The following is a 72,089-nucleotide window of genomic DNA, read 5'->3' on the forward strand; positions in this document are numbered from 1 at the left end:
CATCAGCAGGCACTATATAAGAATATCCTTATTGCTCCACATTTTCCAGTCTTGTCATTGTCATTATTTTAGGGTGGATATATACTGTTCAGGATGTCATGGTATGGCCATGATTCTTCCTTTTTATTATTTTTATTACAATAAATGCTGAACACATATGTACATACTGAATGGAAGCAGTGAGATGTAAATCAAGGAGAGAATTCACTAATTCAAACAAACATTACTTAAAAAATTTGTATTTGATTGACTTTCTGATTATTTGGATATGTGGTCTCTGGTAAGATATTCTCCAAATATCTTCTGAAATGAGTCTATGTTTTTAATGTGTAGAGAGCCGTGCATGGCCGCGCCGCAAGGATGGCACAGGCATCCAGCTTCTGCCTTCCTGATGGCAGGTGCTCCTTATTTGGCTAAGGCTAGGATCTGGCTTGCTTCTGCGCACCTGAACCTAATCTGGCTTGCTTGCATATGTCTGACCCTATCGGCATTGTCCACGTGGCACTACGGGGTTGATTGCCCAGTGGCTATAAAGGCCGTGGGCTGGCTTTCCCAAGAAGAGAGAGAGAGAGAGAGAGAGAGAGAGAGAGAGAGAGAGAGAGAGAGAGTGAGAGAGGTGAGTGAGAGAGAGTCAGGAGAGAGAGAGAGAGAGAGAGAGAGAGAGAGAGAGAGAGAATGAGAGAGTGAGTGAGAGTGAGTGAGAGTGAGTGAGAGTGAGTGAGAGTGAAAGTGAGAGTGAGAGAGAAGAAGAAGATGGCTTTCCCCAGGGTCAGAAGATTGTTCAAGGTTCCTGAATAAACTGCTTGGAGAAGAGCCTGGTGTTGTGTCTTCCTTGCTGGTTGAGGCGGACGCGACAGGTGGTGGCCCGTATGGGGAACCTTTAAAGGCTCAGAACTCTTCGCAGTCAGGGCAGTGCACTGGTAAGTCCCCAGGTAAGGTGGGGATCCGCGACAAAAGCGGGAAAACGTAGAGCCGTGACAAAAGTGGACAGGAAAATTAAAAGGAAATGTAGAGCCGCGACAAAAGCAGACAGGAAAATTAAGTGGAGCCGCGACAAAAGCAGATGGGAAAATTAAAGAAAGTGAAAGCAGGTGAAGGAAAAAGTGCTGCTAGTATCATGGGCGCAACTTCTTCGCACCCAATTTTTCTGGCTCTTAATGAGCTGCTCCTTTCAAAGAAATTAAAGATTAAAAAGAGTAACCCAGAGGTTTGGAGACAGGTTAGAACTGAAATGCAGCTAGCTTGCCCAGTGTTTCTCAATGCCCAGACTCAACAGAGATACCATGAACCTCTGGATTTTAAGGTCATCAAGTCTCTAGCAGAATCTGTCCGGGATGAAAATAAGATATGTGAATTTGTAGAAATTCGGTCTTGTTAAATCTGTGTTAAGAAATCTTTAGGTGTTTGCTAAGTTAAATAAGAAATCCTTAGGTGTTTGCTAAGTTAAATATATGCTAATGGCAGCCCTATATAAGTTTGTAAAATAGATCCATAGATCCTTTAAGAATATAAGCTTGCAAGAAGTATCTAAGGTAGTCTTAAGACATGTAGTGATAAGCTTGTAAGAAGTAAAGATGTTAGTTGTAAATGTAAGTTTAAATAAGAAATATAAAAAGTATATAAGAAGTAATAAGAAGTATATTTGCTAAAGTAGTTCTACAGTTTCATTAAAGAGTATAAATAAGTAGATGTTAATATGTTATATGTGAGTTTGTAAAAATGTGTAAATGTTGAGTGTGAGTTTAGGCTTAAGCACATGTTATATGTGAGTTTGTGAAAAGGTGTAAATGTTGATTGTGAATCTAAGCTTAATGTACGTGGTGAAAGAACCTGAGACACAGAAGATAGTGTCCTAGTAGACTTCAAAGTAGGCAGTCTGAATGGTTTCAAAAGCTCCAGGAGCCACTAAGAATGGTGGACGCCAGAACTAGCACAACAAGGCATCCGCAGCTGAGATCTGTGGAAAATCAACGCAACACAGAAAAACCTGAGCTAACATCAAAAACGGTGCGGTTTAGAATACTACTGTACCTAAAAAGGTCTCTGGCTTGAGAATAAAAGTTCAGAGACGCTTGTTTGAACAAAAATTAACTGCAGAAAGTTTTGGTTGTAAAACGTCTCTTCATATTTGGAAGTGAAAGCCTGATACCAGAATTTATTTGTTTGAACTTTTTTAACTTAAAATGAGATAAAACTCTATGCTTTATTAACTGGGGCCCTCGGCCTCAGGGCCCGCAAATATATGGGGCAGTGGAGAATCAGGAGCAAGGCAGGAAGTTCTGTTTGTGTTTTCCCACAGGACAGGCTAGACCCTATCTGGGTACCTGAACGATTGGTGCGACGGCCCCTCAGACAGAGAGACGTGATGACACCCCGGAAGCTGATGTGCCTGATCCTGATAGCCCTGATTCTGACAAGCATGCCAGTGGGAGCAGCTGAGGATCGACTACTCTGGGCTCTTATAAAAGCCTGGCCATACCCTTTACCCATAACATCACATTCTAGTGTATTGCTTTATTTTTGAGTTGACTTGCTGCAGGAGCAGAACCCAGATCCTGCGCAATGAGGTCATTGCGGTCAACTCCACCCGTGTGCACCTGGCCGATCACCTTTTTAAAGGAGTGGGCGGGATTAGGTGCCCTGGCAAGCCTATTGGTACTTGTCTCCCTGATGTGCCTGTGGTGCATTGTTCATTTAAGGGTTTCTCAGCAACGCAATGCAGCCATGATTATCCAAGCCTTTATAGCCATAGAGGCTGGACAGTCTCCCCAGGCCTGGCTGGCCACAGTAAAAACTTGATCACACAGGATGCAAGGCTAGTGCACTGCACTTGGGTCTAGCTGTATTGCAAAACCCAAGAAGAGCAAGTCTAATAGCATGTGGGTTGATGCCCTAATTCCTACCTCTGCAAAAAAGGGTATCGGATGGGTCAAGTTTTCTCTGGGTGGATGACACCTGGACTAACACCAGTACAATGTCCAAGTTGTATTTTGGCAGAGATTAGACCTCTGCTCTTGCCTGCTGCTTAAAACAATAAAGGGGGAACTATAGAGAGCCGTGCACGGCTGCGCCGCAAGGATGGCACCAGCATCCAGCTTCTGCCTTCCCGATGGCAGGTGCTCCTTATTTGGCTAAGGCTAGGATCTGGCTTGCTTCTGCGCACCTGAACCTAATCTGGCTTGCTTGCATATGTCTGACCCTATCGGCATTGTCCACGTGGCACTACGGGGTTGATTGCCCAGTGGCTATAAAGGCCGTGGGCTGGCTTTTCCAAGAAGTGAGAGAGAGAGAGAGAGAGAGAGAGAGAGAGAGAGAGAGAGAGAGAGAGAGAGAGAAAAGAAGAAGAAGAAGAAGAAGAAGAAGAAGAAGAAGAAGAAGAAGAAGAAGAAGAAGAAGAAGAAGAAGAAGAAGGCGGCTTTCCCCGGGGTCAGAAGATTGTTCAAGGTTCCTGAATAAACTGCTTGGAGAAGAGCCTGGTGTTGTGTCTTCCTTGCTGGACGAGGCGGACGCGACAAAATGAAAGAAGTTAGTAAGATAATTGGCTCTGAAAGTAAAAGAAGAAAACATCACAGTAATGTAGGAGAATATTTTAAGGTGTGTTATTTTTGTTCATATTGCATTTGTTTAACTCTGTGAAGCTGTGTTACTGTGCCTGTGTAAAACACCTTGTCTAATAAAGAACTGACCAATAGCAAGGCAGGAGAAAGGATAGGCGGGGCTGGCAGGCAGAGAGTTTAAATAAAAGGAGAAATCTGGGTTGGGGGATTGGAGATAGATCTAGCTGCCAGAGGAGGAGGAGGACATCAGGGGCCAGTCACCCAGCTATACAGCAAGCCATAGAGTAAAATTTACAGAATTAATAGAATGAGAAAAGCCCAGAGGCAAAAGATAGATGGGGTAATCTAAAGTTAAAGAAAGCTGGCAAGAAACTAAGCCAAGCTAAGGCTGGGCATTCAAAAGTAAGAATAAGACTCTAGGTGTGATTTATTTAGGAGCTGGGTGGTGGGCCCCCAAAAGACCAAAGACCAACAACAACACAGTAAAGTTTAATTATGGGACTGCAGCAGGTCCTCTGCATATATATTATAGTTGTGTAGCTTGATATTCTTGTGGGACTCCTAACAGTGGTGGCGTGGGTATATCTGACTCTTTTGCCTGCTCTGGAGACCCTTTTCCTTCTACTGGGTTGTCATGACCAGCCTTAATTTGAGGGTTTGTGCTCAGACTTATTGTAACTTGTTATGCTATGCTCAATGAGGCCTGCTTTTTCTGAAGGGAAGTGGAAGAAGAATGGATCTATGGAAGAGGGAAAGATGGGGGCAGGGCTGGGAGGAGTAGAGGGAGGGGAAACTGTGGTCAGGATGTATTGTATGAGAATGTAAAAAAATTCAAAGTCATTGGCCTCTGTAGTGAGAAGTATCATTTATTCATTAAAGCCCATGTTATAGTTTTGATGTTCAGGTTCTAAATGTTTGCTAGTTAAATATTTGCTTACCACCCCATAGCACTGTTGGGATGTGGGGTGTTCTTAGGACACATAACTTAGTGGAGGATGGGTTACCGGGGACTTAATGTCTAAAAGAATCTTGGAAGCCCCATTCTTTGCTCTCACTTTGCCCTTGCTATCCTGTGAACAGGTCGCCTCTGCCACAAACAGTGCCTCTGTGGTTCCAACCGACAATGCCAAGCAACAGACAAAAGCATGTTCTAATCTGTAAGTCAAAATAAAGGTTTCTCTCTTAGAAGCTATCACATGCATTTTGTCACAGTGACAGTAGACTAATGTTACATGTTTGGGGCTTGTCATTTGGGCCTCACAAAATAATCCTATGTAGAAAATGTTTACTTTAGGAAGGAAAGTCAGGTACCACAGACACTGAGTACTTGTCGAAAGTTCCCAATCAGCAAGAGTAATCAAGATTCTGGCTTATTTGTCTACCTTTACAATGATGGCTTTTTCTGAAATATTTGTCAATGTTTAATATGTGGGAGAAATGAATTGTAACTTAATAATCACCACAACTCACAGCAAAGTTAGATATGTAACCTACTTAAGTTTATGTAAATGTCTCCTTTCACCATGGCTCCATTATTTTAAATTTCATGTATGAGAGTGAGGGTTATAGAAATATATAATATAGTTTCATATCCAATGTTTAGAAAGCAAAAATATTCATTGGAGATTATTATTTCCATGCTAGCCTAAATTTTATAGTTCCTACATATGAAAAAATTATGATTTGGCTTCCTCTAAATCCCACACCTGGCATCACCTGAAACCTCACCACACAGTACTTTTTAGAGTGACCAGTACCCTTAATTTAATGCTTCAAAGTATCTCAAATAAAATCTACTCTGCTGTATCTGGCTCTAACCTTAGACCTCCTATTTAACAACTGGCTTTTGTTATTGACTTTCTGTTTATCCAACTCCTTCCCAAAGTCTCCAGGTGGGTCTTAGTTTCTCTCTCTGTATGTATAAGTGTATTAATTTATGATTTAGCAAATGACTCTTTACCTGAGTTCCTTCAATATCAGAGTCTTGTCTGTCTTTTCTCAAGGCTCTAAAGGAACTGAACTCATTCTACTACTATGTGAGCCTATTTGTTGATTACTTTTCAATGTTACCACATGTAGTTTATTTTTGTACTGTTACTAGTCATGATACAGATTTCCAGAGCTTTCTTATGCTATGGAAATTCTTTTCCTAACTAACAAATCAAGCCTTTCTGCTCCAATTGTTTTAATGTCCTTCCACCATCAGGAAGGGAATGTATGTTTTCTGTTTATCTCTCTAAAATGTCATGTCAATTCTAAACCAATATTTTTCACAAAGCAGTTACTACTCTGATTTTTATAATTATGCTTGATTACAGAAAGACGGCTGCCATAATCCCAAACAGCTAAAATCCACATTAGGTCAAAATTAATGACCTCCTCTACCTGACTTAGTTCTAAAGTGTCATTTGCCAACAAAGCAGAAAATGAGTGCTATGTAAGAGTAAATCCATTGTTCATACAACAGACAATGACCAAAGCTACATACTAATGATTAAGTGTTAAGTGGGTAAAAGAATAATTCTACCATATAGAAATATTATAATAATTACATGAGTTAGTTCATGTACAAGTTTCAACAATGCCTGGAAAATACTATTTATTCAATAACATAGAAATCAATTGCCATTAATTATCATTACTATTCAAACCTGTGTACAAGACTTGCATAGTACTAGACAATTGATGCATCATAAAAATTTGGTTTAGGTAAGTATTTAAGTATAAAATTAATCATAATTTCATTGACTATATAAAATCATTTTTTATTTAAAACAAATAGGTTAAATGATTGTGATTTCATATAAGTTGTATATATGCCAAGGATTCATGGGGAAAAAGTCAATTATAAAAATTAATCATAATTTCACTGACTATATAAAATCATTTTTTATTTAAAACAAATAGGTTAAATGATTGTGATTTCATATAAGTTGTATATATGCCAAGGATTCATGGGGAAAAAGTCAATTATAAAAATGACGTAAAAATATACATTAATGTACTTATTATAACTATAGTACCTAATGTTTATTCTGAACTTGAAAGATTATATTTGTAATCTAGTATCAGAATTATCATACTAGCCTACACATTTTATTGTAAGTAACTGCTAATAAAACCAATCATTTATGTTATATTGTATAACATAAAGTAATAACAAGTCATGGATATTCTGTTCAGTAAAGCACCAACTCAGTGTAGTATTCTCTGCAACGTATGCTCAACTTTATGAGGATATCATGTTAAGGCTAAAACACATTATAGCTTCATATCAATTCAACGAAGCATCCAATGTTGTGCACCTTGGATATCAGTATAAAATCAGTAATAAGTGTATGGCAGACCTTTAAGTTTTAGCCTGAAAGGATTTGCTCATTAGAATTTTTATTTTAAAACATTTCTACTTACCTTGGGTAGTCTGAAACTGGAAATGGATCTATAACAATAATAATGACATCTGGAAGCCATTCTTAGCAAAAGAGAAAGCCAAAGCCGGTGGAAGGCAGCATGTGGATAAATATTAGAGCTTTAGCTATGAGCCTAGGTATTTAAATGCCCTTTGGCAGTTGATGCCTTTCTTTGATTTGCAACTTAAGAATGCTAAAGCTAATCTCACACTCTTTCCAAAATATTTCTATTTTGAATTCTGTCATTGGATGGCATGATCTTCCAGGATAAAAAGTAGATGGTGTTATGTGTGATTAAAGGGGTCTTTCATTTAATTCAAATTTTACTATATTTATGAATTAAACCTCTTGAGTACCACAAATTATATGGTATTAGTTAAAGAATAGTGGGTAAATAATCCAGGAAATAGATTCATTCCATGTTATGAAACTGAACTTTAGAGTATTAGAGGCAGTTTAAACCACTAGGGCATGAGAAAATAAACTGCACATATGCTGTATAATTTCACATTTTCAGTTTGTGAAATATTCTCAGAGTATTCCAGGGAGGAAGTAGGTAGACAGAGACAGATGTCATTCATAGCAAGAATGAAATTCCTTGCATAACCTTGAAAGTGTAAGTCCTTAATCTTTTATTTCATTTCCTCTTTGGATTTTACCATCTTATCATAGAGTCTTCTTAGGTATTTTTACATGTTTAAATTTTCAGCTTTTTATGTCTATATAAATGCATATATATACAAATATAAATATATGCTGTATAATATACCTATGAATCCTGTATCTTCTCCCTAACATTTATTTGTCTATATTTTTCTACTATTTACCTGGACTATGTGTCTCAAAGAAATTAAAAATGGAATATATAAAATCTCTAAATATAAAAAATATAAAAGTAATTCTATACTTCTGAAGAGAAAATAAAATCCTTTTCAATAATGACCTAAGCCCAGGGGTGGTTATACATACCTTTAATCCCAGCACTAAAGAGGAAGAGGAAGGCAGATCTCTAAGTTCAAGGCCAGCCTGGTCTACAAAGTGAGTTCCAAGATAACCAGGAAAACCCTGTTTTGAAAAAAAAAAAAAAAACAAAAAAAACCTACAACAAAACAAAAAAGGCCTTCTTCCTGAAAACAGCCTCCTCCAATTCCTTCCATTACCCCACACCCATACCCCCTTCCAAAATTAATGTCTTAAAAAAATCATAGAATCTAATTAGTGCTAACTAATTAATACAGGCAGGGGTGGAGCCTTCCTTGGCAAGGTCAGCCTACCAGAGACCACATCCATGAGGAGAACTGACTTTCCTTCCCATAACAGTCAATCGTCTCCCATCCACATTAATTCTGCATTCTAAGTTTAAGTATGTGTTTACAGAGTGATTAGGAAAATATTTGTGAATGCTTTCAATAAGATTGGGCAGAGAATCACAATTTCATGTTACCAAGATCATATTTAAATTCAATTACATTCTAATTATCTTATTTTATATTTTCTCCTTTAAAATACAGTAAAATTAGTCTGGCATTCAGCATCTTGCTGCCTTTAGATAGAAGATCTTTAGCCAATGACTGTTTGGGGGTAACAGATTTAGTGTAAGTAAGATCTTTAATTATACATCTAAAAGTGGATAAGATGAGGGGAAAGCAAGACTTCCCAAGAAGCTTGCAGCTACAAGGAAATCGGGGAGACAGTGACAAAGCTTGTGTCTGGGCTTTGGAGACAGCTTCTGAACTCCGTGTGAGCTTATTCCAGCCTCCTAAGTGTCACAGTCCCCAGGTTAGAACGTGCTGACAGGAAACGAAGTAGACTGCAAATTCTTCCATGGATGTAGATATAAGGGATGCAGCTTCTTCATCACAAACATCAGGTAAATGATAAGACTGTCTTCTGCTCAAGAAACCATAGAGCACTGAGAAACTGTCCTTCTCTTCCCTACTTACTTTATTTAACTCACTGGTTCCATTCTTGTTCTCAAAAATGATAAGATTCATTTCCATGGCTGATTAATGTTACATCGTTTTACATGCCACATTTCTGTGTTAGTCCTTCACTGTTGATGAACACAGTTATCTGGATTTACTGATGGTCATGACTAGAGCTACAATGAGCATGCTAGTGCACGTATTTCTGAGATGCTCTTTTCCTTACACATATTCCCATTAGTGAAACTAGAAGATCCCTTCCAGTTTTACTTTAATTCTTTAAGTCTCCTGCATAGTATTCTCCAGTGTGGCTTTCCTAACTTACAGTCTTATCAAGAGTTTTGAGGGCTCTCTATTCTCTTTACAAGAATTTATTACCCTTAGTTGCTTTAGACTAGCCATTTTCACAGGGGTAAAGTAATATCTCATTATGGATTTGATTTGAATTGAATTTTCTTACCAGTAATCCTGGGCACCTTTTCATGTGCTTGATCTTCTGTATGCCTTGTGAGTCTCCCTGTTCCTCATGGGTCATTGGCCACAGTGCCAGGAGGGCAAAGGGAGCCAAGCAGTGAGCAGGTTTCAGACAGCTGTGAGCATGATGGAAAGAACTTGCTGGATTCAGCTTCAGAGAAACAGCATTTGTTGAATCAGGAGAGCTAGTTTATATAGTTCGAGTCAGTGGGGAAGGGCAGACAAATTAACAAGGGAGAGAATACACCTGATTTGCATATGCATACCTAATTGAGCACAGACAAATGTTAAAGACCAGCAATTCAAAGACCAGAGCATGTGGGAAGAAAGAGGGAACTTAGGTACCAAAGTCATGCAGTGTTGCAGGGAGCTCTGTGCAAGGTCATCCTCCAAATAAGAGAAAGGGGGTTTGGACATGGTGAATTGCCTCCTGAAATGCAGGGTACCCCAACAACTTCTTAATAGAAATGTCCACTTAGGTAAGTAAGTCATCGATTTTTTTCAGTAGGGTTGTTGAATTTGGTTTGTTAGTTCATTTTATTTGTTTGTTTTTTGCATTTATTTTTCTCTGGGTGAAGATTAGTGAAGATCGTGAAGATTAGTATTTGCAGATATTTTCTCCTGTTTTATATGTTATGTCTCCAGTTTTTAATTTTTTTTAAATTTTGAGATTATGATTCAATTGCAACATTTCTCCATTTTCTTTCTTTCTGCCAAACCATCCTATATGTCCACCCCCCCCCTCAACTCTCACTCAAATTCATGGCCAATTGTTTTCATTTATTGTATATGTATACACATATATTCCTAAATATAACTTGTTGAGTCCATATAATCTTCCATGTATACATGTGCTCTGGGCTGACCATGCATCACAGGCCAGCAATTGGTGGGCTCTTTCCCTAGTGAAGGAACACCTCCCCTTCCCAGGTTTCCCCATGTTTGTAGTTCATTGTGCAGGACTGAGGCCATGTTGGTTTTTTTCTGTCCACTTTGGCATGTTCCTAGGTGTAATCCTTGTTCGGCTCACATGTTGGCATCCTGTTGGTGTAACTTTATGCTTCTAGTTTCTGAGATTAGTAGAAGACAATCTCACAGCAAACTGGCTCTTCTGTCCTTTGTGCCTCCTCTTCTGTAATGTCCCTGAACCTTACATGTGAGAGCATCGTGGAAATGTGTCCACTGGGACTGGGCTCCACAACTGCATTTTGATTGGCTGCCATTTTCTTTAGCAATCTCTGTCAGCTGAAAACAAAGTTTCCTAGATAAGGCTGGAAAACAACACTTACATATAGTAAGGACAAATGTTTATAGATTGATTTTAGGGATTATGCTGATTTGTTAAATTAGTGGTTGTAGATTCTCCTTCTCCTTCACTAGCTGTTAAATTGAATATAATCCCATTTTTTAAATTTTGTTTTCATTTTTCGTGCTTCTGGCATCTTGTTGATAAGAATAGGAGGTGAAAGTTGGTTAGGCAGTTTAGAGTAAAAAGACCCCAAAGAAAATTGTCCAGTTTCTTTCACGGTTAAAAGCCAGAAACATCCCTTTGATTCCCATGGCCAGAGATGCCAGAGATGCCAGAAATGTCTGAGCCAAAAGACCAGCTGGTTGTGCCATGGCCATTAGCTGAGGATGCCAGGAAAGGGTCTTCGTTTCTATTATTTCATCTCTCTAAAGAAGTCTCCCTTTCCTGAAAACCACTCTGAACAGGAGGCTGAAGCCAAAAGGGACCCTGAATCCTGGAACAAAAACTGGTCTTACAAGCTCATTCCTCCACTAAAACCTCCATTAACTCCAAGGGGAAAGGGCTCAGTGGTCTCCAGGGACCACTGCTGTACAGAGACTCTGCCTTCTTTGTCTTGTGAAGCTCCCCATAATATTTTTCCCCCAAAACTTACCCTTGTGGTTTGTGAATTCTACTGGGTCACTGTTGTGTTTCTGAAGCCCTAACCTCTTAAGCTAAGCAGAGTGGGCAAGACAGGTTCCATTGCACTCCAAGATAATTTGATATTCCCTTAACAATGTTCATGAAAAACTAAAAAAACTAAAATAAAAACTTGTCATTGTCATTTCAATATACTAAGGTACATTGTACCTTCAAATAAATAAGATTTTAATCAATTTCTGGTTGAGTTTTATAAACTGATGACAAATAGTGGTATAGCTAAATTCTCTATGTGGATGTTTTAGGGTTTCTATTATTATGGAGAAATACCATGACCACAGCAACTCTTATAAGAACATTTAATGGTGTAGAAGCTTACAGTTTCAAAAAGGTTTAGTATATTACTATCATGGTAGATTTAATGGTGTAGAAGCTTACAGTTTCAAAAAGGTTTAGTATATTACTATCATGGTAGAAAGCATGGCAGTATGCAGACATACATGATGATGGAGGAGTAGCTGAGAGTCTTGCAGGCAATAGGAAGTTGACTGAGACACTGGGTTGTAACCTCAAAGCCTACACCCACAGTGATGTTTTTCTTCCAACAAGGCTATACCCACTCCGACAAAGCCATACCTCCTAATAGTGCCACTCCCTATGAAATTATGGGGGCAAATTACATTCAAACTTCCATATTCCATTCCCTGGCCCCCATAAGCTTGTGATAATATCATAATGCAAAATGCATTTAGTCCAACATCAAAAGTCCCTATAGTCTATCACAGTCTCAAAAATGTTTAAAAGTTCAAAGTCTCTTTTTTGAGATTCATGCAATCTCTTAACTGTAATCATAAGATCAAAAATAAAAAAGCAGATCATATACTTCCAGCATATAATGGCACAGGATATACATTACCATTCCAACACATAGCAAAGGGAGCACAGCGAGAAAATACTGGACAAAAACAAGACCAAAAACCAGCTGGGCAAACTCTCCAAACTCTGCATCTTCATGTCTGATGCTGAATAGTTCTTTAGGCCTCCAACTCCATTCAGCATTGATGACAGCAACATAGCTCTTTCTCTTGGGCTGGTTCCACTCTCTGTTAGCAGATCTCAGCAGGATTCCCATAACTCTGGCACCTCTAACATGTTAGGGGGATTCTCCTAGGCAATCCAGGCTTCAACTTCACAGCTTCATGAAATGACCTGTTTACTAGGCTTTCAAATAGGGGAACCTCTGACACTTGCCTGGACTCAGTCACTTTCTTAAAGTGCAGAGGCAAATTCCATAATCTATTTCTTCTGTCCTTAACTCTAAAGCCATAACCACATGGCCAAAGCTGCCATGTTCTGTTGCTTACTGGGGCTGGAATATGACCCCCTCATTCAATTATATCTTCACCAGCTTTCTGTCTTTATTGCCTAAACTTGGCAGGCACGAAAGTGGATCTCTAGACCAGGCTGGCCTCAGACTCAGAGATCTGCCAGCCTCTGCCTTTCTAGTGCTGGGATTAGCAGTGTGCCCCACCATACCTGGCTCTAAGCTTTTCTTTAATTCCCTTTCACAAGTCAGAAACTTAGCTGGATGGGATCTTGCCCTGAGGTCACCACTTCCTTTACTCTATTTCTTAACACATTTATCTCCTTGAAGATAGGGCTTATCTTCATTCTGCTCCCTGGTGCTCTTTTTCTCCTTAAAATTTACATTTTGTAATTTACTCTGCTCGGCTTGCTCCTCTTCATTCTAATTTCCTCATAAGCATGAATAATAGTAACCACACAGCAGAGTCTATACAAGTCTATACTAGAGATTTCCTCTGTCAATGAAATTAATCCAAAATTCTTCACTGTAGCCTTAGGCAGACAAGGGCAAAATGAAGCTACTTTATTTACCAAAATATCACAAGAACAATATCTAGGCAACATATTTAAATTCTTTTCCTTTGAAACCTCTTGGGGTAGCCCCCCACAGTTCATCCAATCACACTCAGTACCACTGTCTTCCATGCTCCTACTAAGATCGCCCATTAAGCAGTTCTTAAATCATTCTACTGCTTTCATAACCCAAAGTACCAAAGTCCAAATTCCTTAAGACAAAAACGTGGTAGGCCTATCACAGCAATACCCCATTCTTGGTACCAACTTCTGTCTTAGGATTTTTATTGCTGGGAAGAGACACCATGACCACAGCAACACTTATAAATGAAAACTTTTAATTAGGGTGGCTTGCTTACAGTTTCAGAGGTTCGGTCATTATCATCATGGTGGGGAGGATGGTGGTATGCAGGTAGATGTGGTGTTGGAGTAGATGAGAGTCCAGTGTTTTGCAGGCAACAAGAGATCAACTGAGTCACTGGGCAGTATCCTGAACATAGGAAATCTCTGAGCCTGCCCCCACAATGACACACCTCCTCCAACAAAGCCATACCCACTCCAACAAAGCCACATCTCCTAATAGTGCCACTACCTATGAGATTATGGGCAGCAATTACATTCAAACTACCACAGTAGAATCCAGTTTTTCCGGAACTATTTCTTCATTTGGGCTTTCTCCAAGGAGTGTTCTTAAGAATTTTTTCAAACAGTAGTTGTCCACATTTATGCTTCCTATTGTAACCTATTGGTCAATGTGACCATTTTGTAGTTATTATAATACAATACAAGTTCTTATAACACAACACAATACATACTACACACACACACAAACACAAACACCCACAGACACACACACACATACACATATAATGTTATCTGTAAATAGTATTTTGTTTTCTTTTCCACCCTGTATGCCTTCTATTTCTTCTCTTTGGCTTAGAACTCTTTGTACTATGTTTAATAAAAATGATAAACCTAGGAATTCTCATTTTGCTCTAAATTTTAGAGAGAAAGCTTCTAGCTTTTCTCCGTTTAGTGGTGTCTTAGCCTTTGCATTATTATAAATGTCTTTTGCTATTTTGAGACACAATCCTTTTATAGGTAGTTCATTGTGTTGTTAAGACCACAAAAACAGCCATTGGTGATGTTATCCAGTGTGATATGCTGGAGTCACATGTCTCTTCTCAGCACTGCATCTTCTGCTCTTTCCATGCACAGGCAGGTTTGCAGATGAAGGCTGCAAAGTGGCAGGTTTTACCAGCCCAGCACTAAGTAAGATCCAAGGCGAAGTCTCCTGCTCACTATCTTGTCCTACCATTGATGAGTCAGTCTCGCCCAAGCTTGCCTTGCCTTGCTGATAGAAGCAGTTACTTGGCCATCTAGAATAATACTACAATGTCTCAAGGACGTGTATAAAATCAAGAGTATTTTAGGACCAGAACACTTGAGCCCAAACCTGAGTATGTTCAAGATTGTGCAGGTCTATGGCTGAAATCAAGGACTTTTTAGAACCCTGTCTATGAGTACTGGCTGTGCTGCCTGCCTAATGTTAGAATTTGAATTATGAAGACTGCTCTTTTGTCACCAAAACTGGTAATAAATGGGATGAGCATGAGTCTCAAGGCCACAGAGTTTCTTATCGTTTTACAAGGAAGACAGGTTTGTACAGATCTGTTCCAAGGTTGTAATTGAGGAAGGTAAGAACTAAGGTCTGACCTGTACACATTTCCTCTTGTTCTCTGTGCTATAGTAGAGGTTCTATCTGTGAGGTCTGATTTGTAGTAGGGACTTCAGGCAGCAGATACTGTTTCACAGTGATGGGCCTGACATTGGACTGAAGACAAAGCTCGGAGCTAGTTTTCATTCTCTGGTTCCCACTGGAAGGAGTATTGTTATTGTTTCCTATTTTCTCCAAATCGAAGCACTCCTCTTCAAAGGGCCAGAGAAGATTCAAAGCATTTAGGAAGCTAGTGGGACTATCTTAGGTAGGGTCTTAGAGCTGTGAAGAAACACCATGACCATGGTAACCCTTATAAAGGAAAACATTTAATTGAAGCTGGCTTACACTTTCAGAGGTTTAGTCCATTATCATCATGGCAGAACATAGTGACATGCAAGCAGACATGGTACTGGAGAAGGAGCTGAGAGTCCTACATATTGATCTGCCAGCAGCAGAGGGAAAAACTGTGTACTAGGTGTAGCTTGAGCATATATGAGACCTGAAAGTCTGCCCCTACAGTGACACACTTCCTCCAACAAGCTCATACATACTCCACCAAGACCACACCTCCTTACAGTGCTACTCCCTTTGGAGCAAGCAATCAAACACATGAGTATATGGGGGTCAGACCTATCCAAACCACCACGGAGACTTCCACCCAAGTCCAGCTCAGAAACTAAACTAATTCATAAGGCCCCTACCAAGGATTGGATAAGCAGTAAACAGTTGCTTCCCTTCTTTGGATCTCCTTGCAACTCAGGCAGGGTGATTGGGAGATCCAGCTTTCCCGAGTTCTCACTTATGCTAGGGTACACTTTTCTGTGATTCACTTGCCTCTGTTCATCCATGTTCCTGGAAGTAACCACAGTAGATTAATCAGTATACCAAACTAAACCTGGATAGAGTCATTTCATTGGTCTATCCTTCATGTCCCATCTAGGACAGATAGATGTTTATTCATATCTCCTCAAGGTAAAAAACCTAACACTTGCTAGTTCTTTCCTCAACACTGGAGTAATGGGAAAAGCCATTGATTTCTTCCCGGTGCAGTTTAGATGCCCCAATCCATGGGTGTTGGCCTTGCACTTGGAGTCAGAGGATTTTCCGGCAGTGAGTTTCACTATAGTGAATGTGGCACTGGGTTTCCAGTCTAAGGCCTGGATTTAATTCTGTATTTCTCTTCCAAATGAGAAGCTGGGGTTAGGTGATGCAGGAACTCTTTCTTTTTCATCTTCAATATATCTTTTCATATTGCTACATTAAAATTGGAAATTGTGGTCTTTTATCTGTTTCTTTAGCTCTTGTGGAAGTAGTTTGGTTTATAATGCCTGTTTGGTCACCATCTTGCCTTACTTGAGAACCTTTCTTTTCTTACATACTTAACAGCATGTCTATTTGCTCACTTCTTTGTTGACACGTTCTAACCATATAACATGTATCACTCCATGTTCCTCTTGCCTCACGTTTCCCAGTATTGGACATAAAAGTCGGCTTTACTCTTGCTTGGCTTCCTTCTGAGGACTTCTCTGATTAAGTGGGTTTTATCTAGGTCCATGTCTCAAGTCAATATGGCATAGTTTGGTGCAGCTCTCACCATTAGCAAACACACTTCTTTTTGTAGCAGGGACTCTTACAGAAAATCCCAGCTGGTCGAGTTGCAGAGAATGAGCAACAGTGCTATTCACATACAAAACGGAGTGTGTCTAAAACATAGCCGCTACACCCAAGACTCAGGCAACCTTGTGGAAAATGAGGCAGATACTTAGACCAGGATGATTTGCTGAGAAACAATGTCATCTGTACATGATGTACTCATAAACTCTCAGTGTGTTGCTTTCACAAGACCACACCAGTCAACATTCTAGCATGGAGGGGAACAGCTCACAGACCCCATCCCTAGTTCAAGATCTAAAAGCAGTCAACTGCTGCTTAGAGAAACTCAGGGGATTTTTAGGGATGACCCCTCATCACAGATTACCCATGCACCTGCACCCATGCCTAATGATTAGAGATCAGCCCCATACCCATGTACAAACCACTAACACTAGGAGGATAGAAGTTAAAGAGTAGTAAGAGAGGAAGACATGGGAGAAGCTGGAAGGACAAGAAGCATTAAATATGATAAAAATGCCTGGCATTCATTTGATTCATTTGTAAAAATCTTGACTAAGTAAAAAACAGAAAAATAATGCTTGCACAAATCTCAAAGGAAAAGCTATCTGAAGATCTTAAAATAAGATAAAAAGAGGTGATTGTTAACAATTCACATAAACATAATACAAAACATGTAAAAATTACCTTCTATGTGATGAGATAAAATATCCATTACTGAGCTGTGACTATACTTTTAAGTTTTACTTCTTTAAACAAAGCAAAGAGAAAACTAGTTTAAGATTATAAAAATAAAAGTTCCAAGGAGCTCTCAGCAATAAACCATGGGCAATGGAAGGACTGGCACACGTTATTTCTAAGAGAAGGGGTGACTAGGACGAGGCAGTGGGAGTGACACAGAGAGACTGGCAGGCCGAGTGCGGAGGTCAGTAAACAGCAGACATGGAAGTCAACCTTTCTGTATCGAACATCGCCAACATGGTGTAGCAGTGGCAGATTTTAACTTTTTTCCCCAAATGACTCACTGATGAACGTTTGTTAAAGGCAAATTTATAAATGATGAAGTTTGATCAATTGTACATACAGTGTTTGTTAGTTGATGTAATTCTGATGTGTATCCATAGGAATTTATTCAAAGGAGATAAATCCTGTCATAAAAGTAAGAGAACATAATTCAGGTTATGTAGCCGACTCCGAGTTAATTTTTTCCCTACCAATTAGTGCTCTTTTTGCCCATCACATTAACAGTCACACGCTGAGGCTGTCACTGTTTCAGGAAGTTAACATGCAAGTCAAAGACACAGCCAGTGGCAACACCGCTAAGTCAAGTATCGCCGCCATGCGTTTGGACGTTTCTCAGGTTCAGATTCCCAGTGTGAAGTAGTCTAGATGACATTTTCACAGACAGGCTGCATTTTATAGGAGAATATTCATTCTTTTCATTTCAAAAGAACTCATTGTCCCTGCCTTCAAGCCTTCACCATAAAAAAAAAAAATACTTAGAATGATAGTCGGGGACAAAGTGACATTAGTGTTCACTCAGAAAAAAAGCAAAAGCAAGAGACTCAGAAAATCGAAACAATCATTGTTTCTCTTGTTTCTAAACCACAAAGTTCCTATGGTTAACAGCCCTCTGAGTCTGTAATTCTGTGGGACATAATGATCTCTAACAGAGATGGAAAGACCCTTGTTTATTTTGTCTCATACATCATTTAACTTTCTATTTCCCCAGCATGGCATGAAGCAGCAGCAGTACTCACTTTCAATGCTGAATGAACCAAATCATAGTTCCTAAGGTCACTGACCCAATCAGCTGCACAAATGTCATGAACCCTCAGTATCCACTCAGACAGCCAGATGGCTTTTAGCTTAATTTTATGTATTGACCTTTTTATTTGTCCAAAAATTCATGGAAGTCCTCCATGTCTGATACAATACCACTGTTCACCTGAGCTAAAACCAGGGACAATTTTATACCAAGTATTTTAATTAAAAATTGCTGAAAACTAGGGTAACTGCCCTAAAAGTAGCAATAACAAGTTAGCCATTCATTTGGCAATTGTGCCTAGAATCAAGGATAACTCTAGTGTCTCAAGACTACAGGGCAATTAACAGCATCGTTTTAAGGACTTTTGGTCATTTATGACCATTGCCAGTGTGCAAAGGACCATATTTTTGAAGGCAATCTTTTAAGTCTCTATGGCCTGTATATTTTAGAATTCTGAGATCATATAAAATCATTCAGTTTAGACTCTAAACGTTAGAAGTAATCCAAAGAACAATAGGTAAGTCAATTCCACTTTAGAATATCACTGACGCATCAATGATTTTTGTTAGTTTTTTCTTTTTTTATTTTATAATTTAATATGATTTTACATATCAGCCATGGATTCCCCTGTCCTCCCTCCTCCCACCCCCCTCCCGCCCTCCCACCAGCACACCCCCTATTCCCATCTCCTCCAGGGCAAGGACCCCGCTGGGGATTCAGCTCAGCCTGGTAGATTCAGTCAAGGCAGGTCCAGTCCCCTCCTCCCTTCACGCAGGCCGAGCAAAGTGTCCCTACATAGGCCCCAAACTGCAAACAGACAGCTCATGCACTAAGGACAGGTCCCAGTCCCACTGCCTGGGGCCTCCCAAACAGTTCAAGCTAATCAACTGTCTCACTTATCCAGAGGGGTGATCCAGTTGGGGGCTCCTCAGCTACTGGTTCATAGTTCATGTGTTTTTACTAGTTTGGCTATTTGTCCCTGTGCTTTTTCCAATCATGGTCTCAACATCTCTTGCTCATACAATCCCTCCTCTTTCTTGCCTATTGGACTTCTGGAGCTCCACCTGGGGCCTGGCCATAGATCTCTGCATCTGCCTCCATCAGGCATTGGATGAGAGTTCTACCATGACAGTTAGGGTGTTTGGCCATCCGATCACCAGAGTAGGTCAGTTTGGGCTTTCTCTTGACCATTGCCAGTAGTCTATTGCGGAGGTATCTTTGTGGATTTCTGGGGACCTCTCCAGCACTCTGCCTCTTCCCATTCCCATGGGGTCTTCATTTATCATGGTCTCTTTTTCCTTGTTCTCCCTCTCTGTTCTTGATCCAGCTGGGATCTCCTGCTTCCCCAAGCTCTCCTTCCCTCGACCCTTGCCCTTCATTACTCCCCCTCACGTCCAGTTTGCTGATGTATCAATGATTTTAAACTCCTTGGATCTGGCCCTTGATTATGTCTTTTTAGTATTCTTCCATGGTGAAATTGAGAATCACACAAATTGTTTCTGCTACACATTAAACTTCAGAGGTTACCTTGTCATAGAATAGGTTTCTGATAGAGTTGTGAACTCTGGGAGACAATCTTTTCATGAAATTTAATTTTCTTCCTAAAGGAATAAACGGCAGGATGATGGTTTTTAAGAATTGGATATATACCAGATAATTTCTGGAAAATGAATAATCACAGTCTTCCTTGTCATGAAAACAAGTATTATTGATATTTTCCAATTATAGAATTGGAGCTCATGAGTAAACACTACATTTGAGGAAAATTTGTTCTGTCACTGGGAATTTGGAAGCATATCAATATGAAACACTTTCCTGTTTCTTGTGGAGTTATTAAAGAATATAATATTAATAAAGATAGAATTAGAAGATCCATATAACTCAGTAAACTAATATTTTTCAACCAATCAATATATTGCTTCCCTTCTTTTCTGCTAAATGTATTCATTTCCTCCTCAAAGAAGAAAATGGAATATCTTGGTTTAATCAGTGTACAAGTCCAGAATGCAGAGACAATCTATAGCTCTTTCTACCAGTAGACGTAATGCTCACTGTGTACAAAATTATTTTTTTTAGATCTGAAAACTCTAGACTTAAAAGGCATATAGAAGAGAGAAAACTCAAGTAGAAAAGGTAGAAGAGAAATAGAGAAATTAAAACATAGTCCCTTCAACATTTTGTAAGGCAGACATCTTATTGTCTTGCCATACTGAGTTGGAGAATATCATTGGCACACATTCAATTCTGTTCCTTAGAAGGAAATTTATGCTCATTATTACTCTGGAGAGACTTTCTTGTCCATCATGGTAGCCAGCCATGTGATAAGGTGTTCAGGTAATAATATAACTCCTTGGAAATACCATCCTTTTCTATTGGTTCTCTGTTCTCAAAATGTTGGTCATTCAATGGTTATTTGTTCAATCACTTCTAAATGTCTCACCTTGTATTCTGTTGGCAGCACAGATCTAGAGAATGATTGATAGGTATAACTATTTAATTCATTTTGGTTCCTGTGCTGGCTAGTTTTAGGTCAAGTTGACACAAACTAGTCATTTGGAAAGAGAGCATCAATTAAGAAAATGTTTCTATCACACTGGCCTGTGGGCAAGTCTGGGAGACTTTTTCTTAATTAGTAATTGATAAGGAAGGGTCCAGATCATTAAGGATGGTACTATCCCTGAGAAAGTCATTAGGAGCAAACCAGTGAGCAGCACTCTCCCATGGCTGCCCTGTTTGGGTTCCTTCCTGACTGCCTTTAATGATGAACTATGATATGGAGATGTAAATGAAATAAAGTCTCCACAAGTTGCTTTCTGTCATGGTGTTTCATCAGCAATGAAAACTCTAAGACAGGTCCTGTGTCATTTCTATTTCTGTTATTATTTTTATAATATTCTCTAACCTGATTTATTTATTTGCACACCCTGTCTTTCCATGTAAGAATTTAAGCAGGAGTTAGCTTTGGAAGGAGTCCATTTTATTTTTCATAAGTCACGAGAATCATCTTGTATGACTGAAACTCCTACTAGGTGCAATGTCAATCATTTTTCAATTTTACAGTGGGTGAGTTCATTATCCCTGAAGGAACTGAAAGGTTAAGTAACTTCCGCCAAATTATGAGGATCCCAGCTGTCAGAGCTGCACTTTCAAGCTGCAGGGAATCCAGACAATGCACTGTCAAACCTTGTCCTCCATTGTCTCACTGATGATGATGATGGCCATTTACTTTCCAGAAAGCATGAGAGATGTGAGTATTTCTGCAGCTCTTTATACCAAGTCGACCTGTGAACAACATCTCTTACAGCAGTTGCTCAAAAGCTTTTCTTGGGTAATTATATTGTCAGTTATTTTAGATGTGCTCCTACTATAATGCAGCTCTTATTTTTTTTTTTAATTTTGTCTGTGTCCATAAGTATGGTCATATTAATGCTGAGCATTCCAGTGTTCTAAAATTTTAGATGAAACAGGAAAATGAATTTTGATTAGATAGATATAAAGATAAGAGCATGTGATGCTTGGTTAAAAAGAAAGAAAAAACCCATAGGTTGTGCTGATATTTACAAGGGGAAGAAGCTTTGGAATATCAAACAGTTATTTGAAGAGAACCTTACACTTCAGCTTTCCCATAGGAGCATTCTAGACTGGGTTGTTGCTTTCTTGTCTGTGCTTCAGAGATTTTGATGCCATGGAAGACCTAGCTGTACAAAATTTTGAACAAGGCTTCAATTTTAAGCATACAGTAATATGTACAGCTTGTTGGATATTTAATACTGTCATTTCTTTTGGATCTATCAACCAAGCTAGTTTCTAGGATCCTTATGCTTCTCAGTAGTTCTCCAGGAAAGAAGCCATGTGAGTTTCAACTAAATGCACCTCCCTCATTTCCAGCTTTGCTTCCTTTTAGAGTACAAGTAAGGGATGCACAGGTAATTTACCCATACTAATGACTGAATGGATGTTAAGAACTGAGAATGCATTCCCTTCTGCACAGACTAATCGCGTTTTAACAAGGCTTTCTAATTTCCCAAAATTTCTAGTGCCACAACCCAGTCTTTATGTTAAAAAAAAGCTAGGCCTGGTGCATGGAGATGACTAATTAGCTGGCAGTTTCAATACGTTTAACAACACACCTTATCTTTTACATACATGGAGAAAACAGTATAATCATAAAAATGGAAAAAAATTTAACTCATTAATTTGTGATTCAACTTTCATTTTCTTTCAACATGAATAAGTATATAAAGTTTATTAAACAACCCTTGTATCCTTCTCAAGAGTAAATGTGAAATGCAGGTAACATGCAGTAAAGAGGTGTATGTGAAGTTAGGAACAGGTCATGTGTGTGTGTGTGTGTGTGTGTGTGAGAGAGAGAGAGAGAGAGAGAGAGAGAGAGAGAGAGAGGGAGAGAGAGAGAGAGAGAGACTAGCAGCAGCAACAGCAGTAGTATTGGTAGTAGTATCAACCTCCTCTTTCTTTTATACGTTTAGAACTAGAAGTTTTAATTTCCTGTATGAAACAAAATTGTCCTGGGACAGCACTATTTTCTTTTCTCCTCCCTTGTGTTGTTGTTGCAGAAATGGCTACAGCAAGACTGACTGCTGGTGACAACTGGCCTTGTTCACTTGGTCCACGACACCTCAGCTAAGTTCTGTCGTGATCCACAGCACTGAGCTCAGACAGGGCTCCTACACTAGGCCTGCAATCTTGGTTTCATGGAATAGGGGATGTTCCCTGTCAGGAGAGCTTCTTCAGCATCAAAGAAACCCAGCAAGAGGCTAAAATTTCTAGTAATCCATCAACCTTGTGGCCACAATCTTGTGTAACCAAATCATGAGAGTTATTTTCTGTGCCCTGTTAATTACCAACAAGCCACTAGTTTTAGTCGACACATCAGTAGGAAATTGAATAAGGACATGGACCAAAGGCAACCATCTTTTAAATTAGGGATTTTAGGGAAAAGTGTGTGTGTGTGTGTGTGTGTGTGTGTGTGTGTGTGTGTGTGTGTGTATGCGTGTGTACATGCACATGTGGATACACTCATATGCTCAAAAGTGCTCACAGAAATAGACAGAGAGAGGGAAGAGAGAATATGGTACCAAAACGTTTCCCTTCCTGTATCCATCTCTCTCCCAAAGTCAATTTTACATTTCTGAATTCTGTCACTTGACTAGTTCCACTTCATATTCATCTCATGTAGATGAAATCATAGACTAAGAACTCTCTTTTGCCTCTGCCTTCTGTCATTTAAAGTTTTGATTTTGTAGTTCCTTTGCTTTTCTCCCTTAAGCACTCTCCATGGTTTAAGTACATCTTGATTCTAAAAGAATGAAGCCATCACCATCTCAATGATACACTTAAATTTGGAGTATTTGTCTAAATATTTGATATCATAGTTTTATTTCACATCACAGTTACAGTTTATATTCTGTAAAGGAATGTATTTCTCCACATTAAGTAATGAAGAATAAGAATTTTGAAAGCCTAATGAAACTTTATATCAGATGCAATAATTTTGTCTTGGTGTTTTAATAGAAAGCACCCCACACAATCAATAAATTACTCCCTCGTCCCTCACCTAGGAGGTATCCCCTTTTGGAATAAAGAAATTATTCTCAAGTACTCTTAATTTTAAAGAGTGTAAGTCCTATAAAGACAATTCTATTAAATTAGAAACAGTTGTGGGCATGTTTATATTACTCTCTTGATTTGAAGAAAGGCAAAGAATATGGAAGAGAAGAAATACTTAAATGATGAAAGGGTTTAGTGGAGGAAATTGATATATAAACACTTGTAATGACATAATTCACTGTAACACTCATTAAGTAAGACATGGTAGACTACATCAATAAATCATGATATATGAATATAGTACAGTGAATACTATACAGTGGAAAAGAATATGCTGGTGATGTGTACAGTATATATGAATCCTAAATGAAGAAGTTAACTGGAAATTAGACTCCATAGTCACCAAAGAGATGATCTTGACACTCCCATAATACTTTTAACGCACCAATGAGCTCTGTGGGAATTTTATAACAGGCTTCAAACTCCTAGAAACTTTGAATAGCAGAAGGCAGAGACAAAAGGGTGTTTTGCTCTAAAATTTCAATCACAAAAAATCTACTAATGAAGTGGAATTCACATAGTGGCAAAATTCAGAAGTTTTAAACTCACCTTGAGGAGAGGACCATTCGAGGGAGTTATATACACTTTTTCTTTTCTTTCTGAAAACTACCATGTTTGTGTGTTGACTTTCTGAATACCATGCTGCATATTAAAGGTATGGTCACGTTCCTGTTTACGCATTTGGAATTCCCTGTGTGTTGAAACCTTTGCTTCATTCTTTGTCCTGGACAGGATCCCATCTTCGAAGAAATCATTATCAGCATGATGTGCTGAGGAGAGGGCACTCCCTTTCAACTATGTGACAGGAGGGATTTTCAACACTTTCACAATCCAGCTCATTTCAAATAAACAAAAAAATGAAAGCGGTTCATCATAATAAACCCCTGCTGGGCTCTGCTGTGTTTTCCTGACTAATTTCTCTCAGTAACCACAGCTCCATAGCCTCTGACCCGAAGACAGCAGGAATTCTTTCCATAAACACAGTCCTACTGTCAGAAGTATGCTTTTGTCGTCCATGCTCTCCCCAGTGACTATTAACTGTCTAAACATAAGTGAGTCAAGGGAAATGCACTTGTTAGAACTGTTTTGCAGTCATGAAATGCGTCATCCTATTGGGAAGGTTAGAAGCTAGAATGATAAAGCAGTGAGTAGTTACTCTAAGAAACACACTGGCTCTTCCTTCACAGAACAACAGATCTGCTAGGGACATTGAGATCAGAGAACTGCAAATGTCCTAACTAGGGTTAACTAAGGAATTTGAAGTATTGCAGGTATCATATCTAGGCATGCCTCCACATGTGTTCAGCCACAGCAGACCCTAGGTTTTCTGTAGTATACACTTTGCTAACAATTTGGGTTGCTCCATTTTCAGTTAATACCACTAGATACTACTGATGGGTGTCTCAAATTTGATCTTACAGGAGAAGTTTGTCTTTGTTTTAAGTGAAATCTTCTTATACACAAACAGTGATTCTCCCCCACATCAGGAGTCATTACAACATCATTCACCTTTTGAACGATTAATTAATTCAGTAATGGAAATGAAGTTCTCAAGTTTCAAGTAAATCTCTTGAAATTTCTGTTCCCTTGCAGCATCATAGAACTTTACAAAATGGACCATCATTGTTTTTCCATCCTCAGAGGCTAAGAATATTCTCAGCACTGCCAATGGGTGGTAGAACTGAACAACAGTACTGAATATATGATGAATACAAATTTTAAGTGTCTATTAGAGAAAATGGGTAATTTTACCTGTAGGAACAGATTACTCTAAGTATGATGTTTTCTTCTTCCCTTCCCTTGTTTACCATTTAGGAAGAAAACACAGATGTTTCTCTATTCCGTCAACTTGCATCTATGTATCCTTCAGCACCATAAGCTCTATTTTCCGACAGAACAGCAGAGTGGTCAGTCTTCCTGCATGGTCTCCTTCAGGATAGTCCATCACAAGCTTCATTGGCAGACATGGTTTCAACGGTACGATGTGAATATTTGAAAAGTCTGTCACTTGAGACCTTGAGAGGCAATAGCTTGCAAGTAGGTCAAGCACAGAGAGTGCAGACAGGGAAGGAAAGTGACCTGGTTTTGGTGCCACATCCAAACAGGTCACTGGTATCAAGTTTTAAATAGTGTGTATAAAACAGGCAAGCATGACCTAAAACTCGAGATCATACAGACTGGATACCATATCAAGCAAGATTTTACCTTTCTGTTTGTATTAGGGAGAGTCCTAATGGAATGCATAACGGATACTGGAGAAACATAACTTACGAGCATTCATTCACCCGCCATTGCTAATTGGAATACAGTTGGACAAGGCACTTCAACCTTTTAGATTACTTGAGATTATTTCTTTGCTACTTTTGGCAGTTAGGAATAAGGAGGTAAGCATGGTAGTAATATAGGTGCTTATGGGGAAGGTCATCTGTATCACTCATGAATTTTTAATTCATGTTTCCCTGTTTTGACATGCTCTATCCAGAGTTTAAGGACATTTTAATCTGTATCTTGTAACTTATTTTATTTCTTCCATTATGCAATGGAATAGAAGCACTTAAGGGCCAGTGCTTCCTCATCTGAATTCCACTGTGTCTAGCAGAATGCCCGTTAAACAGCACAGTGTAGACTAAGCGGCCTCTTGATTTTGTAGAATTCCTCTCTGCTTCTCCCCTGCCCACACTTAAGATGTATTACAATGACTTTGTAGTTTAAAACCATTACATTTATTTATGATCCTTTTCCAGATAACCAAGACCAATTTGAATTTTGAGCATGTTTCCCCCTAAGCATTGCTCATAGCTCTGAAGTCCAAATAAGTATGATGTCTCATCTATCACTCATGAAAGTATCAAACAAACAGCCTCTGTGAAATATTATTTATGCTCTCAGGTTGAGACATTGATTTATTAGTATTTACTTTTTTCTATGTCCCCACAGATAAAGTACACTAATCTAATAGTTTTGTAGTATAGAAAGAGTTTATTTGTTTAGGAATAATATACAATGGTGATAAGACAAAAATTCAAAAGTCTAAGCAAAGTCCAAACAAAAAGATGTCTTCCACTATCTGAGGCTAATCACTCAAGATATAAAAATGTATCTATGCTATGTATACTGAAAAAAATTCACATTATAAAATCTTGTTTTATTATTCTGTGGAGATCCTACTTAAGATATTATCTCCAGGAGTTACTGTCCAGGCCATTTCTTTCAAATGAAGATGAGGCAGGGAACCAATGAACAGATAGGTAAAGAACCAGTGTATGGAACTTGCCTATAATCCCAGTACTCAGAAAGCCTAGGCAGAAGAATTGTTAGCTCAGAATTTATCTCTGTTACTTAATGAGTTGTATACAAGCCTAAATTACATACCCAGACACAAAATCCCTGTCTCAAAATATATACATTTAAAGATGCACATACATGTACACATGCATTTTATATATATGTATATATATTATATATTTCATTCATATGTGCTGTTTATGTCTATCTGTATCTTGATGATAGAATTAAGAAACAGATGATATTCCTTGATCTCATAAATCCATGTTTGTTTGAAAATAAAATATTAGAACTTGTCCATAAGATCAGAACTAATAGCTTGGAGAAAATTTGAAACAAAAATGAAGTTCATCAAGCTGAGCCCTGGTTTTCTGTAAATTTTGAGCTCACTTAATTTTTTAATCTGACCACTTCAATATATGTGTATGTGTATATGTGTTGTCTTTTTATTTCTCTTCTGAATTGACTTCTGATATTATTGATTTAACATTTCTATTGCCCTATTCTTTCTACTTATACTTTGCACAATTTATCCTCATTTGTGTGACTGAATTAAGGGCAGGATTACAAAATAGTTGTTAATATTATACCGAAGTAATTGCTTTAGTGTGTCTTGCATTGTATTTATTTAGTTATCAGTTGTTAATGTTTTTGTTGTTATTAATGTTCACCTTTTGTAGTAGCTAATACACTCTCTAATCTGAAGATTAGAAAATTAAGTCAAGATAAATACACTCAAGCTTATGCAGTGGTTAATCTATGAAACAATGTGGAAAATGGTGGTGAGGGGGTCTTTAAAGTCTGTGCCCTACTTTGCCTACTTTGACAAACCTATACTATGCTGTTGACTATGTGAACAGATACAGTCAGCGCTCCAGAGAGGGAAATAGAACTCGGTCACTTTAACTGACATTGCACTTTGGTTTGTTAAGATGAATTGCTTTGAGTTTAACAAAATTAAATTTAAGACATAGTGTCTGAGATCAGTTTTACCAATTGGTACATAAATCACACCATCCCCTGGCAGTCCTCTCTTTCTATTATGACTTACAGTTTTGTTTTATGACACAGTGCTAGATTTATAATCATTTCTAACTGCCTCAATTCCACTTTTACAATTTCCTAGCATTATGATCTTAGAAAATATACATGGTGAGCTTTGTTTCTTCATTAAAATGGAGGAAGTAAAGCTTTGCCTCATTCAGAGTTTTGAAATTGTGATAAAATAAGTTCATTCAGTTCATTTGTAGAAAACTTTGAAAGTTAGCTGGTTTTGTATTGTAAGAAATTACAGTTTTTATTGTTCCTCTCTTGGGACTAAACATACTCTAGAGTTACATTAGCCTCTGGGATTTCCAATCTCCAGCCTAATTGTACATACAAATTTGTTCTTATTTTCTTCTCCAGCATGGACAATTTTTTTAGCTAGGTACTTTTCTTGTTTGTGGTTAAAGGTCACAGAAGAAAGAACTTTTTTTTCAATGCCTCTCAGGTGCTTCTGAGAAAATACTTACCAGACAGAACAGGATTTCTAAGCTCATATTACTTCCTTCAGGATCTGTCTACCTGCAGTGTCCATTCTCTCTTTCTCTTTTCTAGAACTAGGCCTTATCTAGGTCATTTGATGTCAGAACAAAGTATCTGTAGTGGGTCATTCTGTCCCTCCTGGTTACATTTCCCTTCATTCTAAAAGTATTAAAAGCAACTCTGAAATCATGTTAATACATATGCAGTATCTTGTACTTAGCAATGATGTAGGAAGGGATTCATCACTAATTTATCATCATCAGAATCAACTAATGCTTAGGCATCATCCACTTCTGCTTTTCAGAAATTGGAAAGTGTATTATTTGTTCTCCTAGGCTCCTGTGGGTAGGGCCAAAAAGGATTTTTTTATTATTTATTTTTTGAGATTATACTATAATTTCACCATTTCCCCCTTCTCTTTTCTGCCTCCAAATAAGTGCATATACTACCCCCTTGCACTTTTTTTCATTAGTTGTTTGGTGGTGGTGGTGATATTGTTGGTGGTGGTGGTGGTTGTTTTTGGTGGTGGTGGTGATGGTGGTGTGGGGTGTGTGTATGTGTGTGTGTGTGTGTGTGTGTGTGTGTGTGTGTGTGTGTGTGTTTATGTATGTAGGTAAGCAGGTAAATTCTTACATACTGTTCTCATACTCTGCAGCTGCAGGTGATCTGAATCTGATCCTCCTGCCTCCACCTCCCAAGTGCTAGGAACACAGGTGTGTGTGCCACCATATTTGGTTTATACAGTGCTAGGGTTCAAACTGAGGTCTTCATGCTCATAAGACAAACACTTTGCCAACTGAACTGTGTCTTTAACTTAGAAACAGTTTACAGATTACTACATCTTTACGTATGTATTTTAATGGTAGCATACTGAAAATACCTGACTTGGAACAACTGGTTTCTAAATGCTACTTTGAAAATGTCTATGATTTTAATTATTTAAATGAAAACTTCTCCCCCTGATTTTGTTTATTTCTGGAGACTTTTAGATGGCTTGGTGAATACCATCATGAAGATGTGAACTGAAGAACAGAAGAAAGACAGAGAGAAGAAGCTGCACTCATTTCCTCTACTATATTGGTGAGCTTCCTTCTCTGAAGTCATTTTCCTGATTCCATTAGTGTCAAAATCTCTTGATGAAATCATCTACATTGCTATCTACAGTTACTCTCCTACCAATGTCTCTTAAACCTAATCTGAGAGGACCTCCACCTGTCATCCCCAACTCAAACTGTTCTTGATGAGAATAATGTCTACATGGGTAAACCCAGAACAATATCTTCCTCATACATTATCTCTAAATAGCATTTGATGAAGAGCATGTAAGTCTTTCCTTGCTTGACTTCCCTACACAGCACTGTCCTGCATTCCCTCTCTTCCCCACTATTACTCAGACTGTTCCTTTTCAGTTAGTGACAGCAGAATCTGTTAGCTGTATCACTCTGTCCTTAGTCATGGAAAAAAATGTATGTAGTTTTTGCAAAGACCTAGAAACTTTGCTAGATTGTTTGAGCAGATGATCAATATAGTTAAGATGCATATTGAATTATTTGCTCCTGTTATCACTAAGTCAGTTGCTGTTACAGCATTTCTTTCATTAGCCCTGCCAGCATAGCACAGCTTTGTAATCATCACCTCTGTGTTGGATCAATCAGTTAGCACCATCCTGCTCATCTCTGTTAACCAATCTTTTGCCATAACACTTCAGCCAGCCCACTGGCATAACACATCCAGCCAGCCTACTGCCATAACGTGACAGATAAAAGATTTATCCAGGAATTGTAGCTGTAGACCTTTATAGAAGTCATTCACAAATCTGCACAAAACAAGTTTGTGTTGACATACATACAATGAGAAGAGGAGAAAGAGACAAGCAGAAAACAAGAAAAAGAGAGAGAGACAACAATTCTGTCTTTACGTTAATATTTCTAAGTCTGTGGAGAAGGTGAAAATAAAAATAGCCAGTCATAGCAAAAATCATTAAATGACAATTATTTTATTCTCTTGGCCAGATGAGCAAAATAACAGTAACAAGACAAATCCAGGGGCAATGGAAAAGGTAGATAAGAACTTATACTTCTTCTAATTTCAATTCTTGTTCTCATTATTATGTAACATTGTCCACCAGACCCAAATCCTCCCAACTCCTACCTGAGCATCAATACTAGTTAATAACCCAAAGTGTCGTTTCCTGATGACATATGCACTAAAGCTGTTTTGGACTTGGAAGTTTATATTTTGGTAATTTTCAGTTTTGTATTGTATTCTACTTAATAAGTCTTAACAGGCAACCATGCAGATTTTACAACACCTAGATCATTAGATCATAATTTTCCCTATGAAATTATCCAAAGCATACATGGATTTAATATATGCTACCTATACATCTCATGATCACATTATAATTATACTCTAAGTATTTTATTTATTTCATGATAAATGATTATATATACTTTTCATAAAACATGACACAATAAAGGAATTGCTAAGTCAATAACCTATTCTTGTCAGATTTATTTGAAGTATGTAAGATTATCCTGGAATTTGAGGTTTCTGGAACCTAAGTTAATTCCTTATTAAAAACTAGTGTTAGACTACAAAAATACAGTGATTTTTTTCTAAAAAATGCAATACACATTGTTTGTTATAATTATCTCACTTATTTATGTATACATTTACAGACTGCTTTTCAAAAGTTGCTGAGGTTCCACCACAGCGTGGGTTCAAGTCATGAAATGGAGAAGGGGCACCGGCAGAAGAAGAATTGTCTGACCACCAGATGAGTTTCACATAAGTGGCCAGCCCTGAATAGCTCAAGTGCTCCTTATTTTCATTACATGTTTTCCTCACCCTCCAGGAATAACCTCCAGAAAAAAGATACAAATATGTTTTTTCCCAAATTTTACATCCAAACAACCTTTAAGCAAAACATCTTGTTAGCTTGGCTAAATATTGAGCCAGGCACATCGTGGATAAGAAACCTGAGAAGCATCAGTTCTCAAAGAATCACATCTGTCCCATGTATGACTGACTGACAAAGTAATAATAAAAAAAAAAAAACGCCAAGAGAATCATCAGTATTCTGTGCTGTTCCCAGGTCCACTGGTCTTTGCCGAGTGAGAGACCATATCCACGAGTCTTTCATCTCAGAGACCCCTTGGACAAGCATATATGCATACATATATATATATATATAGGTATATAGGTATATATATATACCTATATATACCTATATACACGTATATGTATGTGTGTATATACATATATATGTATGTGTATATATGTATATATATATATATATATATATATATATATATATATGCTGATCCAAAACTAGGCCACATGATTCCCAACAAAAAGTGTTCAAAACGGTTTAAAAGGCAAGATCTGATATTGCTATCAAAATACAATTATATAAACTGATTATCCAACTCCCATTCAACCATTGAAATGATTGACTTGATTGCACACTTCTCATCTGCGGGGTACAATTTTATGATACACTTCATGGCTAAAAGAAAGTTTCAGCGTAAGATTGTTAAAGCATCATAAGGGTGCAGAGAAACAACGACCTTCCTCACTGTTCAGTGAGGGCAGCACATAGTGTTCATTTTTTGAAGGAGCACAAAAAATTCCACTCTGCATAAACTTAAAAATTGGCATATAGTTTGCCCCAAGTAATTTTGGGCAATGATTTCTAGACTGAGATCCACAGTAGCAATCCTATACATACAGTATTATCTATAATTATCTATAAGGAAAACATACTTGATTGTCATTTTTATTACCAGGGAAATATGTCAATGTTGTACTGCTCATCTTTGAATTATCTAAATCTATGATGTGATCACATATGAAGCAGATAACGCATGTTTGCACATATTCACATTTACAAATGAAGCCAATCATACATATACATGTGCTTGGGTAGCAGGCTTGCAACTAGCTAAGATTTAACATGGGTGAGTTTCCCTTTCATCTTTATTTGTTATATGTCTTCATTGGTCAGTCAAAAAAGCCTGACAAATGCAGAGACAATATGGACAAAGCACAAATATGGTTGATTATTACATAGCATGCATTCTGACCATCTGAGCACTGGCCACCCTGAGTACTGCACACATTCTTTGTTTCTTTTGGCTAATATTAAATGTAGTAGAGCCTTGGCTATTGGAAAATATTGGTGAGAAGTATGGTAGGGTAGAGATTTTAATAATTTTTCCCTACAGTTTTCCATAATGGTGCATGTGTATATGAATCCTTTGTCATTTACTATCCTGGTACCCAGAGATTATCTAAAAGATGGGGTGTACCCAGAGGTTCTTTCAACACTGCTGAGTATATTACAGTTCTGCTTTTACATTTGAAGCTTAAAGAATCTTTGATTTATGGTTTGGCATTTTTGCTTTATGAGGTACTCCCACATGTAAAACCAGCTTTACTCCTGCACTCCCAAGTACATGTAAAAAGGCCTCAATTACTCACACCCCATAAGGCTGCCATCCTCTTACAGCACTTTGCTCAAGACCCTGGAATCCTCCAACTCCAAACTTATCTGTAAGTGGTCATTTAAGAAAATGGCATCAGGCTTTTTCCAGTTTGCTGTTTCTTCATGTCTTGCTTAACAAATGGGCTGTGTGGCTACTTTGGAGTTAATCTTTTTGGTGCTTAGTGTCAACATATGACTCATAGGTGTCTTGGTTCTGAAATAAGGTGTGCTGCACTATATGGAAGGGCTATTTTGAAAGGTTATACAGCATGACATCCTAACAATAGACAGGAAAAAAGAGTCATGTGCCTTGACATAAAAAGAAAAAATAACATTTGCTAAGATACAAAAGAAGGTACAATTATATTAGTGATAATACATCTTAGCTGAAAGACATACCAATAAATGTTTTCAATTACACAAAATTCTTCCATCTGGTACACTTTTGGCAAGAAAATAAATACTAAGGTGGAAAAGTGAATCTAATTTTACCAAGTTAATAATAATAATAAAGTAGAAGTGAAAACTCTTCTTGCATCCTCATGTTTTTGCAATAGCATACAGCTGGGTTCTATCTTTTATTGTGTATATTATTTAAGAGTTCTGTTTCTTTAAACTTTGATCATGTTGTACTCCTACATATGGTTCTATTTGGCACTTGAAATAGAAAGCATATAAAGGTCAGGAGAACAGTAATACCTCTCTCTAATAAAAAGAATGTGTATCTCCTTTAAATATACATGCACAGTATTTAGGCTTGATTTAATTATTATTTCTTTTGTCTTAACAAGTGTCTGTCAGTAAGGTATAAAGTAGCTAATATATAACTAACCAATAACCTAAAACTTACTTTAATGCTTAATCTCACTTTCAGTTCTTAGTCTTAACCTTATTACAACCTATTTTATATTTACATACATATATGCAAATACATACTCTGGAAGTTGAATAATTGATTCTCAGTTTGGTGTTGTTTGGGGAGGATCAGACCGTGTGGCCTTGCTGAAGGAGTTACGTCACTGGCAGCAAGCTCTGAGGCTTCAAAAGCTACATGCCATTCTTCGTTTTGTCCTCTTGCTCACTCTTCGCAGTTCAGGAGGTGAGCCCTCAGCTCTCACCTTCTGGCTCCAGGTTGGATGCCTGTCTGCTGCCACACTTCCCTGCCACAAGAATGATGGGTTCTGATCCATCTGGAATAGTAAGCTCTAAATAAACTGCCATCTATGAGTTGCCTTGGTCATGGTGCTTCATCAAATAATAGAAATGTAACTTAAAAAAATGGAAAATTTTATAAATTTAAATACATATGTATATGCATGGTAATACCACTTATAAAGCAGTATGAGTAAAGGTTACAGTTCTAATTAGATAATGATTGTAAGACTCTTTTGTACATACATGTAGATGAACAGTCTTATTAAATAAGAAACACAGAGCCAATTGCAGAGTTAAAAGCCCAAGAGGTCAGAGCTGAGCTTACCCTTCACTGCCACTGCTGTCCTTCCTCTCAGAAAGAGACCTACTTCCTGTGTATCTGTCTTTTTATAGACTTTGTGTTCTGCCTTATTGGTTGTAAAACCAACCACATGACCTCCTCATCACTGCCCATCTATACAGACCTCCAGGTCTTCTATGGTTGGTATTGAGATTAAAGGCATGTGTCTCCATGCTGATGGTATCCTTGAACACACAGAGATCTGCCTGTCATGTGATTGGGATTAAGGCCGTGTGCTACCACTGCCAGAGCTATCAGCTCTGACCCCCAGGTAACTTTATTTATTAATATATAAATAAAATCACATTTCAGTACAAATAAAATATCACCATATTTCCCCTTTTCTATTTTAATAAAAAGAAAAAAGTTATAACTAATATAAGAAAAACTATATACAAAAGTACAATAACTATATGCCACATATACAAGCAATAACTACCTAAACAATGTCTAGTCCATTTGTATTTGACCTATTCAGAGAAAATAATTCCATTATCTATCCTATTTTGGTAAGTCCAAAATGTACCTGATTCACTTTCTATCCTAACTAATCTTCAACTATAACTAATCTTCAGCTCACTCAGAGACCCAAGAAGGAAATAATATTACCTAATAAAAAATAAAAACAGGAAGTGCATACAAGCAGCTTCCAAAAAAAAAAAAATGTGAGTTGACAGAAACAGCCAGCTGCCTGGACAGTCACCTAAGGTTTCTCCACAGTTTTGGGACATCATCTTCAGCCTATAGGCTTAGCATATCTGACAGACTCATTTGTGAACTAGGATGTACACAAGGTCAACAGTTCAACCTCACATTGGGTGAGAGCATTCCATGTACCAGAAACACCTGAATTCCATTAGATTCATGTCATGATTCAGGAATTTAAATTCTGGAAATGGTTGATGTTTTTTAATTCAGCTGTCCATTCTTCTTGGCTGTGTGTGTGTGGCTTCATCTTGGCATCCCATTCTTCTCCACATCCCTCTATTAAATGCCAGTCTACTATTGAGAGGTGTGAGCTAAGTTACTCTTCAAGAATAACTGTTTCAGCTGCTGTTCCACTGCACATCAGAAGCCATCAGCCCACTGCCTGTTCAGCTGCCTTTGAAGAAAAAGGCACTGTACCTTTTCCAGATTGCAAAGGCCACTTCAGGGATGGTGACATACTGTCCTGGCCTCAGAAGATGCCTTTTAATAAAGACACAACCACACTTGTCTTGGCAAGAATCGGTAGTCCTTTGTTTCATGTCCTGTCTGTCCATTTTGTCCTGTTTGTCAGCAGTTGATTCGAGGATACTTCGTTGTCCAATGGCTAACTTTTGCCACAATGAAAGTTAACTCCATACGTAGTTTCTTCAATGCCCATATTCTGTCTGAAGTAGATTGGTACTGCCAGGAGCCAACATGTCTCATAGTCATAACAAAAAAGAAAATTTTTCTGTTATTAAAACATTTTAAATGCCATATTCTGTAGATTTCTGAAGGGTTTGAAGATGACCTGTCTATCTAAAATATATCTGCTCAATCTTGAAAACATACCAAATATGACTATAAGTTCTATTGTAATGTCTAACTACTAACTTTCATTTCTTTTTATCCTAGTAGTTGGTAATAATAACATTCAAGAATCAGCAAATTGTATTACATTGTTAAATGAACGGTATAAGTACAATATCTTGAACAAAATTAGAAATATACATATAGCATTTTCTAACAATATCTATCTATCTATCTATATCTATATATCTATATATCTATATATCTATATATCTATATATATATATATATATATATATAGTTAATTTTGGTCTTTGTTCATTTATAGAAGTTTTTCAAAATATTTTCTTTATGGTTTCTCCTGAATTTTCTGTTCTCTCTGTTTCAGCTGTTTCATCATCCTGAGCAGCCTGATCTGTTCATAGCACCAGCTTTAAGCAAGCAGCTCCAGCTGCGGGTAACCACTTGTAGCTACAGTCAGTCGGGCTTGGGGCCTAGGCCGAGCTAGGCCCAAGCTAGGGAGTTGGGCCCGCCACCGCGGGAAACCGGACCTGCCACCAAGCCAAGCCAAGCAGTTTTTAATGAATTTCCCCCACGTTGGGTGGCAAATGTAGATGAACAGTCTTATTAAATAAGAAACACAAAGCCAATTGCAAAGTTAAAAGCCCAAGAGGTCAGAGCTGAGCTTATCCTTCTCTGCCACTGCTGTCCTTCCTCTCAGAAAGAGACCTACTTCCTGTGTATCTGTCTTTTTATAGACTTTGTGTTCTGCCTTCTCATTGGTTGTAAACCCAACCACATGACTTCCTTGTCACTGCCCATCTATACAGACCTCCAGGTCTTCTATGGTTGGTATTGAGATTAAAGGCATGTGTCTCCATGCTGGTGGTATCAGCTCTTACCCCCAGGCAACTTTATTTATTAACATACAAATAAAATCACATTTCAGTACAAATAAAATGTCACCATACATGCATACTTATTTTTGTGGGGGAGACAAGAGGGCATATGCCACAGAGTTTATGTGAACACCAGAGAAGCACTTTTGGGAGTTAGCTCTCTCCTCTTACCTTGGGGAGTATCAGAGATCAAATTCAGACCCTCCAGTTTGACAGTAAGTGTTCTTGCCCATTGAGCCACTTCTCCAGGCCCCTTATAAGAATTTAAAGAGAAAAATGGAGTACTGGTCAATGAGAGAAGTAAATGAAACAAATTCCTATCCCAATACCTGCACCAAAAGGCCATCCACTGGATACATGATACCACAAATAAACATGCAGAGCATTGTGCTAAGTGAAATAATCTAACTACAGAAAGAAAATGATGCATCATCTCACTCACAGGTGGAATTCAACCAAATTCACAGAAGCAGAGATGGATGATGCTTCCTACGAAGTTGGGGTTGGGATGACAATAAAGGAAATAATTTGGCCAAAATGTATGGAATAAACACATTCTGAATGTCTGTTTAGAAGGTTATTATATCTAATATATTATATTGCATTGAAATTTGATGTGAGAGTATATTTTAAGTAGCTTCACCATAAAATAAAAAAGGCAGCCATTTGAGGTGATGGGTAGTCTATCAGACTGATTATGAGAATATACATATATAAATACATCTTATTGTACAACATTGTTTCATATAATTTTGGAATATAAAACCCCAACCAAGCTGGAAAATACTAAAATAAAATAATGAATAATACATAGACATAAGTCATTGGGTACTTTCTCATTTATGAAGTCTCTCACCACAATTGACAGTCTGTTCCTGAACTGTAGTATTTCTTTGATTTAAGTAATGTTTTCTTGCTACTTTGAAGAAAATACATATATAGCATTCCAAGTAGGAAATGGCTCTTGTTTCCCAAAATAATGTTGCAATTATTTTATTTTCGCATATACATCATTGTGTAGTCTTATGAAGCAAATGTTTCATATATCTAGAGAATGAGTTAATTTAGGAAAGCATCCTTCTTAAGACCGTTGTTATCAAAACTGTCTAGAAGGTTAAGCAGAATTTGCAAGGCTAGTAAATTACCAGAGTTGCCCAAATGCTATATTTTGTCCCTAAATAATCATTGCAGTATTTACTCATTAAAATCAAACTTATTTTTAGTAAGATAAAGTACAGAAAAATAGAAAACAGATATCTTTCTATCATAATAATAGAAAATAAGATTGTGTGTATATGTGTTTTATGTGGTTATAAGAATGCACAAACATCAAACACAAAATTGTGCATATGCACTCAGGAAGGTAAAATCAATGATAAAAGGTAAACTATACTAGAATTACAACTTCTACTTTAAAGCCATGGAAAATGTAAATTAAAATAAAATATAAATGAAATATAGATTTTCTTATTTGAAACATAAAATTAAGACAAAATAATAAGATTAATAAATAATGTTAACCATGACAGAAAATACATTAATTCATATGTCTTTGAATATTGCATTCTTTTCTAAATTTATTTATTTATTTATTTAACCTCCCAGCTGCAGTTTCCCCTCCCTCATCTCCTCTTAGCCCCTCCCCCTAACTCTCCTTTGTTGCTACCCCCCAACTCACTCCTCCTCTGTTTCTTTATCCTTTCCTAAGTTGAGGTACACCTAGGTTGTTTCCAGGTTCTGGCTAACAATATGACATTCTGAGCCTGAAGACAATATTCTCTAATGAGACAGATGATGTGGCTTAAAATTGCAGATACTATTTAATTTAGATATTTATCTAATTATTTCATAATATAATCTTTCCTTTTAGTTCCAAAATAGTATAATATCTTAAGCTGAACATTTGCCTGAATTTTTTAAAATTTTATAATTAATTTAATTTTACATATCAGCCATGGATTCCCCTGTCCTCCCTCCTCCCCTCACCCGCACCCCATTCCTACCTCCTCCAAGGCAAGGTCTCCCCTGGGGATTCAGCTCAGCCTGGTAGATTCAGTTCAGGCAGGTCCAGTCCCCTCCTCCCTTCACCTAGGCTGAGCAAAGTGTCCCAGCACAGGCCCTAGGTTCCAAAAAGCCAGCTCATGCACTAAGGACAGGTCCTGGTCCCACTACCTGTGGGCCTCCTAAATAGTTCAAGCTAATTAACTGTCTCACTTATTCAGAGGGCCTGATCCAGTTCCATGGGGGCTCCTCAGCTATTGGTTCATAGTTCATGTGTTTCTACTAGTTTGGCTATTTGTCCCTGTGCTTTTTCCAATCATGGTCTCAACATCTCTTGCTCATACAATCCCTCCTCTCTCTTGCCGATTGGACTCCTGGAGCTCCACCTGGGGCCTGGCCATGGATCTCTGCATCTGCTTCCATCAGGCATTGGATGAGAGTTCTCTCATGACAGTTAGGGTGTTCAGCCATCCAATCACCAGAGTAGGTCAGTTCAGGCTTTCTCTTGACCTTTGCCAGTAGTCTATTGTGGAGGTATCTTTGTGGATTTCTGGGAATCTCTCTAGCACTTTGCTTCTTTCTATTCCCATGGGGTCTTCATTTATCATGAATTTTAATAATCATCAATGTGTAAATGGCTCTATCTTTCCCAACACTTGATCTCCTTCACTTTATAGAAAAAGATATTAATGATAATTAAGCAAAGTTGAAATTATATCAAATATTGCTAAAAATTATAAAAGCATTTCCTAGTATTGCTAACCACTAAAACAAGATAGAATAGACTAAGAATTCATTGTTTTTATTCATTATCTAGGTTCAAGGCCAGTTTAGATATTTGAGTATAATATTTGTAAGTTTTGAATCTAAAATGGTGTTAAAATTATTTTAGTAAGAAATCTAATTTCTGGATCCTCTCACATCCCTAATTTTCTAAGTCTGTATCAGTACCATCTCTAAGAATTATATTGTTGATTTAAGATTTCCAAATTTAAAAATTTGCAATTTTATAAATTCCTTTTATTTTATTGAGTTCACATGTCATTGGCCAGTTTTCTTTTTCTCTTCCTGTTAATATAGAAATAACTGGCTTTATTGTGAAGTGTGTGTGTGTCATTCTGTTTCATTTCTCATCTTTTTACCATAGGCAATCATGCTTTCATGCCATACATTCCATTATCCTCTTGTGTTTCCGATCTGTAACACCACTGGATCTTCTCCCTTTACTTTCATAACCTAGTTGGTTACTCTTGTTTCAAAAACAAATGAAACATGAAAAAAAAACTAAGACTAAACTTAAGCCATTTTTAAAAATTTTAGAATTTTAAAAAAGATGATGGACCCACTGTGATAGCTAGTCTTGGCTATCAACTTGACTAAATCTAGAATTAACTAAAACCCAAAAATGGAGGGCATATCTATAAGGAATTTCTGTTTAATTTGAAGTGGAAAGATCTACTTCTAATCTGGATCTTTGAGATAGGAAGGTACAACATTCATCTATATCTTTAATCCAGATCTAATCTGGGCCACACCTTCTGCTGGAAACCTATATAAGGATATGGAAGAAGGAAATTTTTTCTCTTTGCCTGTTTGTTCTTGCCTTGCTAGCAAGTCCATTCCTTCACTGACGTTACAGCCTTTGCAGTCTTTAGGATTCCAGAGTACCCTGAAGACCAGCTGGGACATCCAGCCTTGTGGACTGAGCAACAACTGTATTCTTGGACTTTGCATTCATAGCCAGCCATTGTTGGATTAGCTGGACTACAGTCTTTAACACATTCTAATAAGTCTCCTTTATGTATATAGATTTACTATATATACATATATAATAAATCTACACATACATATGTAGATATAGAAATTTATATACATATATAGATATAGATATTTTATAAGTTCTGTTACTCTAGAGAAACCTGAATATATAACCTACAAAGATGAAAACTAGCAGAATGCAAAGTGCATGTGTATATAACTCATCTTCTATTGTAACATCCTCCTCATATCAAGCATTTGGAAGGGTTAGGGATAGAGGAGGAATGAGGATGGATTTTCATAAGCACATTTGTTATTTTGAAATATAATAGGAAAAAACAGTATGTGTTCCTCTACACCCTGCCTTAATGATCCTGATTTGCGTCTGTTCTTGGTTTGATGCAGTGCACACACGTGCAGGCACTGTTTCTTTCTTTGTGATGTCCTCATTGTCTCACTACATGTGCCTGCTTGTGCTCTGCTGTGAAACTTCTGAAAGTTTGGTTTTTGGTTGTGAGCCTAACCTTTAACAGCTGAGCCATCTCAGACCATTGAAAAAGATGGCTGTCTACCAAGCATAATTTTCCAGATCTGGGAAAGACTTCGGCCAGTGAAACTCCTTAGTCCTGCTCATGGGGGTGGGGCTTCACTGTGGACTGTGGAAGGACTATCACACTCGGTGACACTGGGGAGGGGAGAGGCTTATTTCCTGCTCAGCTCATAGCTGGCATGCTCTAGAAAAATTTCTTGTGGGCCAGACAATAAAGTTTTCATTGAACAAAATTACAGAATTTTTCCATATTGATGTCACACCTACCCACAGCACAGATTCAGGTCAGCTTCCCAGCTCCCCCTGCTTTTCCAGCAGCATGCAACTTTAACTCTAATTATTGACAACTTCTTAGTCTTGAAATTTCTTCAAAATTAACTATCAAAGCTCAGACAATATTTTGGAAAAAATTGACAGGTTTACTAAAATATAACCCCAAATAAATGAATAATTTTACAACAACAACAAATATGAACAGGAAACTTGAAAAATTATGTATAGCTCAGTTACTAGCTATCACTATTGCACAAGCATGTCTCATAGAACTGTACACAACAAAAGCAAATGAATGTGCAAAATAACAAGGTAGCACTTAAGAAAATAAAAAATTCAGGTGTCTAATATATATGCACTAATAAAAATAATAGGTTTGACTCATAATTTATTATAAAATGTCTTTATTTGTCAGGTGGCTAAATGCATGAAGAACTTTTCATAATGAATAAGTAAAACTGTGGGAAGAAATGGCCATTCACAGTGTGTCAGAAGCGTGAATTAATGTGATCTTTCTGCATGACTTTTTGACACCATGCACCAAAAAGTACAAAGTATGTTTGCACATTTGGTCACAGTAATATCACAGCTGGGGATTTGCCTGTGGAATATGTTCCAAAGTGGCGAATTTTCAACAAGGAGCTTGAAGTAGCTTATAATAGCATACTACTAAGAAAAAGAATTAGCCAATGTATTAAAATTGGGACACTGGTTAAACAGAATATTACAATGGTAGAATTTCCATCGTGTTTAAAAGTAAAAGGATACTTTTCATTGTGGAAATAAAAGTTTTTGAGGCATGTTTTAAATGTAGTAAAAGCAATACCCAAGATAGTATGAATAACCTTTCTGTGTGATATAGTGGCCATTGTGTTTACTTCCTGAGCAATGATACATTCTGCATGCTTTGTCTCTTTCACATAAGTAATCACCTTCTGTCGCCTCAGGCAATCTGTTATCCTTGGCCCGCAATCGACTGCTCTGCAATTTGTTATTGTGAGTCTAGCTACAAATGAAAATTATATTATGAGGCCCATTTGTGCTTTGTTTTTGTTTTAAATTCTTTATTTGCCGTCTCATAAACATTTTTGCATAAAAACCAATCTGAATAAAATAACACACACATTACACATTGATTAATCTCCTTTGCTTAGTTTTTGTTGATAAAGCTAATCACATAGTTATTACAAATCATGAAAGAGGAAGAGAGGTGGTCTTCTCTATTGTCCCACCAAACTGACCCATAAACTTTGATAAATGGCAGTGTTTGAGTTCAACCCCAATGGCTTTAAAAGCATAATTCATCCCCTCACCAGATTTATCAGCATTCACACCAAAAGCTTATCTCAGAACTTCCTTCAGTTCAGAATCTGGGAGCAATTTGAATGTGTCTTTCTGGCTCAGGGCCTCGTAGGAGGGGGCAGTCCAGCTGTTATTTACAGATTCACCTAAATCTGGAGCAACTGCCTCCAAGCTCACTTCTGAGGCTGATCTTCTGGGCACTGGCTTGGGCCTCAGATTCTTTCTGGTATGCTTGCCCTGAACCATTTCTTAAGTGGGTGACTCTTCTTAGAAAGAGTTTATAATGAAAATTGAAGCTACAAAATTTTTAAGTCTGCTCTGAGCAATGGCGTGTCCCATCACTCCTTCCATATTGGGCTGCACACAGCTACTACTCTTAAGTCATAAGAATTAATTTCATTGTCTTGAAGGATGTGATGTAAAATAATTTCAGGACACATTCTGAAAATTCTTCATTTTCAGGACAATACCACTAACTTGTCCTTTTTAAATTTTGATGTGTCATAATTCATAACTCCAGACAAGTACAGGGTATAATATAGGAAAATAGCATTTATTATAGCACTATTGGTTAATCAATATTATCGAAGATTTACCCTTAACAAATAGTTTTCATTATATAAAGGATAGCCTTCTGGGACTGCAGAGTTCAGCAGTTAAGATCCAGCACTGAACCCTAAATAGGACATACATACACCCTTCCCAAGGCTCGGGGACCTTCCAGGAGCAGGGGCAAAAGATTTTAAGAGCTAGAGGTGGTAGATACCTTCAGAAAAATGGTGTTTTCCAGCCACAGTTTCATATATGAACTTATAATGACTATGATATCATGCCCAAGATGTATGCAAATTCAAGTCAGACAAAACTCCAGATGGATGCGGGAGGTAGGCACAAAATTTCACCACTAATGGAGAAGCTATTGGTATTTGATAGCTGCTGGAAGAGTCAGTTGTCTTTAATGTTGTGGCCCTGGGTAGGACAAACATACTCCAGAACAGGCTCCAACCCAACAGTACCTGGTCAACACTTACTGAACTCCATGGGATGAGGGTAGGGGACCTCAAAGTTGAATTGGTAGGGCATTAGAGTGAAAACAATGCATATAGGAAGAGTTGGGGGAGGAGTGAATGTAATTAAAATTCATCCTATAAAATTCTCAAATAATGATTAAAAATATTATTTAAAACAAAGAGTAAGAAATTCTCATCCAAGGAACCCAAATTGAGAGGCTCAGCTTGTTCATATTGGGCAACAGCCCACAGCTGCTGTAACTCCAGCTCCAGGGTTTGGGTCATTATCTTCTGGTTTCTGTGGGTACCTGTGCTCAGGTGGCACACACACACATACACAAATGAAATAAAAAGTAAATAATAAAAATGAAGGTCTGTTTGACCTTACTTAGACATTACTTTCAATACTGAATTTAAAAAAAAAAAACTTGAGCCATGGCAATGACTATTTGTAGAATATTTAATATTTTTATTTTATGGAAAGTTCTAACTCCAAATTTCTACCTTTTCATATTTATCTGATTAAATTTCACATTTAAAACTGACTTGGAAATACAGATAGTGTTGTATGTATTTGAAAAGGAATTAATATATTTGCATTGATTCAAGAGCCCAAAGTAGTTGAAGTTCTTCAAAGTGAAAATGAATCTTAATAAATTTACCATATTTGATCAAGAGACCTAGATATTTGCTGCTTTATTTCAAGTGCATATAATTTATTTCTTCCCACAAACTTCAAATCATATTGCTTCCCACACATATGAACTAAGTAACCCTTAAATCCAACTGACACATTTTTTTATCTGAGGATATTTCCTACATTTTATGTGATGTCTGCCATCAAGCATCAGTTATCTATCTGTTCATTGCCGATAAGAGCACATTCAGGTAATAACCAAATAGGACACACAAGCAACTACAGTGTGCAGCTCCGAGGGGAGCTTTAACTCGGTGGATGTTACACAGAACTGTGGTCTAGGCGAACTAAAGACAGGATCTGGAAAACCAGGAGCAATAGAGGGAGTTGGGTCAAAGACTCAGGGCAATACATTAACAATAAGAACCTAATCCTATCCTTCAGTTCAATTCAAAGGAAAGCTTCCCATGCAAGCTACCCAGGCTGCAAATTAGACCTGGAGAAACTAAAAAGTTGGTCCTGCACCTTCAGCCAAAGAGTCACTCAATGTAGCCATAGACTAAGACAGCTGGTCTGACTCATTGCTATATCAATCAAATGCTTAACTAAAGCTTACCTCGATTTTTAAAAGCTGTGTTAAGTATTACAGTAAAGAAGTTAAAACATATACCACACTAAGAGCATAAGGGCTGGTTTAAATTGCCAAGACTTCCACTTGTAGACAGAGCACTCAGCATATACAATACTGTGGTTATTGTAGTGGCATGTAAAATATTCCCTGATGCTTTTCTGGTGCATGTCAGAGACTCTGGTCATCACTCCTTGTTGCAGTAAGAGCTCCCTCACTGCCTGTCCACTTAAGCTCTCACTGTCTACAAGCTCTTCTGCTCTGTCCTCTGCAATGTGGCAGAAATGAACTGAGAAAGTTCTTGCAGATGACACTCTCATTTTAATAGGGTTGATTTTTGCTTACAGAGCTGTGTGAAGAGGTAACAAAGCTCAGTCTTCATACCCTAACTACAGTAGAACTGTCAGCACTCATTAATACATATGTAGGATCTTTTTAAGTACTACGCTAGATCTAACTAATCTCAGAGTGCTAGGAATTATGCTTACATTTTCAGAAATTTAAAAAATGGGGTTAAATTATTCTGAGTTTCAAATGAGCTACACTATAATGTTAAGGTCTCTCCTCACACTAAGCACTGACTCTGGGTTTTTGGATGTCAAAGAGCCCTGCTCTTTGACAGTTGGTCTGAGGTCTGCTGTCTCACATAATTACTTCTTAACACTTAATTGGGGTTGATTAGTTTACAACTTAGCTTTCTCATCTTTGTGTGAAGAGTATCTTGGCACGTTGAATCATTGCTTTGCTTGAGATAACCACACTCTCTGCCAGAACTCAGTTCTTTGACTTGGCTCTCATGATGATATGGTGATAATTGTAGTGGGTAGCCATTCCAACCTTGATCTGGAAGTTCCAACACCCATTGAGGCTTTGGTAACTGTCACGCCTACAAGGCAGGGCCAAGAGAGGACACTGAAGACCCGAGATCTGGATGCGCTGTCTCTCTTGGTTCCTGGACCCTGGACGCTGGAGGTAAACTGAGCAGAGTTCTTCAGAAAAAAACAGCTGGACTGTGCCATGCCTTTCCTAGACCCTGCAAAATACCTATCCCTTCATTTGTAAGTTACACCACTAAATAAACCTTCCTTTTAACTACGTGGAGTGGCCTTAATAATTTCACCAATAGATAATCATGCAGTGGATCTCTTGCAGTCTTTTGTGATTCTAGGCTGTGTCTGTTAACTCACTTGTTTACCATTTTCTCTCATTTAAAAACCTTCTCCATTCCCTATGCCTTTCTACTGTTATTTCAGCAAAATTTCAAATAAGAACTGAGTTCTTAGGGATATTTCTGACCAAAGAAATCAAAGTTTGGTATAGTTTGGTAGGTGGACAGAGGCAGTGCATTATTTGATATACTACTGGATGTTTCTATAGTGCCTTTAAGTTTTTGATTTGTGTATCTGTGAAAGACCCTAACCCTTCAGGCTTACAACCCCCAAGCCCCAGGAGAATGAGGAACTAAAAAAGCTAGTTCCAAGAGCAACCTGACTCAGCCATTACTCAACTACCCCTCCTGCCAAAATGTAACAATATAAAGAGATTTCTATTAAGAGATGCGCTCAACTGTGACTGGGATAGTTGCAAGTGTTCCAGGAAGGACCACTGTAACCTTTGTGTAAACTTCACTCCCACCCTGATACCCACCATGAGGTTTCGGGAAGAATGTGCATGCGGACGTGACTATACCCACTCTGTGATCACTCTGTGATCAGACCATGATCTTATGAAATTAGCCTCTAGACATAAATCAATCGAAACGAAATTGTATGGGAATTGTAATCTTGTGGCTTTGGTGGGTTTTTCCTTTAAAAGTACCTATGTGGCTGCAGTAGGATGCGACTCTTGCTCTCAGGACAGGGGGAGCCTGACTGTACAGCTGCATCAATAAACCTCTTGGTATTTGCATCAGTTGGACCTGAGTCTGGGTTCTTGGGGCGCCCACCTGAGAAAGGTAACACCCTGAGTCTGGGGTCTATCAGTTGGAGGTTCCACCGAGATTTTGGGGTGCCCTCAGACCCCCCCCCCCCACTCTGCCAGTTGGAGGTAAAAATGAGCTCGATCTCTGTTTTATGTTATTGTGTTCTTGTCCTTTGTCTGGTCGATTTGGCATCTGTATTCTGTGCCTGCGGAGGTGCAAAGGATCTGTGTCTGGGACCTGTGAGGGGAGCAGACGTGCTCAGACGTCCCCAGGTCCCCACTCTGGAGGTCTCCTCCGGAGTGATCTGGAGGAAGGAGACAGACCTAGTGTCTCTCCTTGGGGGGGGGCAGCAAGGCTGTTTGCTGCCACTCTCATTTGAATTTGAATTTGTACTTTCGGTTTGTCACCAAATCCACCACCGTGCGGACTGTGTCTGTCCTTTTTGTGTTTCATCTGTCTTTGTCTGTCTCTACCTCTTTTTTCTTCTCTGCATGGGGCAACAACTAACTACCCCCCTAAGTTTGACTTTAAATAACTGGAGAGATGTCCTTGCCCGGGCTCACAACGCCTCTCCGGATGTCAAGAAAAAGAAATGTTCCTCGGAATTGCCGGCCTTTGGGGTCGGCTGGCCGGGGGATGGGACTTTCAATGTTTATATCATTTCACAGGTGAAAGCTCGAATCTTTGACCAAGGACCACACGGGCACCCAGATCAAGAGCCTTATATTTTGGTCTGGGAGAGTTTAGCCAGAGACCCACCTGCCTGGGTGAAGCCGTTCCTCACTGCTTCACCTGCCCCAGCAACATTGGGGCCCAGACCCCCACCTCTCCCTTCTCAAACTCCCCTTATACCCTTACCCCCAGATCCACAAACTCCCCTTGTCCCTCAGCCCCGGCTGCCCCTGACCGGTTCCCAGTTCTCCCACCTCCTCCCTTTACCCTCTAAAGGAAATTCAGCGTGAAGACTCTAAAGAAAAAAAAAACCCCGGTCCTTCCAGAGGACCAGGGGGATCTACTAATGGTGGAATCACCCCCCCCCCCTTACGGGAGGAAGGGAGTCCTCCAAAATGGCTGAGGAGGCGAACTCTCCTGGCAGAGACCACTCTCCCTGCCAGGATCCCTCCCCTCCCCCTAGCAGCTGCCTCTGCTCCCGCAGTGATAGGGCTGGGGAGGCGGGAGACATTGGGACGTCACAGGTTTTTCCTGTCCTCTTGGGGGGTACCCAAACCCAATACTGGCACGGACTAACCGAACTCCCCCATTGCTTCCTTGCTCTTTCTCTGACCAGAGCTCAGGTAGCAGTTAACAGAAAGCTCTGCAATGAGTCCTGCAGGCAGCGGCTGCACAGCTGCTACTTCGGGACCCAGGGCGCTGCTGAGAGGGCTAGGCGGCCTGTGAGCATCACAGGGCCTGGATGCAGTGGGTTTGGGGGCCCCAGCTCACTCAGAAAGCTGTGGAATAGAGGCTTGGCCTCATGGGAACTAGGCATTGCCCTGTGCTAGGGCGGGCTGTGAGCACTGTGGGGCCCAGATATGGCCGGCAGGTTCTGGCTGGGCTCCCGTGTGGACACGGGGCAGAGCTGGCAGGAGCCAGCTAGAGCCTCCAGGAGCTCAGAGTGTGGGGGCTGGTAGAGAACTAACTGCCCTTCGAGGGTCACAGCTAAGGAGTGGCCTACAGGTCTCTGGGCCCAGCCAGGGCATGGAGTCACTTTCAGTCTGCCGCTCTTGTATACTTGAAAATCTGAGATTAACAGCAGTCTTTTGTCCACGTGGTGCATGCCTTCCCATCCTCTTCATCCCCCATGCTCTTGGGTGGGGCTCCCAAGACCTGCCCTGGGGCTAAAACCTGATCAGGGTCTGACTCCAAGAATGGAATGTCACTCCCTATGTGAGGCTAACCAACAGTTTCTTGTCTGTGGTACAGTGCTGATGCAAATTTAGATTTATTCTTGTTATGATATATGCATGTATTTCTGTTCCTGTTTAAAATATTGTAACTTTACAATATATTCTAGATTACTGAGGGGAATCACAAGAAAGACTTTGGTATGGAAGGTTGTAGAAGGTCAGTAAACTGTTATGGTTTCTTATACCTGCAAATACTGAATTTGAAAGTTAATTCTGGTTGGTTTTCATCTTAAAAATGGCTAATGATTCTGCAAACTGCTTATGTGTGTATATGGACAGGTATGTGACTTGGAAATGTAAGCAAGCTTTAACTGTATGTATGTATGTATGTAACTTGGATCCAACTGTATGTATGTATGCAAATGAAAATAATTATTGTTTAAAAAAACTTGCTTTAAACAGCAACCACGTGGCTTCCTCCATCTTGGCTGGTGACCTCATGGGATCTACTCGGGTTAACACCTAAGTACTTATGTCTTTACCAAGTGTTCAATAGCAAGTTTCTAGAAAATTTAAATAGATAACAACATATGTTTAATAAATAAGATATTTGATAAATATTAAAGCTACACATGTTTTTGTACACAGGAATATACCTTGCTCTGGCAGCTAAACTTTGTAATTTAAGATTTACCCATGTAAAATGATAATGATTTTAAAGACATAAAAGGATAATAGGAAACAGCTGAGGTTTGCAAATATATGGCAGGACTAGAGTTCCAAAAAGAGTCTGGTTGCAGTGGTGGACCTTAGCAGTTTTAAAAATTGCCAGTGTCAGGTGATGATCACCGGAAGCACAAGCCATAATAAAATAGAGCAGACAGGCTATGTATGTGCTGCCAAAGGTAGGGTCAAAGAAATCATCCAAGTCTCTAAGTAAAAAAACCAGAAAGATTATAAATGAATCCCAGATATTGAACTTTGGGATTGTTTGTACTCTGGAGCTTGGTTTTACTTTATACAGATTATGATGATGCCATGTTTTCTCCCCCTTAAAATTAAAAAAAAAGATACTTTATTATTGATATTACAGAAGACATTTGAGCTTCAACTTAAAAGCATTTTTTTTTGATAGTGAGTCATGAGTAATCAAGTTTTTTTTTAATTGTAGTCAGGGTGAGTAAGTACTGATATAATATTACAGGAATAAATTTACTCATTTACTCAGTCCCTTGCATATGTTTTCAGGGTTGAGCTTGAAACAAGTAATTAGACACAAAGTTTGTCTATTCAGATACCTGGACAGCCCTCATACTTCAGAGATCTGCAGAATATGGCATTTAAATGTTGATCTAAAAGCTTATTATATCAGACAGGCTTCCAGATCCTAGCAGTGACCCAAGATCTCCAAAAAAGATTACATACGAGGCACCACAACATCTCTGCCTGGATTATGACAACGCTGACCATATGTATCATGGTTGTGAGTTTGTGCATACCTTTGTGTGTATATGAACATGTGTGAATGCATATGGAGGTCAGAAATCTATGTTTGAGTGTCTTCCTCAGTCACTCTCCCCCTTGTGTTTTGAGACAGGGGCTCTCACTGCAGCTGGAGCTCAATGATTGGCCAGGCTTGCTAGTCAGCCTGCCTAGCTGTCTTTTACCTAGTCTCGAGATTCGAGTAACCCACTGCCAAGTTCAGGGTGTGAGTGGAGGGATTTTACTCAGGTGTTTATGCTGTGCGGCGAGAACTCCACTGACTGATCCATCTCCTCAACCTCCAGAAAGTTCATTTTTACCAACTCTAAAGACAGAACAATTGGTCTCATTGTGACTCCACATTCAGGTCTTACCACATTCTGATTTATATGGATCATTAGTTGGAAAAAAATTTCCTTGGCACTTTAATAGTATACCTATTAGAAAAGACAGAATCACTCTGTCACCATGGCTAGATGATGTCACAGAAATCTACACAGTTTTGAAAAGCACCTGAATCAACCATTTGTTCTAAATTTAGATAAATAGGATGATGAATACCAATTGAAATTTTCGTTGAAATCTGTGAATGCTTTACATATATGAGCCAGTAAAATATTTCTCTAGCAGAATGCAGTGTCATTTACAAGTACATTTATTCCTTCAAATCCTTTTATTAACCCAATTCCATAAAGTCTAGTAATTCTGAGTATTGTAAAAACTATTCAAGTAATATGAAGTATAAGAACATCTTAAATGTCTGTTTAACTCTATTTAATAAAATTCTACATTGTTCTTAAAGGAATTTATTATTAATTACTTGGCATAAATTTTATAGCTTCAGCATCATTTTATATTAAAAAATTCAAGTACTTTTAATACAAAAAGCTTATGTACAACACCATTTCATTAAACAACCTCTTTTTAACCTTTAAAAGATGTATATTGTTTGGTTTTGGCTATTACTGTGCTATGTATCCCTGGCTCTCCTGCAATTTTCTGTCATTCTGCCTGTCTCCAGTTTCTGGAATTATAGGTGTTGTCATACTTGGCTTCAGATGTCAACTGACATACTTAGAACTGAAGAACTACCGGCTCTATCACACACAACCATGGCCATGCCTGTGAAGCATTTTCTTAACTGTAAATTGATGTAGGAGGACCCAGCTCACTAGACGCAGTGCCCTGCCTTGGACTGTATAAGAAAGCTCAGTGAGCAAGCCAGGGGAACCAGTCCCTAAACAGTACTCCTCTATGGTCTTTGTTACAGTTCTGCCTCCAGGCTCCTGCCTTATCTTCTCTCAGTGACTGACCTTAACCTGTAAGCCAAATAAACACTCTTCTCCAGGTTGCCTTTTGTCATGGTACTTTTTCACAGCTGAATGCTAATCTAAAAATAGTACACAAAACCTACATCTTGTTAAACATCTCTTTTTATCTTTTCATGTTATTACACATCTCTCTCCTTTACTGTATAGTGCTAGATTTTAAAGTGTGATCCTAGCAAAATTTATTCATTTTTTTAAGAACACCTATTTCTGCATGAGCTAATAAATGTTCAGTTTGAATGAGAATGAGCCAATTGCTAGAAGCAATGGCTAGCTCTTTCACTTCCTCCTGTAAACTCCAGTGGAAGGAAAGGTTGAGTATGATTGAACTACTGATATCAACTTGTTAACCAGACTTCTGATATTTCTTAAGTAGACCTGCCAAAATCAAGCTAAATGAGACCACTGCTGGAGGAGGAAATGACAAATATGGGAAATCTAACATGTATACACACACACACACACACACACACACACACACACACACACGTCAGTATAATGTGTCCATTTGTTCTCCAAGGTTCATACCTGCTTGGAACTTGGATGAATATAAAAATGAATATTCATTATCACATGTTTTTATGGGTATGTTCAGTGGGTAACATACCTTGGTCTATTTGCTGACCTGAATTTGGATCTTTAGTGCCCATGTAAAAAGCCAACCACATCTGCACATGCCTGTAACCCCAGAAATGTGGGATAGACACAGCAAATCCCCAAAGCTTGCTGTCTAGCCAGCTTAGCAAAAACAGCAACTTCTGGTTCAGTGACAAGATCTGCCTTCAAGGAGTAGGGCAATGACCAATGAAGGAAGACATCAAGTTTTTTTTTTTTGGCTTTCACATGTACATGCATGTGTGTCTGTGCACCTATACTTCTATATTCATACAACACACACACACACACACACACACACACACACACACACACACACACACCAAAAACAACGTGAACATATGTATGTAGGTAAATGGCTTAGTAAAGTAAATATTTTAGAAATGAAATTGCTAAATCCAAATAATTAAGTCTGCTCTATTTGATGATAGTTCAATAGTATCCACCAGAATGTATGTTCACACGGATTCTTCTGTGAAAATTTATATAGAGTTCACACTCAACCAGCTTAAAACTAGTAGTCTTATTTTATTTATAAGTATGTTTTTCCCTTTGTGCTTTTTTTTCATTAAGGAATTTTTTTATTCATTTTACATACCAACCACAAATCTCCCTCTCTTCCCTCCTCTTGCCCCTCCAGCCTCCCCCCCCCCCATCATCCATTTCCTCCTCCATCAAGGTAAAGCCACCCATGGGGAGTCAGCAGAGCCTGGTATATTCGGTAGGCACAGCTCCAAGCCCCTCCCCCTGCATCAAGGCTGTGCAAAGTGTCCCATCGTAGGTTGTGGGCTCCAAAAAGCCTTGTTACTTCTAAGACAATGTTCCTTAGGATATGGAATATAATGACAGATATGTATTATTGATTGTTCTCATCTCTGCAATTTAGAGCAACTATCCATCCAGTATTTCACTGGCCATTGGAATCATAGGAAGGATTGTGAGTAATCTGCAAAGCAAATAATTAGAAATAAGTGTGGCACTGAGGAACAGATACAAAGAGAAAAAATGAGAGAGAGCCACTTAGCAGAGCACTCAGGATGTGACTATGGTTTTGCAACATGGTGCTATAAATAGAACTAAATATTTCTGAATAAGTATGAAAAGAAATAAAAATAGCAATCAACCTGGAAAGCAAATTTAAAATACTAAACTTGAGGACATGTTTCGTGGGTGGAAGAAATTTTTGTTGTTATAATGGGGAATCCTCAAAGCTTTTGTGTGCAATAAGTACACTGTTGAATAATAATTAGTGTGGGTTAATGGATTTAGGAAAGGAGTAAAAATTGGACAAGCAGACACAACATAAACTCCTACAAAGAAACCATACCACCTTCCTAAAGGTAGGATTGGTTATTTGTTTGATGGTAGAGTTGGATAATTAGCATCTGAAAATGCACCCTTTTTTTGAAAGCTATTTGCTCTGAAATTGCCCAAAATGTTATATGAATACATTCTATAACAAAACAACACTTGAATTTAAAAATATTAATAGGTAGGATGGAGATATGGCTCAGTAATAGAGCACTTGCTGCTAGTCCAGAGGACCCTGGTCCATTCCCAGAACCCATGTGTCAGCCCACCACCATAGGCAATCTCATTTCTAGGGCACACAGTGCCCTTTCGTGGCCTCTTTTGGCACCAGGTACATATGTAGTGCACAAGTATATATGCAGGTAAAACACTTCTACACATAACACTTAATTAATATTTTTAATCAATACTTTTAACTCCTGTTCTATGGATGAAGCCTAGTTTGGAGAGATGTAAGCAAGAAGTTACACTTCAGGATTTCACTAACCACTTTTTTCTCCATTTAACAGTATTAACAATTGAAGTGTATTCCTTCCACTAAAGGTGTACTCCTTGAAGTTCAAAGTGAATTAAAATAGAAAATACAAAGTGAAGCATGCACACTTAACAGACAAATGGAGCACGCTAATCGGCGAACACCATATGCAAACACTCGTGAATAAGAAGAAACGTGTACTTGGATAAACACATACAGTTTGTATAGAACTTGAAACTGGCACAGCTAGAAGCATTTCTGCATAAACACTGCGATAAAGTCAAATACATCACTTGAAAACAGTCTCATAAACTGGACTCTGGACTTCCTCCTTGAATAGCCAGTGTTGTTGTTCTGAGAAGTGCCTCCTTCCTGATATCTCTGTTTGAACTGGAAAAACCTGCCTGTTAGCATGTTTCAGAATCTCTGAGTGCTGGACTTTCAGGGCAGAGATTTCTCTACTCTGGTTAGCTCTGTTTCAAGATGTGAGTGTCCCCAGTGAATGAGAACCTGTTATACACCTGGAATAAAGACCAGATCACTTCAAAGGGGATGTGAAATTCCCAGGTCCCCACACTGCAAATACACATCCTCATCAATTGTTCAGTTAAAAGAATCTCCCAGCAGGTAGTCAACAGAAATGATTTTCAGTCTCCTAGCAACAAGCCTATCTTGACTGAATTAGGGAGTCTTGTTTCTATATTTTTTCTGTATTATCATGATTTTAATCTTTGAGAATAACTGAAAGTTTTGATTATGCCCTTTGCTAATTTATATTTGTTAATAGTTAATTATACTGTGATCAGACCTGTGATTATATCATTTTAAATGGTAGACACAAAAATCAACAATGTAGGTCCTGGAGAGACATCTCAGCAGTTAAGAGTAGGTACGGCTCTTGGAGATGGCACAAATTCCTGTCTCAGCACTCACATAGGCACCTTATAACAGCCACTAACTCTGGGTGCAGGTGATCCAACACCCTCTTTCATCCTCTGCATGAACCTTACCCCCCCACACACACAGTGAATATTTTTTTTAAAAATTAAAACAAAATGAGCAATGCAGATAAAGCTCCTTACCTCTCACCCTGGATCTAGCTCTATAATGGCTCCAATGTCAGCTCCATGTGGCCTTACCTACTTGTGTGGCTTAGATGTTCCTCTATTGGCTTTCTTTGGGAATCTGTTATAGTATTCATCACGTACTACCATAAGTGTAGACTTTATTATACACTTTTCCCAGTCATTCTTAATCATCTGAGGATTTTAAAATTAAAATTTATTACCAAAACCCAAGCCATCATTACACAACTTCTTGAGTAACTGACCTTTAGTAAGTAACTGTTTTCTGCCATTATTCTGCACCCACTTGAATCTTCTGAAAATGCTGTTTAAATAGATTTATGCAGCATGAAGCTTTTTCATGACTTGCTTCTTTTGTTCAGCCTCATGTTTTCAGGATCATCACTGTAACTTATGCATCAGGATGAATCAGGACAATATATGGGTATATCTTCTTTAAATCCCTTTATCAGCAAGTTGGTGTTTATGTTTCTCCCTCTGTTTTTTATGGATTTGAATACTGCTGCTGTGAACATTTGTATTTAAGTGTTTTCATGAGCATACTTTTAATCACCTCACATATACAACCAGGATTGGAAAGACTTGGTCACAAAGTTCATATATGATTGACATTTGGAGGGATGACAAAACTGTTTTCCATAGCGGCAGCATCATCTTACATTCCCATTGGCAATATGCAAAGGATCCACTTTCTGCACATTCACAGTGAAGCTTATTTCTACTATCCTTATTATCATAATTGTTATTCATTATTATTATTATTTGTATGACGGCAGTTGTGAAGAGGTGTCTCAATACAGTTTTGATCTTTTGGCCTAAAGATTGATGACGTTGATTATCTTTTCATGTGTTTATTGTTACTTAAATCCTGAATTTGTTGAAGTTGTCTAGAGGAATAGAATTAGTTGAATGAATACATATTACAACTTGGATTGGCTCACACTATAGGGCCTGATTGGTCCAATAATGACTGTCAGCACATTTGGTAAGCAGAGAACATAGCAGTTACTCACTTCAAGAGGCTAGATAGATACTTTGGCATTCCCTATTTGAGCTCAAGGCCTTAAGGATTCTTAGAAAGCCACAGGTCTTTAGTTAATGCTGGAAGGCTAAGGAATAAGTTTTGAGAGTAGTGAAGAGTGGTGTGAGCAGGTAACAAGGTAGAATCACTCACTTGCAAGGAGTGAGGATAGAGAGGCATAAGCAGTCTTGCTTTTCCTCATATATTATAATATCTGCACTATTGAAAAATGTACTACTGACTCTAGTGGAGGATTTATACGTTCTTCACATAAGTTATTTCTTCTAAGATGCACCCCCACAGACCCATCCAGAGCCATGGAGTCACTTTTTGTCATTGATTCTGGACCCAATCAAAATGACAGCCATGATTAACGATCATAAATAACATCTTTGAAGGAATATATGTTAAATATTTCACATCAACTTTCTACATACGCACACATACACACACATACATGTAGATTATGTTTATGGGGTGGGTGGGTGAATGTGTACATGAGTATAACACAGTGCTGATGTGGAGGTCATAAGAGAACTATGGGAGCTGGTAAATTCCTCTCATTATGTGGCTCTCGGGGATCAAACTCAGGTTATCTGGTCTCAGCTCTCTTGCCAGCCCCTAAATTTGTTTCTTAACTTTCAATCCTATTTTACTGATGCACATATTTGCCATTATTCTTGCTCATCACAGCCAACATTACTGTTATCCTCACAGGTATTTCTAGCATTAAGAAATCCGTGTTTGTTCTTTCCTAACATTTATTTCAGCTATTGTGTTTCCCTTGAAATTACATATAGATTGCAAAATATCTATCTCCATTTCTGAAAAATATGTGTTTTAGAGAGGGAATTCATCAAATTTATACATTACTTTGGGCAATATTGCCATTTTAATGAATGTTTTCAGTCTATGAACATAGGATTTATTGAGATCTTACTTCTTTTAACTATGATTTATTATTTTCAGAATATAATCCTGAATTTCTGTGATTTAAATTATTTTAAGTGTTTATCATTAAGGATGCTACTCTATATAGAATTGTTTTCTTTATTTTGGGTTTCTAAAGCATGCAGATTTCAAACTTTTTAAAATTAATTTTGTTTTCAGAAATCTTTCAAAACTATGTTGACTAGACTATGGTAGAACAGGTGTATTCTGCAGGGTTTTTGTAAAAAGTGGCTATCATGTGATCTGTCAACAGAGGTATTTCCACATTTTTCTTTCTTATTTGAATGACTTTACTATTCTTTGCCTCCTTGTTTTCTCTATAAAATCTGGGACTGTGCTTGAGTAAATAGGGTGAAACTTGTTATCTTTGTTTAATTCCTGACAGAGGAAAAGCTTTCATTCTTTCATCCTTGAACAGCTGTGTGTTTTCAATAGCTGCTACTTCTCACACGGAGACCCTTCTCTTCTATTCAGAAATCTTCAGTATTGCTATTGTGAAATGGTATTTGATATTGTCAAGTACATTCATCATTCAGAATGTTGACTTGTTCTATTAATATATATGTTGTACAGAGTGATTTTCATTTGACAGTTCACACTCTAATTCCTAGGCTAACTCCTATATACTTATACAAATGCTATTGAATTATGTTTGCCAGAGTTTAATTTAGGTTTTAACATAATATCCACATTTATCTGTCTTAGTTACTTTTCTATTGTTGTGAGAAGCCACTATGGAAAAAGCAACCTAGAAAGGAAAGAATTTCTCAATGGTTTCCTGTCTAGGCTGATACTTTTTTTGGGTGGGGTGGAGTGTGGGTACTGGTTGTCACAGAAGCCTTCTATATCACTCTTGTGACAAGGATGCTGAAGTGTAGCTCTCCACAATTGAGGGCTGCTGGAAGGGAGGTGGGTGGAGAAGGACTGAACTGAGTTTTCTTTAAGGAGCTGGCTACTGGGAGTTTGACCATGTTCCAGTGAGTATATGGGCAATAAAAACTGGACTTGTAGTTTTTTCCTTATTATTCTCTTTTTTTGAAGGGGTGGAGATGGACCTGGGAGGACTGGAAAGTGAGTGTGATCAGGTGTATGGTGTAAAATTCCCAAATAACCAATAAAAAATATTATGTTGAGAAAAAATGAAAAGAGAGAATTTAATTAAGGAATTGCTCACAGTGTTAGATGGTGAGCTCATGACCATCTTAGTAGGAAACACAGCAATAGGCAGGCAAGCATGTTGCTAGAGGAATAGTTGAGAGGTTACCTGTTAAGACAACAAGCAGAAGGCAGACAAAGAAAGACATTGCTAAGAATGGTATGGGCTTTGAAAACCTCAAAGACCACCCCACCTCAGTGACATACCTTCTTCCAAGTGCACACCTCCTAATCCTTTTCAAATAATTCTACCTACTAGGGGCCAAGCATTCAAGTATGGGGGTGCAAATAGCAAACAAAATTTGGAGGCCATTATCACTCAAACCAACACAGAATCTTAGTTTTCAATTTGTCTTAGTACTCATTTGATGGGGCTTATTATCAAGATAATCCTGGCTTCACAAAATAAGGAAGTGTTCCCTTTTCTTTGGTGGGGAGTTTGATAATAATTAGTATTATTTTTACATATTCAGAAGAATTTACCTTTAAATCATCTAACTTGGAATTATATTTATTTAAAATTAGTTTGCCTGGTTCATTTTATTGTTGCTTTAGTTCTGTTCTGAGCTTTATTTTTTTCTGAATCAGTTTGATAGCTTTGTGTTTATTGCAATTTGTTTCCAATTCTTGTACATTTAGTTTGTTGGATATTTGGACATTCAAAGTCAGCAAGAAATAAGAACTCAGAGCTTTATGAGGGATTTCCTGAGCATGTCAACAGCCTCAAACATTCAAGCATTCTACTGTTTATCACAGCTGTATCACCTCTCATCAGAGGAGGCATCAGATGACATTGCCTTGTTAATATTGATCCAGTTCTACAGGACTGGATGGTTCACCTCAGATAAAGTAAAGGCAAACCCTACTGCTGTTCTTCTAAAGAAGAACAACTAGATCTGAAAATGTTCTTTGTATATGAAGTCCATTGTTGCATAGTCTTGATTTCTCTTGCATGAAGAATATGGGATGCTGTCATAAAACTTACCAGTAAATCAATGAGTGACAGCTGAAATAAAGTAAATTAAAATGAGCCAAATTTTTACAAAAATCATATATTACCTTAAAGAGAACTTTTCTGAGATTAGCAAGCCCATTTTTAGAACTGTAGATTTCACTATTCCAATTTTAAGTGCATTTTTTTTTCAAAGAATAGACGTTGACATTCTCTATCTTCCTCTTTCTGGTTTGCTGATGTCAATTCTTACTCAGTTTTGAAGTTCAAATAATTTGCTCAGTGTTTGACACAGTAAATGTTGGATGATAATATAAACATGTTAACTTCAGTTGAAACAAAATCTCCAAAGAGATTTCTATTTCTATTTTCATAGGTATAGAGCACATAGCATTTCAGCATGAGAACAGAAGATTTTCTAAATGGCTGTCAGGTATTTTTCTGACATTGCTCATTAGAAAACATAAATGTTTACATAGCTATGTCTTATGTGCAGAGGCATTTGAAGAAGTCTATTATGTGATTTATGAGTTCACTTTAATAAGAAACACACGTAAGCAAATAAGTAAAGTAAGTAAGTAAGTCATGGTCAATTTCTAAAAGCCAAAAGAAAGCTAAGTCACACAACACACACACACACACACACACACACACACACACACACACACACGTATCCTCCAAAGAAAAAAGAGCTATCATGTGTAGTAGGACAGGCCCATAGGGTTGAGGAAATTGGCTCAAACCAGTTGTCAAGGCATGCTCATAATGTATTTCTTTATGAGCCAACTTGGAGTCTGTCTGAGGGCCCAGCAACAGACACTGTCAGAATTCCTGATCATGCCCAGCAAATGAACAATGACCACACAATGTCACCAGAACTGGACACAGCTTAGTGCTTAGTGCTGAGAGGAACGTATATAAGGGCTTCCTGGTTATTGAATAAACAAGTCTGATGTTTGCTTTCACCTGACTCCCTGTGTCATTGACACTGTACCTTCTCACCCCCTCCTGAGGGAGCTGTTAGGACCAAACAACAGTTATGGTGACACAGGCCAGTTTTTGACTGTTGATGTACACCCTCATCCTTAAATAAGAAAAGACTAGATAGTAAATCTTTGGTTACTTATAGCTAGTATATTTTTAAACATGCTTTATATGTGCAAACAAAATGAGTAAACATGCAATAAAAGTTAAAATAGCACCAACAATAGTGGATGGCATCTGAATTTAACTTTTAAATACTATGAAATGTTAAGGAAACTTCTTTCTAAGCTAATTTTAAATATTATATTTGTTCTAAAATTCTTACTTTTCTAACAGTTAAGAGTGGTGTACTACCAGACTGCAGAACACAATCATTGTTCCATAATTTTAGCATAAACTGATTACAATTCTTCCATCTCTTCTTATTATCTAAGGAATAAATACTTTTTTAATTAGCACAACCCTCCTATTACTTTCAAGAACTATGGTGTATTTTGTCATATTCTCCTTTCACTTGCTTGTTTGTTTTGCTTTTGTGAGATAGGGACTCATGTAGCCCAGGCTGGCCTCCAACTCACAATGTAGCTGAGCTCGCCTGGGATTGCCGATCCTGTTTCTACCTCCAAAGTGATAGAGCTGCAGATGTGTATGGACCAACAGAACCATCTTCAACTGTAGTTTTAAGTCTATGATCAAAGAGGTAGATCCTATGCAAAAGTAGAATTTCAATATTCACTGCAGTCTTCTGTATATCATGATACATACATGATATCATAGCGGCCACCCTCTGTAAACTTAAATAAACCTTCATTAATAACTCAGTGAGAATTATATTTCTATGCTGGTATTGTATTGATCTAATGGTATTAAAACTGGTGCACTGAGTAAGTCCATCTTTTAAATAGAAACTCTTTCTGAATGGCCTCTCTGACCTTGAGTGGCTTATGGGTAAAGAAATAAAAAAGTGAAATTTAAAGATCACATTTGCTCAAGTAAGGAAGCAGTGTCTTTTCTTATGCATCTTAGCCAGCAGCAGGAGGAAAGACTCATTGAAGGCAATAGCCAGTACTATTGTCTAACAGAGGCCCCTTTCTTTCCTGGGTAACTCACATCCCAGTGCTTTTACTATATTTAATATGTATTCTTCTCATGTACTAATTGCATTGTTAGAGTTTGTGACAGTCATTGAGAGTTAGATGGTAGATAATTTAGATGATGAAGTAAAAGCCAAATAAGCACACCCCATTCAAATTCCACACATCATTATGGGTAAGAGAATTATGGTCATTCCTAAAAAAAAATCAAACAAAAAAAAACAACAAACAAAAAAACAAAGAAAATGCAAGAAGCAAAGATTTTTGTACTTAGAGTCATAGACGCAAAACTCCAGACTGGGCATCCGCTATGCCAAATACACTTGATGTGTATTAATTTATTTTAGTTCATGAACTGATTTTTAGGGGTACCTGCACCTCCAGATTTCTCTTATTTTACATACCTCATTTGCTTCTCTGTTGAAATACAGAGATTTAGAAGGACATTTACACTGATTTACTAACTGTACTCTGACTGAACTCATATAAGTGTTTGTCAAATGCATGTTATTAGTTTTTATCAATATAGACCATAAAAGAAAAAAGAAAAAAGTTTATTCTGAACCAAATAAAAGTTATTATGGCCACAAAATAGGAATGAATTTTACTGCAAAAGATGAAACATAAACTCTGAGAATCATCAAACAAAAGAAAGTCACAAAGCAATGTATTTACCACTTCCATTGGCTGAAACATCAACTAATGAGGCTATAGCAAAGCAGAGAAGTCTAGAGGTTTCAGATGTTCTGAGTTAGAGAGGTCTGTGATGCTGAGACATACATTCCAAGATTTATCTATCAGTCACCAGGTCAGATGTGAAAGTTAAGGTAAATGATTATTAAAGGGCCCAAGATAGCCCACAATAATTTTAGCTCTTGAATCCAGCATTCCATCTCTATAGTGATGGTGTTTAAGGTAACCAAGGTCAGACAGTTTGCAGAATTTTTAATAGAAATGCAGTTTCTTTAGAGAATATCACTTCACGCTTATATCATAGTTATGGAATGAAAATCACGACATCTGAGGAGCATCTTAAGAGAGATGCAGGAGGATGGAAAACTCATTGGAGTGAAGACAAAAGTGGCCAAGAGTTGACAGTATCATCCATTGGGTATAAAATAAGCTTAAATAACTAATCTTGACCCGAGACAAATATTTTTAAAATGTGATGTGGAACTTAAGAATAAACTACAGTTTCCTCCCAAGTGGTTAAAAATATGCTCACTTATTTTTAAATCTGAATACTCCTATTGGGGATTTTATGGCCAGGAACTATGCACACTGGGGTCTCCAGATTGAGACTACTTTCTTCATGGCTACATGTCTGTCAATTATCCTTTGCTCTTGAATCACCACTCACACTATCTTCCTCAGGAACATATCAACTCAACCTCCTCTTACTATGTTTCAAAATATTCCAGAACTACTACAATATTGGTGATATTATTTTGCTACCCTATCATTTAAAAAATTGTGTTTACATTTCAGCATTCCTTAATCTTTACCTCTTCTACCAGTTTAAGCTTTAGTTACAACCTTTGAAGGCAATCTTTTTAAATATATATATATATATATATATATATATATATATATAGATATTACTATATAAAATGGACATTTTATGATTATTTAAATGCCTTAGGAAATCCAGGACTCATGATAAGTGAGCAAAGTGAGGTCAGATGCTGTCTGTGGTGACTTCAGAGCTGACACCTTGTTAAAAAACAAAATTCCACGTAAGTCATAATCTTGCAAGAATATGAAGTTAGCATTAGTATGTCTGCCAGAATATAATCTTAAGCAACAATATCTTCTAAGCAGCTGGTTTTTGTGGAAAGAGGCAGAATGATTTACTGCAAGGCATGGACTCTGTGAGGAGGAGGAGGATGTGGTTAGCTACGCAGTAAGGGCTTCTGGAAGGTAAGGGCTGGCTGAGCTTTGTCATAACAACTGAGAGCTGCATCGGTTGACAGCTCTCATCTTTCCCGAAGGAAATTTCAGTTCTGCTCTTGAATCTTTCCAAGGCACCCCCAGATTACCTAGCATCACTTTCACTATGGAAAGTCAACTGATGTTCAATGCTAATTAATTTTACCAAATAACTTTGCAGCAACATTCACAAATGGTTGGTAAACTCTGTTCTTTGTAACAGTAAATGGATGGTCATGGTAACCATACCAACGTTTCAAGAAAACTGACATTCTTTATTTTAAAAATTGCCAAATGATCTATTAAATATTATTTCATTGTTAAACAACATAAGACATAAAGGACAGTCATGAAAACAAGGTGACCAATGACCTTGATTTGTCCAGGACTAAAAAGTGTCCTAGAAGCACAAAAATTACAGAAGTTGTATTGGGAAAACCAATTTGTTCACCAAGTAATCCAAGGAAATATAAGGTTTCGGGTTTTAGAATGCGTCCTTAAATATAAAGCTAGTCTGACTCCTCAAAGGTGAACAATGGCTTGTGGAATTAAATGGCTTTGAGCAGAGATTATCAGTCTTATTCTTCATTCCAGTATTTGAGGACAGGAGAACATAGAATTGCTGAGTCAGTAACCTTCCAACTGGGACAAAGTGATCAACATCAGCAGGAAGGGAACTGAGGCTTAGTTACGTGAAAAACTCCTCTGTGAATACTCCCTGATAATTCATGAAAATCATGCCTGATTCTAATAAATCTGGTTTTGTTTTGTTTTTGTTTTTAATCAGAGCGTCATTCTACTGCAGTCTGTGTTGGAGAGATACATAGTTACCATTGGTGAGAAACTCACACTTGATTCTAATAATTATCTCCCTTTCAGTGAGTCACACTACTGAAGTATGTGTTATAGGGAGATAGAGAGTTGTCCTGTGTTAGAAAGTCATTCCATCCATCACTAAATAAAACTAAATTTAATATGAGACCAAAAAATGAAGACAGACAGTTGTGAATGTAAAAACCTGGAGTGTAAGCAGAGATGGCAAGGAGTAGAATCTAGTGAGACAGTTTATGACATCTGTAATGTTTGGCTGTATTAAATATGAAATGGGTTTCTTCCTGGTTATAAAGACATCTTAAAATGTGATTGGTAGCGTAGCCTCAAACTGAGCTTCCTAAGTTGTCCAGGAATCAAACAATATGCACACACACAGCAGTCACTAGTCATGTTAGCACATTAAATGTAAGCCTGTTTTCCACTTCATAAAGACTGAGACACGCAGGACAGGCAGATTCTTCAGAAGATGACTGCATGTTTCTAGAAACAGATACATGACTGGCTCTGTGGTCATGGCAAAATAACTTGGAATTCCTTGGTTCAGCCTCTCTGACTTTAAAATAGTTTTATTAAATTTTAGTAAACCTAAACTGACAGTCGAGGCTCGGGGATCGGCACGACAGAAGTGCTGACGTTGGCCAAATCTTTCTTCTCTGGAGAATAGAAGTCTGAAGCTGGTTTCTATATGTTTTGTTCATCCTTGTCTTCCCCTGTCTGGAGCCAGACTCCTGTGGAGTAACTAGTATTTTCATCAACTTACCAGTTTGTTGGTTGGCATTACTCTGTTGTTGGATTCTGGGAAATATACTTTTCACTCACTCATTACAGAATTGTGTCCTGTATTCCAGAAAACCTGTCGTCTTCAAGACTGACTTCGAATATAAAATGCAAAAAAAACCATAGCCTTACAACAGAGCCCCAAATGTGCTACTTCATAACTAAATATCATAATAAAAATCAAATTAATAGAACTATGTTTAGATCTGCCTGTCTTCTCAGTGATTTTGGAAAAAAAAGATCTTAACGACACAATCACAACACTGGCAGATGTGAGCCCACATGCCAAGCGTTTGGATACACAAGAAGACTGCATTTGAAAGTGGTCCTACTCAGGCTTCTTTTTCTTTTAATTCATAATAGATTTAATTGTGAATCATATTTGACTGGTGATAATTTCATGGATTTTTTTTATTCATTCCAGCTAATCACAACCCTCAAGAAGCTCAACATTATCCAGATATGGTTTCTGTGTAGTGTAATGACCTCATCCTTGCTTCATGCCAAACCATTATTCAGTATCACAGTAGACCCTCAAAGGGAAAAATCTGCCATGAATCCATCCATAAAACATGTTTTTTTTTAAATTAGTGTTTTTCTCATTTGGTATTAGAATTAAGACATATAAGATGCTAGATTCAGTTTACTTTTAATAAGCTTGTCCAACTTTTACGATCGTTGAAAGAATATTTCACTTTTATAATTAAGACCTGTTTAATGTTCCCATTTGTATGAATGATTCAATAATTGACCCAAGTAATTGTCCAAATTGTACATCATCACAAGCTAAATAGTATGTATCAATTTCATAATTGTATTTTGTACTTAAAATAGTTGTCTAAAACTTAAAGTGTTTAAGCAACTATATTATTAGTAACATTAGAATTTAGTCACATGTCATAATATATTTTATAAAATAAACTCATGATATTAGTTAAGTATCAATTATTCCTAAATTGTTATATTCAATTTTATAAAGCCCTCATACATACTGGATGATACAAATAGATATGAGATAATTTGCCTGATCTCACTGCATTTTCAGGAAGGAAGATGCAGTCTTGGGGAGTGGTGATAGGGTCAAAATATGATGATGTTTTACTTCTAGAATCTACAGGGAGTTTCTGAGACACTGAAAGAGAAAAGAATGAATGTTGTGCTCAAGAAAATGCTTCAGGAAGAAACAGAGAACTGAGTTTAAGATTGGGTCAGGTTTAAAGTACAAAGCACTTCAAGGGGGGAAGAGTGAGAAGTGAATGTGTGAAGCCAGTGTACTTCGGTGACAGAATGTACAATTAGTAGATTTTCTAATGAAGATTGGTTCTGAGACACACAGTTAGGAAGCTGGAATTACAGGCTTCGATTACATTTTCTTGAAATTGGGAATTTAATATTTGAAGAAATATTTCAATCCAATTATTACTTAATAGATTGGATTATTAGGAGGATGTGTACTCTGGGATGAATTAGATAGGACAGAGCTAGAGGTGGGACACTGCTAAGTGTGATTATTGGCCTGGCAGTGAGCTTAATGAAGAAAGAATGCAAGGGCAAGATGAACTGCAGGTTGAATCCCTTAATTGTTTAGATTCCACTTTCATGAATAGCCATCTGTATAAACTGAGAAACCACTATCACTTCTAAAGTTCAAAAACACTTTACCTGGTCAAATACATTTTCAAAGGGTGATTTAGACAAGCTATATTTAAATCTTATGCATATGTAAATTCAGCTTAAACCAGACTATTAATGATTTAAGTATGATTCTTCAATGAAAATGATTGTTTTTCAAGGAAATGCAGATGAATCTGACACTAAAGCTATTCCAAAATGCATAGTTTAATTAAACTTTTCAAGTCACTAGCCATTTCAGAATAATAATGCTTACAGGGAAATTATATCGAGCTTGAGTTGTTGGAAGGAATTAAATGTCTAGCATAAGTCAGAGCCAATAACTTACCAAGTAGTACATACTTATCTTAGTCACTAATGCTTACTAAGTGTTCATTTTACTATTTTTTCATTGAAAGGAGGTTTCCTTTCAGAATCTCATAATAATGATTTGAATATATTACCCTTACAATAATGTCGTGAAGTAATTTTAGGATGTTATTTGACATAAGTATGGTTATGTAAAATTATACACTTCTTTCACTTACATCACTTTCCAAAGATAAGTATGAATTTTCAAAGAATAAATTGTAATTAATTTAAAGAAGAAAACCAGACAAATGAAAATAGAAAATCGCTAAATGTGTCTTATGTTGTAATTTCTCACTACTCATTCTTTGAAATTTTTCATTGTTCCTGGGCCACTAAATCTTTACCCCTGTAGAATAGAAAACAAGCTTTTATATTTAATGCTGCATTAAACATGAATAATCATCCTGAGGTTTTCCTTCAAAAAGAGATTTATATCTTTCAATTAGAGTTTTAGTGATTAACAATTTTAAAATCATTATGAACACTGAATATATTTTACCTGTTCATCCCTGGAAGTAAAAGTTTGGTTTTTCTAATTTTTGAATAATTTTACTTAGAAAACTTTTGCTGCCCTGTGTGTAACACTGCATATTCTGTTGCAACATTAGATGCCAAGAATGACTTTGTTTGATTTTTATGATAAAATAAATATAACCTATTTATAATGACCTTTTCTCCTAAAATAATTCTAGTGTCAAGAGTATTATGTAGATATATAAACCAGCTTTCAGATACTGTTTCTTTTTCTTTGATTCATTGTTCTCTAATGTGGTTTGTAGCAAACACTACCCCAAAGAAAGTGGCATCATATTGGTTAAGAGAATTTCATTTATCCTAACAAGATTAATTACTGTCCTAACAAAATATAATTTGATCAATTTGCAAACACATCTAACTTTTTCTTAAATATACTTGTTGCACAAGGACTATGGATGTGAATAGAAAAATGAACAAATATGAGAAAGGCAAATGGCAAGGTGTTAACTATAGTTGTGATTTAAGAAGCTGAATTGTGTTTTAAATCTATTTTTGTATTTTAATGGTCAAAAAGTTATCTGTCAAGACACATGGGATCATGCAAAATGTGATTCCTAACATGGAACATCAGCTTTCACACAATAAAGACCAACACTGGACCAACACTGCAGACCTCTCTAACTCTATATAAAATTTCGAATTAAGTTTATAACCAATCACATCAATTTTAGGGCAATACAATAGAAAAAAGAGGTGTTGACATAGACTATGTTATTTTATAGCCAGCAAACTGTAAATACCATGCTGGTAGCTTGCTTTTTAAAAGATTTTTGTAAAAAGTTGAATTTTCAAGTCATTTTCATAAGGTTTCAGCAGAAATATTGTGTCCTGTGAATAAAAATAAAATGTGTTGGGGTATGAGGTGATTTGGTCATAATATTCCCAGCTTGTTCATCTCTATTTCTTTAGAATTTCTGTTTTGGTATTTGAAGAACCAGTTAAATTTAATATTAATACATAAAAGGTGACTTTAGACTCTTTGAACAACTTTTTGGAGCTAAATATTCGTGTGTGTGTGTGTTTAAATATATAATGCAGTATCAACAATAATAGAAATATTCTGTTAATAAAAATGAATTAAACCATATTGTTTCAGAAGACTGGTGCATTAGGAACTTAGAGAAGATATGGGAGCTAACTGTAGAGATGGCCCATAATAGAAAGTAATTATTAAAGTAAAATGAGTAGGTGGGCATTATATGTTAATTATTTCTTGATTGCTTCTGAGGTTAACTCATAGCCTGAGATCAACGATAAGGGAGAGTTTATCAGATATTTGATGGGAAAAGCAGAGTTGTGGGGTTAAAACCCATCATGTCAGAGTGGGATAGAACTAGGAATCTTCACTGGATTGCTTTAAGTCATAGAACTAGATTGAAGTGAGGTAGTTATGATGTAAATATGTGAATATCAACATGAGTTGAGCCTGGACACTGAGGTGATACAAAACTGCAAACAATAAAAATACAGACCATTTGTATGCTTTGCTTAAGAGAAAAGTAGTGAGAGATGAGGAGACCCCTAATTCTGGATGGACCCGTAATAGCAGAGCCTACCACATGACCATAGATGTGTGTACTGGCTGGTTTTGTGTGTCAACTTAATCCAAGGTAGAGTCATCAGAGCATGGAGCCTCTGTTGAGAAAATGCTTCAGTAAGATCCAGCTATAAGGTATTTTCTCATTTAGTGATCAGTGGAGGAGGTCCCAGCCCATGGTGTATGGTGCCATCCCTGAGCTGCTGGTCTTGAGTTGTATAAGAAGGTGGGATGATCAAGCCATGAAAAGCAAGCCAACTGTTACAGTCTTTGAGAACTCCCATAAAAGACTACTAGCCATGATACAATCCGCAAGAGCATTTATTTTCCAGCATGCTGGGGCTGACTATCCTACACAAAGGCAAAATGGTGACAACCCTGGGAGGGACGTGTTGGTTCTTTTAAGCACAGCTAAGGGGAGTTCCTATGACAGTTAGGTCATCTTAGATATGATTGGCTTAAGCAAGTGGCAATTATATTAGTACATTCTACTTGGCTAGGGCTAGTCAGGGGCTGGTTAAGGCTATAGCTTTTCCAGTTTTGGGCAGGTCTGGACAAGTCTCAAGCTTTGTTCTTATTTGACTATTACCTTGAGCTTATTGACTGGCTCAGGCCTGATACGTGCAGTACCAGGCCTCCTTATCCTTGCTGTTAGGGGATGTTGGAGATTGATTGTCCTTTGTTATGGTTCTTTCAGAAACTGCCTGCTCAGTTCCAAAAAGCAGGGACCGAGGCCTAATTCTTAACTGAGTTATTAGGGCAGGCTGTCATGATATTTGTCTGGCCCTCTCACCAGTAATTAGCTCCCCTCCATGGCCTGTGTATCAGCTCCTGCCTCCAGGATCCTGCCGTTTGAGTTCCTGCCCTGACTTCCTTCAGTGATGAGCAGCAATGCTGAAATGTAAGCCAAACAAATCCTTTCCTCCCCATGGTGTTTTGTTTGGTCATGGTGTTTTGTCACAGCAATAGAAACCTTAACTAAGACAGTGTGGTTAAGGAAGTTTTTGGATAAGGTCATTGGCATGGAAGTGTAAGGAACAAATTATAACAGGACTAAGAGCATTGCTTCCATGTACCTCAAGATCATTCAGGGCATTTACAGGACTGAGAGCCTGAGAAAGTCACCATTGTGTGCTGACAGGGACTACCAGCAGAGTGCAAGGTTCCAGCGGTCTCTGCTAGGTCACGTCCCAAAGTATGGTTGAGGCCTGTGGAAGTAAGGCAGTCCTGTGGATCAGAGTATTCGTGAGTCATTCCAACTACAATGAATTGTGAATAATGGTATAACTACTATAATATGAATGGTTCATAATTTTTATCTTTAATTTTACTTCTCCAAAGTTTCTTGCTAGAACTTCCTCATTGAAACAATGATAATTCTTTAAATATTTCTAATAAAAATATGTTGCAAACAATATTATACAGTCTACAGAAAGGTCAGTTTCCATTTACTACAGAGTATGTAACTACAGGCAATCAGTTCAGAAATGAACCTCCCACAGCCAAGTAGCTTATGGTTAAAGTGAAACTTTCTCAGTATTTTAGCCTTAGTTTAGTTACAGGAGCCAAAAACTTAGTGAAGACCTAGAAAACATAGTTTTATTTTAAGGATGCAAAGAATTTATAATAGATCAGAACTACTAAAAGTACAGCAGCTGCAGAGGGAAATCAGAACACCGCTGAATTGTCCAGGTTCCCTCAGGCCCCTCTCTGGAAGTCCCTTTCTCTGTGGACCCCACTGGTGTCTTCATCCCTGCTCCCTGGTGATGTTCCTTACCTTTACAGACCAGCATAGACTGCTGCTTCAACATGGCAGTGCTTGCCTCTGATTCTCTTTATAAGAAGCTTACCACAGCAAATAAACAGTTTGTTCCACACACAAATTCTTTCGTTAGAAAACCTCTTGCGTGTTTGGTTCATCATAAACCAGTATCTGGATCTGGACTTGGTGGCAATCACTGACAGAAGGCAGTTGATGCAAAAACCCAAACCATAGCAACCTTCCTGTGCCTTTTTACCCAGCAGGCTCTGTCTCAGGGGGCAGTTCCAATCTCAAGGGTGGGTGAGGTTTTGGAGAGGTGGCACTTGTAGGTTACAGAATCTGGTGGGGGATGGTAGTAGCCTGACCTGTCTGTAGGAGACCTGCCTACTGGCCTGAAACTGGGACCTCAATGGGTGGTGGTGTGGGGGTGCACCATTGAGCCCACGAACTAAAGCCTATAGGCTGGGATGTTCGGCTATGAGGACAAAGACTCACCTCTTAGTCCACTTGGCACTGGCAGGTTCTGTCTCAGGGAACAGTTGCAGTCTCTGATGGTGGGTCTATAGCTCTGTTTTAGAATCTTTTTTTAAGCTTTCTCAGATTTTGGGTTGAAATTCATGCCCCACATTGGGCACCAAATATAGATGGAAGTTGCTCTGGTCCCACCTAGCCCTGTGGTACTGCAGCTGCTTATAAAGTAATCACTCAGAGGCTTAATATTAATTACAGACTGTATGACCTATGGCTCTGGCACATTGTTAATTAGCTCTTATAACTTAATTCAATCCGTTTCTATTATTCTATGTCTTGCCATGTAGTTTTGTGTGTTACTGGTACTTTCACATCTGCTCTTCCTGGTGGCTGTTTGTAGCATTTTCCCTCACCCTTTCCTTCCTCTCTCTTCAGTTTGAGTGTACCACCTAAGCTTATTCTGCCTTGCCATTGGCAAAACAGCTTTATTTATCAACCAATCAGAGCAGCACATATTCACAGCATACAGAAAGATATCCCACAGCACTGAAGTCTCCCACTTCAATGCTCCCTCAGTGTATGAGGGTCAAAATCAGATTTAAGTTGTATTAGTGTTTCATTTATGAACTTAAGTGCCCTCATTTTTTGTTGAATAAATGTCGGGAAGTCAGGCTATGCTTGCAGCTGTGAAGTGGGTATCCTAGTATCTCTAGTTTCAGGAACAGGGTGTGTTTCTTTCACTGGCTCTAGTTTCAGAGTCAGGGTGGGTTACATTGACGGACCCTTTTACCCTGCAGGCTTGCTGCATTTCTGTTTTCATAAAAATTC

The 72,089-nt window shown here is 37.9% G+C and overlaps 1 long non-coding RNA gene across 1 annotated transcript; it reads left to right on the forward strand.

The window, feature by feature from the left end:
• The first annotated feature begins 25,966 nt into the window (after window positions 1-25,966).
• On the forward strand, window positions 25,967-37,623 carry LOC131905633 (uncharacterized). Its single transcript, XR_009377998.1, has 3 exons — window positions 25,967-26,243; window positions 29,653-29,751; window positions 36,541-37,623. It is a non-coding gene; the product is annotated as an uncharacterized LOC131905633 (long non-coding RNA).
• Window positions 37,624-72,089: the final 34,466 nt, after the last annotated feature.

This window comes from Peromyscus eremicus, chromosome 3, assembly GCF_949786415.1.
Source record: "Peromyscus eremicus chromosome 3, PerEre_H2_v1, whole genome shotgun sequence".
NCBI classification, from domain to species: Eukaryota; Metazoa; Chordata; class Mammalia; order Rodentia; family Cricetidae; genus Peromyscus; species Peromyscus eremicus.